This window comes from Canis aureus, chromosome 38, assembly GCF_053574225.1.
Source record: "Canis aureus isolate CA01 chromosome 38, VMU_Caureus_v.1.0, whole genome shotgun sequence".
NCBI lineage: Eukaryota > Metazoa > Chordata > Mammalia > Carnivora > Canidae > Canis > Canis aureus.
The window spans coordinates 4,222,126-4,294,214 of record NC_135648.1 but is presented as its reverse complement, the minus strand read 5'-3'; the positions used below and the strand labels follow the sequence as shown (position 1 = coordinate 4,294,214).

General features: G+C 40.8%; 1 protein-coding gene across 1 annotated transcript; it reads left to right on the top strand.

The window, feature by feature from the left end:
- Positions 1-17,855: 17,855 nt before the first annotated feature.
- On the top strand, positions 17,856-65,915 carry RGS5 (regulator of G protein signaling 5). The gene is made up of 5 exons (XM_077886933.1): positions 17,856-18,095; positions 43,702-43,812; positions 50,533-50,594; positions 58,097-58,263; positions 60,762-65,915. Exons 1-5 carry the CDS (start codon positions 18,052-18,054, stop codon positions 60,921-60,923), a joined length of 546 nt encoding a protein of 181 aa, XP_077743059.1. The 5' UTR covers positions 17,856-18,051; the 3' UTR covers positions 60,924-65,915.
- Positions 65,916-72,089: the final 6,174 nt, after the last annotated feature.

The window sequence follows — 72,089 nt, the reverse complement described above, 5'->3', positions numbered from 1 at the left end:
ATTTCATTCTTTTACATGTAGCTATTCAGTTTGCCCAGCACCATTTATTGAGAAAGCTATCTTTTCCCTTATTGTATATTCTTGCCTCCTTTGTCATAGATTAATTGTCCATATAAATGTGAATTTATTTCTGGAGTCTCTATCCTGTTTTATTGATCTGTGTCCATCTTTGCGACAGTGCCTTTATGTTTTGATTATTATGGCTTTGTAGTACGTCTTAAAGTCTGGGATCCCTGGGTGACTCAGTGGTTTAGCGCCTGCCTTTGGCCCAGGGCGTGATCTTGGAGTCCCGGGATCGAGTCCCACATTGGGCTCCCTGCATGGAGCTTGCTTCTCCCTCTGCCTGTGTCTCTGCCTCTCTATCTCTCTCTCTGTCTATTTCTCTGTGTGTCTCTCATGAATAAATAAATAAAGTCTTTTTTTAAATATCTGGAATTTTGATACCTCCAACTTTGTTTTTCTTTCTTAGAATTGCTTTGACTATTTGGGGTCTTCTGTGGTTCCACACAAATTTTAGTATTATTTTTTCTGGTCTTGCAAAAAATGCTGTTGGTATTTTGGTAGAGATTACATTGAATCTGTAAATTGCTTCGGCTAATATGAACATTTTGATGATATTAATTCTTCCAATCCAAGAGCATGAAATATCTTCCCATTTGTTTGTATCATCTTCAGTTTCTTTCATCAGTGTTTTATAGTTTTAAGAGTACAGATATTTTACCTCCTGGTTAAGTTTATTCCTGGATATTTTATTCTTTTGGTGCAATTTTAAATGGTACTCTTGTTTTAATTTCTTTTTCTGTGACTTCATATTAGTGTATAGAAATGCTTCTGGGATCCCTGGGTGGCGCAGCGGTTTGGCGCCTGCCTTTGGCCCAGGGCGTGATCCTGGAGACCTGGGATCGAATCCCACATCAGGCTCCCGGTGCATGGAGCCTGCTTCTCCCTCTGCCTGTGTCTCTGCCTCTCTCTCTCTCTCTGTGACTATCATAAATAAATATAAAAAAAAAAAAAATTAAGCGCTGCATCTGGTTACAGCAGTGTTGCCTGACGCACAATTAAAAAAAAAAAAAAAAAGAAAAAAAAAGAAATGCTTCTGATTTCTGGGTATTAATTTTGTATCCTGCCACTTTACTGAATTTATTTATCACTTCTTGTAAATTTTTGGTGGAATCCTTACAATTTTCTATGTATAGTATCATGTAGTCTGCAAATAGAGACAGTTTAACTTCTTTACCAATATGAATATCAATGATTTCTTTTTCTTGTCTGATTGCTGTGGTTATGACTGCCAGTACTATGTTGGATAAAAATGGCAAGAGTGAACATACTTTTCTCATTCCTTATCTTAGAAAACTCTTGGTTTTTCACCATTGAAGATGATGTTAGCTGTGGGTTTTCATATATGGCCTTTATTATGTTGAGGTATGTGCCCTTTAACACCATTTTGCGGAGTTTTTTTCTTATCATGAATAGATGTTGAATCTTATGAAATGCTTTTTCTGTTTCTATTGGTATGATCATGATTTTTACCCTTCATTTTGTGGTTGTGGTGTATCATGTTGATTAATTTGCAAATAATGGACTATCTTTGTATCCCGGGAATAAATCCCACCTGACCGTGGTGAATGATCTTTTTAATGTATTGTTGTATGTAATCTGCTAATATTTTGTTAAGGATTTTGCATCTATGCTCATCAGGGATATTGACCTGTAGATTTCTTTTTTTTGTGGTGTCTTTCTCTGGTTTCAGTATCAGGGTAATGCTGGATTCATAGAATGAATTTGGAAGTTTTCCTTCCTCTTCTATTTTTTAGAATAGTTTGAGGAAAATAGGTAGTAACTTTTCTTCAAATGTTTGACAGAAATGACTTGCAAATCCGTCTGGTCCTGGACTTTTATTTTGTGGTAGTTTTTTATTAGCAATTCAATTTCATTACTTTTAATTGGTCTATTCAGATTTTCTATTTCTTCCTGGCTCAGTTAAGATTGTATGTTTCTAAGAATGTATCCACTTCTTCTAGGTTGTTCAGTTTGTTGACATATAACTTTTCACAATATGTTCTTACAATCCTTTGTATTATATTATATTTAATATGCATTACTGCATTTAAGCCACATAAGAACCCTGTGAAGTGGGAACTATTATTATCCTAATTTTATAGTTTTGGAGCCGGCAGGAGAGTCTGCATTCCTTAACCACTATGATATCTAGCCTGCTGTGACAAACACAGTAATATCAAAAACTGCACTAGATCAGATCCAAGATCTGATGCCTTCCTGAGAATGAAGCTTTCTTTATGCTTGAATTGTCTCTCCTTTGGATAGAGATTCACCTGGCATAAATTCAGGGACATCCTTGTAAGAATACAATGTTCCGAATGACTTAAGAGAACTAAACTAGGTAAACCATGTTTATGATTTATCTCACTCACATATAGTTTGGACTTTGAAATGCTACTATGTTATAGTAAAACTAAGTTGTTTCCTCTAAACAGTTGTATATTCTGAAGCCAATGGATTGAGTGGGAGACAGAATTGTTGCTGAAGAGCTGCATGTGAGATCAGGTTAAAATGCACTGATTTTCATTTAGGGAAATAGTTTCCCTCCTGTTTTACCCCAGGTAGGAACAATGAAGAACTTGCCTGACATCTCATCAATGACAAAATGCAGGGCAGCCTGTTTGGCTCTGTGGTTTAGCACCGCCTTAGGCCCAGGGCCTGATCCTGGAGACTCCAGATCAAATCCCACATTGGGCTCCCTGCATGGAGCCTGTGTCTCTGCCTCTTTCTCTCTCTCTCTATCTTTGTGTCTCTCATGAATAAATAAAAAAAATCTTTAAATAAATGACAAAATGTATGGCCTTTTCTCATTTTCTTATAATACCTCATAATATCATCATTAGAATTTTATTACATGTTCCTAAGGCATGATTTTTTCAGCAGGAAAATAAATTTTTCACAAAATAACTAGAGTGGGTTTAATATGTAAATATTGTGAAAGAAGAAACTTGTACCCATATGAGGGTATAAATGATTGGTATTTATTCATGTTGAAAATTGTGTGGGATTAAAATGGGAATTTAGAACTATTATGGTCAGAAGATGCAGTATTGCGCCAAAAAATACTCTGACAAATGTTCCTACTCTGGCCAAGTTTTTAAGCATCACTAGTAGAAAGAGAACCAAGAGGAGGAGGGAGAGTAGTAGTAGTATTAGTAGTAGTAGTAGTAGTTGTTGTTGTTGTTGATGTTAATAACTTTGAAAGCTCTTGGTTCCTCAATGAAAACTTTGTTAAAGACCTGGTGAAGAACTTTTTAAACATTGAGGTCTTACCATTCTTCTTCTGGCCACATAGATAGAGAAAGTAAGTTAAGAATAAAGAATTGGATTTCTGAGAAGTTTATCCACACAGAAATATAACAGAGAAGAAAGAACAGAAGTGAAGGAGGGAGTTCTGAGGAGTTCATGTATCATGAGGTCAAAGGGAGAAGGAGAGAGGAAGAGGAGGGAAAATTGTAGGGGAGAAAAAATTTTCTTGTACCTTCTTAGGCTCCTGGCTGGGTCTGAGAATTTAATTGACAAAAACAGTAATAGAAGAAAAGCATGCATGTTTATTTCATACATGTTTTATGTGACATGGGAATCTTTCCAATGAAATGAAGGCCTGAAGAAACAGTGAGGCCTGAGTGTTTTGATGCCGTGTTTGCTTAAGTGTGGAACACCATGGGCAGATGTGATAGAACAGTAAGCGAAGTGTAGTAAATGGAAAGACCTTGCAAGATCTGTTTCTTCCAATTCTTTTTGGGTTCCTCCCTCTTGGAGAAAAGGATGTTTCTTTCCTCCAGGTTTAGGGAAGTCATCTCTCACATGAGGGAGGGTTTCATAACCTGCTTCAGGGTGGCCAGCAGAGGGAAGGTCAGAGAGACCCTCTTGCCTCTGCCAGTTTCTCTAATCCTTCTGCATTGGGTCTTCAATATGCTCACCTGCTATATTTTGGGGTAGTGTGTCCTGAATCCCACTAGGAGGGGGGATATGAGAGGGAGCAAGAGAAGAGGAGACAGGAAGAAGAAGGGAAGGGAAGGGAAGGGAAGGGAAGGGAAGGGAAGGGAAGGGAAGGGAAAGGAAGGGAAGAAGAGAAGTGGAGCGAAGCAAAGAAGAGAAGGGAAGGGGAGGGAAGGGAAGGGAAGGGAAAGGAAGGGAAGAAGAGAGGAGAGGAGAGGAAAGGAAGAGAAGAGAAGAGAAGAGAAGAGAAGAGAAGAGAAGAGAAGAGAAGAGAAGGAAGAGAAGAGAAGAGAAGAGAAGAGAAGAGAAGAGAAGAGAAGAGAAGAGAAGAGGAGAAGAGAAGAGAAGAGAGAGAAGAGGAGAGGAGAGAAGAGGAAAGAGAAAGAAGAGAAGAGAGAAGGGAAGAGAAGAAGGAAGAGGGAGGAAAGGAAGTGAGAGGAGCCTCAGTCCTACAAGGGGCCCTGATTCCATACACCTTGCAAGTAGGCCTAAGGCCAAGGAGATAAGAGAAATAAAGATCTGCACACTTGAAAAGATCATGTCTTGCTTGAGTCAGTTTACCACAGGAAGGCAGACCACACACGAGGTCCCCCGACCACGGGCTCTCATACTCAGAGCCTAGCAGTCAGATGAAAATTTTCTCCTCCACTGAGGGAAAAGCTGAAGGAGAGAAGACGAAAAAGTTGGGCTTAGGTACAGAGAGAAGGGACCTTACTTTATGCCTTTTCTTTTGGTCAGATGATGTAAACGGTAAAATCAATTGTTTCTTGTTTAAAATTCATCTGGGAAGACTTTACAGTTCAAATGAATATAGGAAGTGAGATGACATTTCTGAGTGTGTGCTTTGAAAGACAGCTAACTCTGGACAACTGGGGTTTGAACTGCATGGCTTCACTTACACACAGATTTGTTACAACAAATATAGTACAATGTTATAAGTGTATTTTTCCTTGCTTATGATTTTCTTTTTTTTCTTTTTTTCTTTTTAGAGAAAGAGAGAGCATGTGGGGGTGGAGAGGCTTAAAGAGAGGAAGAAAGAGAATCTTAAGCAGGCTCCACGCCCAGCTCAATCCCAACATGGAGTTCAATCTCACAACCCTGAGATCATGACCTGAGCTGAAATGAAGAGTCAGTCTCTTAACTGACTGAGCCACTCAGGCATGTCCTCCCACACTTATGATTTTCTTAAATAACATATTGTTTTCTCTAGTTCACTTTGTTGTAAGAATACGGTGTATAATACGTATAACACACCAAATATGTATTAATCAGCTATTTATGTTATTGGTAAGGCCTCCAGCCTAAGTAAACTATTAGTATTTAGGTTTGGCAGGAATCAAAAGTTATATATGAGTTTTCAACTCATGGGGTGTCAGTGTCCCAACCCCACATGGTACAAGGGTCAATTGTATTTGCAATGACTTCTTCGGTTCCTAATGACACACCTATTTTTGCCTATGAGTGGTTACCGCTTCCTTTTTCCCCTGCTGCATTGGGTTACTGTCCTATTCCTTATGGCTTACCTATACTTTGCCTACACTTTTGTAATTAGTCCTATTATGGGTAAACCCTTTTCCAATTATCCTAATTTGAATGTGCCATCTGCTTTCCTACTGACACACTAGTATTGTGTCCTGACTATAGCCCAGGAAGCTTATAGGTGCTTCACATAGGTAAATTTGTTTAATCCTCACTTAGTCCAAAAACTAGCTACATTTATTAATTGCATCTCATAGATGAAATAACTGACATCAGAAAGTCTAAATAGCTTGCCTGAAGTCACACAGCTAGTAACTGACAGGTGTTTGGATTAAACCCAAGCCCCTAGCTCCAGAGCCTCTGCTCTTAGTCACCGTACAATGCTACCTCTCAAGTAAATGATTTTGAATACACGTGTTGGGATACAATATAGCATTTATGATGAATTTCATAGATAAATATGAAAGATCTTAAAAGTCTAAAGTTGAGGAAAAAAGAAAGTTTCAGAATTATTCCATCTTATGTGTGTTTTAAAATAAATATACAGAACTAGATTTAGATTGTTTATGGGTATATATGTATAGATATAGATATGTACTTATATATGGTAAAGTATATGAAGTAAAAATGAAAAGATACATATTTATATACAGCAAAATACAAAAAATGATTTGGATACAAATGAAATCTATCATAATGATTTTCTCTGTAATGGAAGGGAATGTGTCTAAGGAATAAAACAAAGGGGATTTCAACTTTATCTGTGATGATTTATTCATTTAAAACAACAAAACATTAAAGAATTTGAAAAAATTAGACAAAATGTTAGCAATTTTTTATCTAGATCATGATTGGATGACTGTCTATGTTATCCATCACACTCAAACAAACATTTATAAAAGCCCAGTTTCAAAAAGCAAACAGCAGCAATAAAAATATTTATAGAAATACAATGTGAATAGAAAAATAGGAGGCAAAGTTATGGAGATTGAATGTGGAAAAAATAAAGAATTTTGATCATGAGGGGAAAAGAGTCAGAGGTGGCTCTGGGCAAGGAGTTGAGATCAAAGGTAGATTCTTGAAGATAAGCAATGCTAGAGCAGGTGAAATGATAATGGAGAGTGAATCATAGAAAGAAAGAGATGGACGATGGAGAAGATGGGAGTTGGGGGGTATTTATACAAGGGAGCAAGACCTCTAGAAACTTCAAGGGAGGAGGTAAGTATTTGGTGAGGGAAAAATGAAGGAGTTAATTTCTGAATATTTCAAGTTCTATTTTTTTTTCTCCAATATAATATGATGCAAGAATTTAAGGAGAAGATGTCAGACAGGTCTACAGTTATTTCAGCAAGTGGGAAATGAACTTACTAGAACAATCTAGGAGAATTGCTAGGGAGAGCTGAGTACCACTGGAAGTTGCAGATCACAAAATGGATGTGAAACCTGTTTATCATGTGATATCTTATATAATTCTCAAAAATGCTTGATTGCTTCTTGAACCCGGAGTTGGGTTTTTCCATACAAATAAGTTGGAGGGAGAAGATGTCAAAGGTGTGGACAGTGTTTGCCAAAGAGTGGTCATACTTTAGTTTCATGAGGTCTTACCTGGGAGAGGAGAGAAGTAGGGGAGGGAGTGATGAAGTGAAATAGAGAGCCTACTAGATGGGTGATCAGATGAGGTCAAAAGATTGTCTTAATGGGGTTACTCCATTAATTAATCTTGTAGAACAAGAGGTGGTGTCAGAAAACGGAAGGTTGGGATTTGAGATTTGGGAGGTGCAGTTTCTGGTTAGGACGAAATCCCAAGTGAGTCCTTGGTGGAGTGAGACAAAGCTAATTAGAAATGAGTTGGAAAAAAATCTTTATGTGTAAATGTCGATTGGCCCCTACCCGGATACTGACATCACAGTGAGGGATGGCAAGAATCAAAGTGTAAGAAAAGGTTGTGATCCCCAACAGCCAATCCCATCTAAAGATGAATGGATAAAGTTGTGGTCTATGTATACAATGGAATATTCCTCAGCCATTAGAAATGACAAATACCTACCATTTGCTTCCATGTGGAGGGAACTGGAGGGTATTATGCTGAGTGAAATAAGTCAATCAGAGAAGGGCAAACATTATATGGTCTCATTCATTCGGGGAATATAAAACATAGTGAAAGGGATTAAAGGGGAAAGGAGAGAAAATGAGTAGGAAATATCAGTGAGGGAGACAGAACATGAGAGACTCCTTACTCTGGGAAACGAACAAGGGGTAGTGGAAGGAGAAGTGGGTGGGGGGGGTGGGGGGTGACTGGGTGACGAGCACTGAGAGGGGCACTTGATGGGATGAGCACTGGGTGACGTGCTATATGTTGGCAAATTGAACTCCAATAAAAGAAAAAGAATCAGAAAAAAAAAGGTTGTGATCTCACAGTCACGGTTCTTGAAGAATAAAAAAGAGAAATCAGAGAAGCTAATTGTCATATTTAGCTTCGAACATGGGTTAAATAAATAAGTTCTATTTTTCTTGCATAACAAGAAGTCAGGATACAGGCTTTCTGGGCTAATACCAAGAGGCTTCTTTCCTCTAAATCATCTTTAGCTTGTAGCTTTTGCCCTCGGGCTTGTTGCCTCATGATTGCTAAAATGTCATAACAAGTTGTGCTACCCAAGGCAGCAAATTGTCATTACAGTCAGGAAGAAGGAGAAGGAGACAAAAGTAGAGAGCCAGCTAGCCGAGTGGGCCTCCTTTTCAACTGAGTTCCTGCAAATTCTATCCAGTGATTTCTGTTTCCACCACATTAGATAAAACCATGGGACTTGGCTAATCTTAATTACAAGGGAATTTTAATTTTAATTTTTAATAGGTTGGGCATATTGCTGCTCCAAGCGAAATCCATTTTGTGTTTCGGAGAGAAAAAGAGAGTGAGTAGCTCATGGCTCTGCTATGTATTCTACCCCGGGAGTGCCAATCTTAGAGAATAAGTAGATCTTGTGAGAGCAAGGAGGTCTGTGAAGTGATGATGTATAGGGAGAAAATGAAATTATCTCCTAATCCTGAAATCCACAGGATGTGAAGGAACAAAACAAAACAAAAATAGCAAAAAAAAAAAAAAAAAAAAAAAAACAACCCTCTAATCTGAGAAGCAGTTCAATTTCGGTTAAGTCCAGGAAGTGGTGGGAATGATAAGAGAGGAAGCTAAAGATAAAGAAAGTAAGCCAATTTAATAAGTGACAGAAAGACCAGCAATATGAACGTGAGAAAGGGTCAGAGTAGTAGGAGATTAGTAGTTGGCAACAGGGAGGCTTTACATCTGGAGATCCCTGAGGTAAAAAAGGATGTGAAACATCTCACTGTTGATCCCTAATAGGATCTGAGATGAGGATGTGTGGGTTTTGTGACTGTGTTCTGGGTGCTTAGGTTGGTGGCATACTGGTTTCCTCAGGACAGCTGTCCCCTCAGGTTACATGCAGACCTGTGAGGAAGCTATGAGGACCCGCTGCTCAGGCTTCACAGGAGGTCAGGTGATGTATGACAGCAAAAGGGTTGCCCAGTACACCTGTTGGGGTTGCATTCTGAACAAGAGCCCATGACCAAGAAAGGAGGCTGGGGGTGAAACTCAGCCAGAGCCACACTAAAGAAGCCATGTAGGTAGGTGTTTCTGCCACCTGGACTGGCCTCTCTTTCCTAATCCTCATGAAGGTGCCAGCCCCAGGCAATGCTACAATATTTGAAGGTATTGCCATTTATTTAATTAACTCATTTTTTATTTTCAATCATAGATATTTACTGACACAAGCAGTCCATCCTACGTGCTTTGGGGAAGCCAAAGACAAGACATGTTCATTATTTAGCCCCAAGGCGCTGACCTACTGCTGTGGAACTAAGGCACAAATGGCTGTAGACTCCAGATTCAGAGCCCCAGAATGCTAGGAATGGAAGAGAGCTTAGAGGTCATCCACTGAAATCCCTTATTCAGATGCGGGAGCAGAAACTAAAACAAAACAACACTTGCAAGGAAGATGGAGATGAAAGACTGGAAGACTTATCCTTCATCCAAAAGATCCTTCTTGTTTCATGGAAAGGGAATTAAGTCCAAGATATTTTGGCTCAGAACGTTCAAGAAAGCCCTTTGTTTTTTAAAATGTCCTCCAGTGCTAAGTTGGATAATATTTGTAGTGAGAACATGGACTTACAGAATGTTCTTCCAACAGAAATTATTTGTCAGGGGAGGATGCTGTTCTCCAGGGAAAGGACAGCCGTTTTAACAGCCACTACTGACCTTGAGGATAAATACTGCATTAGGGTAATTATACCAGAAAAGCAGCTCCCACAGAATTATGTTGGCTGTCTGTGCCCTTTAAAGACAGAGCAGGACTCCTTGTTTTTAGTATCTTCTAGAGACAAAAAAGCATGGAGTCTGGATCCAACAAAGATTCATCCTTCTTCTGATTTAACATATGTAATGAGACACTTCTGGAATTTCCATGGGAATCATCTTGTTCGGCAGTTGAGTGGTGTTCAGATACAGTGAGGCCATTCCTAACGGAGAATTCCATCCATCAAAATATGTAATAATTTGGCAAAACATGGGGTTTCCAGTTGCAATTCTTCCATGAACCAAATGGAAACAGTGAATGAGTCTTTTCAAAATGTCTATGCCTTCACCTCCTTAACTGAGGAGATTAGGGCGACCAAAGACACCTGCTCATCTTCTGTTTTTTATCACCAGACATTTTCCTAGAATTATCATTCTCTCATTTTCCTTCCATTCTGTCTCAGACCTACCTCCTTTCCAAACCTCAGCCTATCTACCTTATTCCCCCTGTAGACAGGCTCATATTTCATTCATCCTTTTAAAGATAATTCTTACCCTTAGCACTGCTCAAGTTATATATCATTTCTCTTCTTCCAATCACCTCCAAACCTCTCAAAAGAATAGGCTTCACTCCTTGCTTTAACTTCTTTAACTCCCATTCATGAGCAAATTTCTTAAAATGGAGCGCTGCATGCACAACTTCTCCAGAAATTGTGATCTTCAAGGTAGTCTCTCAGGAATTAACTCAGTTAAAGCCTGAAACAAAGTATACCCTACTTACTCCTACTTCCTTCCAGCCCAGGCCAAGAATCCTAGTGTGAGTTTTCCAATATGCATGACCTAGTTTTAAACTCTTCATTCCCCATCCCATCATCCATGTTCCACCAACACAAGACAAGATCTGGTTCCAAACCAATGCATCAAGCATAGCCTCATAGACAGTAAAAACCTGTCCAACCTATAGCCTTTGAAACCATGACACTCCGTTAAAAATTCCCGCAGGAAGTAATTCCACAAAAGAATTAAATTCTACAACCAGCTCCCTTTTTTTTTTTTTTAAATAAACACAAAAATTTGTGAAGTATGCTCCCACTCTTGCTGAAAAAAACTACTAAACCAAGAAGGAAAATGAACTGACAAAGAGTGGGAGACAATAAGCCAAAAAGCAACACAGGTTAAGAAAATCAGTTTAACATGAGGATAAACTTCTAGTAATTGTAAGGAACTAGAGAAAAATAAAACCAATAACTTACTATTTCATGTTTTTTTTTCTTTATCTAGAAAATAATATAATTACAGGAGAGAAGGAGTTATACTCAAGCTAAATGGGTTTTTTTTTTTTAAGATTTTTTATTTATTCATTTGAGAGAGCAAGGTAGCACAAGCAGGGGGAATGGCAGGCAGCAGAGGAAGAGGGAGAAGCAGGCTTCCCACTGAGCAGGGAGTCCAATATGGGGCTTGACCCTGGGACCCTAGGATCATGACCTGAGCAGAAGGCAGACGCTTAACCCACTGAGCTACCCAGGCATTCTACAAGGTAGGGTTTTCATTTGGTGAGAGGAGAGAGATACTTCATAATGTTTAGACTGTTAAAATTAATTTACTATATATATATTAAAAATCTATGGATGGCCATTAAAATAATAGAACATGTAACTACCAAATGAGCAAAGCATAATAGAAAGGAATAAATAAACTCTGTCTGAAACATAAGGTTGGAAAAAAGGAAAGTGTTAACACAAAATAGGGTTATAAAAACACATCCAAATATATTATTGATTACAGCAAATGGAAAAAAAAACTATATTCACAAATTATTAAGGGGCATAGGTTATCAGGTTTGAAACATATAGAGCTATGCTATTTAATGTTTTAAAAAGTAATAAAGACTCAGAAATGGTGAACATAGGCAAGTACTAACCAAAAAACGGTGAGGTGGAAATGTTAATATCAAACAATATAGATTTTAGAGCAAAATTAAATGAAAGAGACGATGACAGATATTATAAACAGATTTTTTTTTAAATAAAAAGGTATAGTGATCAGACCTTGTCGACATTTAACAATACAGTTTCATAATATACAAAGCAAATACTGTCTTGGTTACTAAAGAAATGGAAAAATCCACATTAAATTTAGAAGTATTAAAAGATCTCCATCAGGAAGTGATAAACAAACATAATGAGTAAGCATAGAGAAGTTTTGAATAAAATGAATAATTACAATAGATGAAGATGTGTAGAACCTTGTATATACCCAACAAAAAGAACACAACATACAGTTTTCCAAGTGTGTGAAGAATATTTACCAAAAATTGGCTAACAGACAACAAATTTCAACAGAAACCCCAGGCCAAAATACTTCTTCAAGTTTTATTTACTACATTTCTACAGAACAGATGTGGACTTCTGCTTATATTTATTTTTTGCCCCTTTTCTTGTTCTAAGAGTCGCTGACGATTTGGGTATTTCTAACAAATGGAAGAATGGCTGCTGTGTTATTTAGCATAAAATATTTCAGAATATTAGTATTTCCATTGTGAATTATGGCTTTTAAGCCTTAAAAAATATTTTCCTTTTTCATATTTAACACTTTTGGGCTTGAATTTCTTGTGTTAGATCAGAATTACTTCTTGGACTTTCTTGTTTTTGTATGTCCCTTATGCCCTGGTCCGTTTCTTTGTGTTTAATTTTTCTAAATAACTTTATTTTAGAAAGTCTTTATCTACAGAACATAGTTGGGTGTTACCTTGTACGTCTGATAACTTTCCTTTTTTTTTTTTTTAAATTTTTATTTATTTATGATAGTCACAGAGAGAGAGAGAGAGAGAGAGGCAGAGGGAGAAGCAGGCTCAATGCACCAGGAGCCCGACGTGGGATTCGATCCCGGGTCTCCAGGATCGCGCCCTGGGCCAAAGGCAGGCGCTAAACCGCTGCGCCACCCAGGGATCCCGATAACTTTCCTTTTAATAGGAGATTTCCACCCACTCCCATTCACAGATACAACTTACATCATTGGTCTTAACTCTGTCATAATATTGTACAGTGACGTGTGTTTTGTAACATTTTCTAGTTTTTGTTCTCTGTGAAATGTGTATTCTCTGCTCTTTCATCTATCATTTTTAAAAAATTTTGGTACTTAGGTATTTTTGTACTAATGGTTACCTTTGTACATATACTGTTGGTGGTGCTTTCATTTCCCTGTTTCTTTATTTAACCTGTTCCTCTTTGGTTTCCCAGATTTCTTTTTTAATTTTTTAAAATTTCTTTTTATTGGAGTTCAGTTTGCCAACATATAGCATAACACCCAGTGCTCATTCCATCTAATCCTTTATCAATAGAGGGCAATCTTCATTCAGGGTGACTTCTTCTTCTTTTTATATACATATATATATATATATATAAATTTATTTGTTATTGGTGTTCAATTTGCCAACATACAGAATAACACCCAGTGCTCATCCCGTCAAGTGCCCCCCTCAGTGCCCGTCACCCATTCACCCCCACCCCCCGCCCTCCTCCCCTTTCACCACCCCTAGTTCGTTTCCCAGAGTTAGGAGTCTTCCATATTCTGTCTCCCTTTCTGATATTTCCTACCCATTTCTTCTCCCTTCCCCTCTATTCCCTTTCACTATTATTTATATTCCCCAAATGAACGAGACCATATAATGTTTGTCCTTCTCTGATTGACTTATTTCCCAGATTTTATGAGGATCCTTGAACACCAACCCAATGCCTATCCAACAACCAATGACCTAATTCTACTCTTCTCTTTCTTTTCTCTTCTCCCATTTTCAGTTCCATTATTTATACAAAGAATTCTTGCCTATCAATATTGAAAAGCCAATCAGCAAAGGAGTAAGTTGTTTTAAAAATGAGAATAGACAACTACAGGAGAAAAACAACTGCTATGTGGCCCAACACAAAAACTACAGAAGCTCAAATCCACTTGTCATCAGAAAGGTATATGTTAAAATGGCATGATTCTTTTGCCTGGCAGTGGCAAAACATTAAAGCCTTGCATATGTTGTATATTGAAGGAAATGAGAGGGAAATGATGCTTCTATACATTTCTGTTGGGAGTCTATATTGGTCTGACCACTTTTTAATCTTGTAGTCTTATATTCACCAATTCTACTTTGTAGGATACATTTGTGGAGCAACTCCTCCAGGAGACACACATAGGGATATTATTTGAAGTCCTTTTGCCAGAAGCAAAAAATTGGAAATGATCTAAGTCTTCAATAGTAAGTCTACAGAGAAATGCAATTATATATGCTCATGATAAATTCTCACCATCAATTAAAAGGTATAAACTGGAGGTAGAGTGTAAGCTGTACACTTGCTGTGTTAGTATTAATGCTTTTTAAGCCTCAACAACTTCATCTTCACTTAAAAAGATCACAGTGTTCCTTTCTTTAAAAAATGACATTAGGGGCACCTGGGTAGTTCAGTTGGTTAAGGGTCTAACTCTTGTTTCAACTCAGGTCATGATCTCAGGGTTGTGAGATGGAGCTCCGAGTCAGCCTCCTGGCAGAGTCTGAGATTCTCTCTCCCTCTCCCTCTGCCCCCCCCCCCCCATGCTCTCTGAATAAATGAATGAAAGAATGAATAAATAAATAAAATCTTTTTAAAAATGACATTAATTAGAGCACTTATCTCATGGTTTCATTGTGAGAAATAAATATGGAAATGTGTGGAAAGTGATTTTAAAATCCCTGGCACATGGAAAATGTTCTGCACTGGTGTAATCTAGAAACAAAAAATTTGTAATTCTGAATAAAAAAGCAAGGTAGGGATTATATTACTATATATATAAATGAAACATATATAGATTATAGTATTTATGAATCCAGTGTAAGTGAACAGATTTTTAAAAGAAAAATTTAAAAGAAGAAAACTACATACCATAATCTGAATAGGGATTGTGTATACTGAGGATGGGAGGAGAATGGAAATAGGAATGTGCATGTAAAAGGATTTTAAGTTCTATCTAAAGCCTCTTAATTTAAAGGAAAAAAGTGTGGAAGCGGATATAACAACTTGCTGGCAGTGTATACTCCGGGAGGCAGAATATAAATTGAACTAATACATAATTTTTTAAAAAAATCAGAAAGAAAGAAATCCAGCACCATGTAAGGTGAATACTTTACCTTATTTATCCTGTGAACTCTTGGCTGGCCTTAGGGTGGAACTTGGCAGCATTAAGAGAGATTAAGCAGTGAGTGGATGGATGCCTATTCACCACTGACCACATGGTCCTAGGTGTCCCCAGATCAGAGGTTCACCCCACAATGTGCCATCATTGTTTATGAAAGGCATCTCAACAAATGTGTTGTTAATGATAGTTAAATAGACACATGATTTAGTTAAGAAAATGAATTAGAGGGCTGCCTGGGTGGCTCAGTTTAAGACATTAAGCCACTGCCTCTGGCTCAGGTCATGATCCCGGAGTCCTGGAATAGATCTCCACTCTGGGCTCTCTGCTCAGTGGGGAGTCTGCTTCTCCCTTGCCCTCTGCTGCTCCCTCCTCCTGCTCATGCTCTTTCCCCCTCCTCCTCCCTCTTCCTCTTTTTCTCTCTCTGTCTCTTGCTCTCACTCTGCACTGTCTCTCAAATAAACATATAACATATCTTAAAAAATAAGAAAATGAATTAGTAATAAATCACAGCAATTCTGTGGGGTAGGCAGGAGACCTTTCCATCAGACAAAAAGCTCAATTATCCCCACTATTGTCGGCTCCATTGCTAATTCCTGCCTCTGTAGTATCTAGCACTTGGAGCCTGCAGCCCTGTGGCATCCTGCAAAAGGGATGGATACCTCTTTGGCTTGTTTTCTGAATTCTATTCACTGCTTTTTTAGTGACCGCTCCTAACCACCCCTTTCTATCTTTTGTAGAGATTGAAACCACTCAGAATTGATGGCCTACTTCCCTTCCTCTATGTTATAGCTTTCTACATTTTTCATACATTTTCTATCATTTTGAGGGATGTTTGGGAAGGCAAGGAAAAAAGATTAGTTCAATTTATTTTAAAAAAACTTCAAATTTATTTTATGTGAGTGTATTGGTTAATTTTATGTGTCAACTTGACAGACCACAGGGTGCCCAGGTATTTGGCGAAACATGATTCTGGGTGTGTCTGTGAGGGTGGTTTTGGATGAGATTAACATTTGAACCAGTAGACAGAGTCAACCCCTTGGCCTCCCCAAAGTGGGTGGGTCTCATCCAATCCTCTTAAGGCCCGAATAGGACAAAAAGCTACTGAAGGGAGAATTCATTCTCTTTTTGCTTATCTTCACTGGGCCATGGGTCTTCTCCTGCCTTCAGACTTGGACTCAGCTTGGAACTTACACTGTAGGTTCTGCTACTCCAACCTTATGAAGGTTTTGAAAACAAATAGATGCCAGATTCATTTTTATTTCTATTGCATCTTACATCCTTTGCCTGTTGGGCTCTAGTCTGCCTTTTAGTATGATTGAGATAGTTTTCATTCTTGAGTAGTCCACCCATTTGTCATACAAACTCTTCTGAATCAGTCAGAAACCCGCCTTGATGCTTTGACCTTCAGCCCTGGACAAGACATCACCCTGCTTTGCTCTACATTATTATTATTATTATTTTTTTTTTACTTTATTCTATACTTGATCCTTAAATATCAAACTGTAATTTAGGCTCTTGCCCCATGGAGTCTCCTCTGCTAGTTTTATATCTCCAGTCTAAGACTCAGTGGTCAACAATAGTGTTCATATCTCTATGAACATTAAGTGTTGCATCACTCAGATTAGTTGATCAGCTGGCGTTTATGCAGTCGGCAATCAGCAGAACTTGGACAGTTGCATTTAGCTCAAGCATTATTTGTAAATGTCAATGTGCTAATGTTGTGTTAAGTGCTGGGGTTGCAGAGGTGATTATGACGGGTTTCCTTGTTAATAAAATATATGGTAGAGAGCTGTGGTCTTCGAACTTTTTTGATTATAAATTATAGTAAGAAATATAGTTAATATAGTTAATTTAATGATGTTGTTCACAGACCCATATGGATAATTAAAGCAAAAATCTCAGAAAAGTATTTAGATTTCTACATGCAATTTGCTTACGAGTCTATTATAACCTATTCATTTAATTTAAAACATTAGATCATAATAAAGTACACAGACTTTACAAGCCAGTAACGAGCCCTAACCAACAGTGTAAAACAAATAATTTTAGACAATGGGGAACATTATGAGAACCATCTTTAATTCTATATTTAGAGCTTTTCTTACAGATGATGTAATTGCTGTTTATTTTTAGCTTAGACTCATGCCTACCCTTCAGGCATCTGTATTTACATATTAATTTATCAAGCTCTTGGGTCCTGATAGGATGAAACACAAATAAGGTAGCTTTTGGATGGGAATAATCCTGGAGTGATTGGAGACAGGCAAAGGTCAGGCAAAGGCCAGGCAAGACTGACCAAGGGAGGTGGGGGCAGGGTCCAAGGAATTACCTGATGTTGTTATCAAAGTAAAGAATAATCAGAAGGACAATTATAGAATTAGGGGAACTTGGGGGCAATATCTAGTAGATAGAATGGTGTAGCATATTTTGTCTCTTATATCACTAAGTTCAGGGCTTATTTCCTCCCCCCAGATCTTCCCTGGTGGCCCTTGAAAGCTCACACATCTTGGGCCTGCCTCCATTGCTCACTTACATTGTATTGATAGGATGTTCTGGGGTCTTGAGAGCAGGCAGTGCCTTTCTTTGAATTCCTAGCACCCAGCTAACTGCCTGGCAGCCTGGCACAAGTAGATACTCAGTCCACATCTCAGCTTTTCCAAATCTCCCCTCCTCCACTGTGGCACAGTTAGGCTAACTGATCCCTGGGGCTCTTGCAGTCCTAACAGGCTAGGATTGTGACGGATCTGGGGTAGCCCAGGGCTGCTCTGTGGCTGGCTCACACTTATCCATTAAAACATGAATGGCCTGTGCTGGGTTTGAGGGCTCTGCCCTGCCCCAGCAGAATAGTGTCCTCACTGGAGCAGTGGGAAGCCTAGAGCAGCAGAGACAGGATCCCAGCCTCCAGCTCCTACAGTTGCTGCTGCTCCCCAGCCAGCGATTTCCTCTAAGGCCTGGATTGGTCCAGGAGCGACAGAGGGCTGGCAGAGAGCCTCTATATATTCCTCAGAGGGAGAGGCAGACTCAGACAGTTGTGAAGTTTTCAAAGTCTCGCTCTGCCGTTCAGAATTTGTGCTCAAAACTGAGGAGCTAAGCCACTTGCCAAAATGTGCAAAGGACTTGCAGCTTTGCCCCATTCATGCCTGGAAAGGTGAGAACCAAATTATTTGGGTTTAAGAGATGGAGATACGCAAAATCTCTGCTCAGGGGGGAGGATATCCAGGGGCAACAGAAAGCCATTGTTGTTTGTGCTGCAACAGGTGTAGGATTGTAGACTGGGGCTTGCCTCCTCTCTGCCAACGGTACAGAGGCTTGTGTGGCCTGAGCTGTAGGACACAGATCCACCATGGGGTAGTTTATGCACCATTTCATATCCAGAGCTTCATTTCCTCCAAGGAGATGCCTATTGCGTAGGTGCTTGCTCAGAGTCAAAAGTGCATGGTTAGGAGAATGGATTCCAACATCACACTGCCTGCCTTTGAACCGTGACTCCTACTGACTCTTTTGTGGGCTTGGGCAATTTACTCTTTCTGTATTTTGATTTCCTTCTCTGTGAAACGGAGATGCCAAGAGCATCTACCTCACGGACTGGTTATTAGGACTGAATGAGCTACTGTATTTTAAACACTCAGCACACTGTCTGGCACATATTAAAACTGTCTAAATGTTAACCTTTGTTAATTGATGTGTGTGGACTGAGAGAGGGGAGCAGGTTTGTGAGGAGGAGGGGATTTCTCATTGTTCTTTGTATCTTGATCCCATTAGATGAAAGTATCTGGATTGCTTGAGGAAAGAAAGACATTGGGACACAGAAGTTATTTATTAGCTAGGATTCTTTTTTTAGGTAAATAGGAAAACACCATTGAGATTCTCTGGTAATCCTTAAACTGGCCTGAATTCTGGAGGGAATCCTAAGCATCTAGGCTGACAACCCAACAACCCTACTTGACACGGGAAGCAGTAAAGATGTTTATCCTCCTCTTATTTCTTAAGAATAGATTTGATTACATTTGGGTCGAGTTTTCAGTATTTAAAAGTAATGAAGATGAATTTCTTGCAACCCAACTCTATCCATAAAGGCACCAGCAGTGTTTGCCTAAGACGATTTTGTTCAATGGGTTATTTATGATTTATCTCATCTCTTACAAGCTCAGGTCTGACTCCTATTACTACTTTATATCTGACATGTGAACATGAATATTAATATTGAATCACTTTTTGTGTCGTTGAGTGCACAGTAAAATCTTATGCTCCATGATATAACTAATGTTCATGTGGGATATTTTAGGGTGGCCAAGGAGCAAGCATTTTTTCCTAGATTGCCTAAACCTTTTAATTTACTGGCATGTGGTAGAATCTTGCAATTTCTGTTTCCTATTCATTTTTTTCACATTCTATTTCCATTGCAAATAGAATCCTATTTCCAATGACAATCCTGCCTGACAGGGGTGTTTTGGAGAAATGGAATCGTGGAACTGTCGAACTGTTAGCACACATGCATGGAAAAATCTGAGAGTATCCTGAAGCATAGGATGAATTTGGATGAATGAATGCATCCAAAACCACCATCCCTGCTCTTCTGTTTGTTTCATTTCCCTCGTCCTCAGAAGCTCCCCCTTTCCACTTCTCTCCATGCTGCAAGAGGAACGTGGATGGGCCTCAATGCTTAGATAAGATGTTTGAAGACTCCTATAAAATAAATCAGGACAACATAGATGCTTACAAAATGAATCTGGTTATAATGGAAAGCCCTACTGAAGAGTTACATTGCACCTCTGGTTGCATAGGAATAAAATTCAGTTTACAGAAACCAGATTAACATGTGATTGATCACAAGGGAAAGAGGACTTGCAAAAGAGTGAAAAGCTCACAAAACTCAGTTTTGTCATTATCTAAATTTGCACCCATGAGCAAGTTCTTTCACTCCCCCAGGATTCTATATTCTCATTTAACCAGTGAGAGTTGGAGTTACTGTCCTCTAACATCTTTTTCCATGCTGACATAGTTTAAATATTTTTAAACCACAATTTATGTCTGTGGCCAACCAGAGATGCAATTAAAGGGAAATTTATCCTAATTAATTTCTCTCTAAAAGTTTGGGAGCAGAAAAGAGTCAATTAATGAAAAATCATCCAGAACCTAACGCTGTGCTGAAATCATGGCAGCGGCAGAAGCACCTACTCAGAGATTCTAATTCTGATTTACAAGAAAGTAAGATTTACTCCATGTTCCAGGAGATTTAATCCTAGAAAATATTCCTTGTTTAATGTGTAGGGAAGCGTTATGCCAGAGTCATCTATGATATATTCGTAGAAACTATTTTTCTTTCTTTAGATCTTTAAGACTATTGCTTATTAAAACCCAAAGTTGACCTCACATATTTTTATATATTTAGAGAGACCAGTAATCCAAATATATGGGCAACAAATGGCCACCACCCCAAACTTCTGCCTTGTGGCATATTGAAACCAGTGCCGTGTGGGTAGCAATATGACAGTTGGTGGAAAAATGAAAAAGTTGAGTCAATTTAAAAAAAAAAAAAAAAGTTGAGTCAGTTCAAGTTCTTATTTTTTCACCCATGATTTTCAACTTGGGTTTTAGGCTTCTTTTGAAAATCCATTTTATTTCTAGAGTCTCTTGAATTTCTCTGAAAGAGTTTAAGTTTTATTTTTTTTTTTTAATTTTTTTTTTAATTTTTATTTATTTGTGATAGTCAGAGAGAGAGAGAATGAGGCAGAGACACAGGCAGAGCGAGAAGCAGGCTCCATGCACCGGGAGCCCGATGTGGGATTCGATCCCGGGTCTCCAGGATCGCGCCCTGGGCCAAAGGCAGGCGCCAAACCGCTGCGCCACCCAGGGATCCCGAGTTTAAGTTTTAAAGTAAACACTGCTCTTTGGAAAATGACAAAAATACTGTAAAATTAAAGTGTTTTTGTGATGATTTCCAAAAAAGTTGTTAGCAAATATAAGGAAGCCAGCGTGATTATTAAGATTGTTCTCTTTCAGTACTGACCAGTCCTGTCGCCAATTTCAGTCTCTACTAACCTGAAAAGGAGAGTAGGGAAGTAATGAAAACTTAGCTTCTGACAGAGAGTTTTCCCTGGGATATTTATAAAGTGTCACAAACCTTATACCTCTTTCAGCATCTGCCGTAGCTCTGACTTTTCTGTTTATGATTATAAAGGCTGCTGGTGGTGAAATGTTTTCAATCCACAGTTCACACGGGAGCTTCTGGTCATCTCAAGTTTGTGACAATGTTGGGAATTTCAGGACCTGTAGAAAGTTAATGAGGAAAGTGACTTTCTGGTTCTTTAAGTTTATTTTTATTTTTACTGAATAGATTCCATTTTTTTCTCCTCTCCTGATTTATAGATGGGTCTAAGTGTGGGAAATTTAGAGTAGAAAGTCGCCTAATAAGCAAGGCCACTAGTCAACTAATTCTTTAAGGGCAGTAAGCCACATGGAAGCACCTTGCTGAGTAGGCTAAGTCTCCTGGGTCTGAGGATTAAATAAATACTGCTTTTTCAAGGATATGAACATATCCTTGGGCAAACTATGGAGGGTAATTTGCCAATGAACTTGAACAAGTCATAGCTCAGTCAGAGTAGATAAAACACCATCAAAGAAGCCTACAGAGATAGTGACAGTGCCTCTAGTTGACTTTAGGATCATGCTTTCTGGGAATAAGTATGAATCTGAAGCTTGCTGTAGCTCGTAGAAAGTCTTGAGATATAATCACCAGTATTTCAGTGAAACGTTATAATGTTAAGAAAGTAAAGGAACTGTTTAATAAAGATGAGATGTGGTGAGTCACTTTTGTTTTGGTTTTTATTGCTGACACAATATTGATTATTTCTCTGGATTGCTTTTCAAACTCCATACTTGCCTTAGGCATGAGGATGAACGACACAGACCCTGCTCTCAAGGAAACTGCAGTCCAGTCAGGGAGACAAATAATAAGAAATGAGTCTATGGTGTTGAGATCCTCTATGAAGGAATAAATGATGGAGTGCAAAGAAGTACAAGACTGGGAGGAGGTGGTGGGGAGCTCAGAGAGCTTTTGGGTCAGGGAAACTTGGCAAGAAGTTATAAGAAATGATACTTAACCCAGGCTCATGAATGAAGCCTTGGGAAGGAAGAGTTGTTCAGGTCTAGCTGAGAAGAGTCGAGAGAAAGAAGGCATCCCAAGGCCAAATCTCTGGTCTGCCTGGGCAGAGTCGAGGAAGGGAGAGGGCCCAAGGAGCTTGGCTGCTGTTAGGACATCTTTGGACTTTGTACTATCCCTGTATTATCTCTCTGAAGCAAGCAAGAAGGGAATTTGAATTTCTAATCAGTTAACCTCCCATGCAGCACATCCTGTGTACTGTTGCCTTGGAATTTGTCGAATTCCCTTCCACTCCTGTCTGTGAAGATCGAAGAGATTTGTTCAGGGGAAAGATATTCACCCCTTCCCCTTCGCCTAAGGAGTTTATTTACTAAATAATCAGACAAGCAGGCACATGGTAGGCACTCAATAAATATTTTGTCAAGAAAATGCACAAATACATTTATAAGTGGAGACAGGGCTGCTCCCAGTTTGGCCTGGTGCTTCATCTGCTTGCAAAGAAAGGGATGAGAAGAACAGTAGAGTAGCAGTGGTGTTAGAGACCATGATACGGAGAGTGCTCCAAAATAAAGAGGAGCTGGGGGGCAGGGGAGGGTTAGGAGAGGGAGGCAGGTGGAGAGGAGCCTGCAGCATTCCTGCAACTTCCTTAGGAAAAGAGGCAGGTCTTTCTGTCTCTGGTGAGGGTAGGCCTGGGGCTGCCTGGGGAAGCTTCTGAGCCTATCACCCTGGCTCTGTCTCCTGCAGCTGCTGTCCGAGCTTTCCCGTTGGATCACATCCCCGATTCTAAAGGGGCGCCTCTTCCTAGTCTTTCATTCAGTCTGGGCTAGGTTGAAACACCAAATCTCAATTCAAAACACGTTTGGGTCCCAGAACCTGAAGTTTGGGATGATCCTTGAAAGGTTATCTAATTTTTCCTTCTTGAGCAAAGACTCTCCACTGTTATGGGACAGCTGCTATCTAGGGACGGGGTTAATGCTTCATGGTCATGGCTTTTGTCTGTCCTCCTGGCCAGAAAGCAAAGGAACTGAACTTTAATTAGTTCAGTCAGGATCAATCCTTAGTAACAGGAACCAGGCTCTGGCTGGAGACCAGAAGATAGCAGGTTCCTATCTCTTTCTTCCTCTAAAGTCCCAATCAGTTCTCAGATAACACTGAGCCTGCACTGTATTTCCAAAGCTGAGTCATCCAGAGGATAAGGCAGTGAAAGCTTGTTTTTGATGGCCTGAGGAGGTAACTCCTAAGATTACACATTTTAGGAATATTGGAGAAAGCCCAGAGTAAAGAAGGAGGCAAGTTCACAGTCTACCCTCTGCCTTAACATCAGCAAGGAGGTGGAGTGGAAAGAACATGGTGCTCGTAACTCTACCTCTATTACTTCTTAGCTGTGCCAACTGGAGAAAGTCACTAAACCTCTCTGAGCTTCATTTCCTCATCTGTAAATGAGGATATTTTTCTTATTGGGGAGAAATGCTATAACCCCTATCAAAGAATTAATTTCCTTCCATCCTTCTTTCCCTCTTTGCGGGTAGTCAGGAAATCATTTAAACCTCAATTATGTGCCAAGGCCTTTGATAGAGCTTATTTATTTCCAACCTTCCTCATCATAACTTCATCTTTTTAAATAATAAAGATGAGTGTGTCGGATAGTACAGAATTTTTACCATTTCATCCATAATTCTTTCAGCGGATATCTCCTTTAAAAATATACCAACTTTTTACAAAACATTAAAAGCCATGATCATACTTAAAATTGAACAATTCTTTAATATTAGAAAATATTCTGTAAGCATCCAAATATCCTCAATGACTTTCTTGCAGCTGGATTGTTTGAACCAGGATCAAACAAAGGTCACACTTTTTTTTATTGTTATTACTGATTTTTATTATTATTAGATAGATAAGCACCAGCCATTGATCTAGCATTGATTGTGTAGAAGTACTTCTTACAAATGCACTTAAGGACGCCTTGAGACTGAGAGGCCAGTGCTTTTATCTAGTGGGGAGACATTAGCAATCTTATTAGAAGCAATTCGACAGAGCAGGTGTGGTGAGGCAGGGAGCACTGTTCATAAACAACACTGACCTGAGAGGTTTGTCTCCAGTGCCCTTTCTCCCCCTCTTCCTGTCCTTCACTGAGTGCAAAAAGCCTCTCACAGAGCCCGCCTGGCTTCTCTACATCAAATCACATTATCTTAGTCTCCAACTGCTTACAACACACCTTGCCAGGAGCTGGAAGTCTCTTGGGGTGCAGATCCTTTTTCTGTTCTTACTTCTCTTGGTGTGGGAACTAGTCCCCTTCCCTAACTTAACTGCTGAACTAGCTCACATGCAGCCAGTCACCCTTCCAGCCAGGACTGAAGGATATCCCCAAATCTCCCCCAACGAGCAGATAACACATAAACGGGCACTGAGGGGGGCACTTGATGGGATGAGCACTGGGTGTTATTCTGTATGTTGGTAAATTGAACACCAATGAAAAATAAATTTATTATTAATAAATAAATAAATAAATAAACCCCAGGATTGCTTGAGGGACCTTTAAATCTCTCTATAGTCAATAGGCTTCCTGTCTTTTATTTCTTTTTCTTGCAATTATTTGTAGAACACAGAATTTTTATTCATTTATTTATTTACCCCCCCGCCCACAGCATGCGTGCATGCATGAGGGGGGTGGGGAGGATAGGAGCAGGGAAGGGCAGAGGGAGAGAGAGAATCTTAGGAAGTCGACACAGGGCTTGATCTTACCACCCTGCGATCATGACTTGAGCTGAAATCAAGAGTCAGATGCTTAACCTACTGAGCCACCCTGGTGCCCCCGTAGATCACAGAATATTTAGATGCAAGTGTAAAAGGTTATATAACACATGGAAAAGGTAGTGGGTGGGGAATACAGGTGTCCTGAGCTGTAACCTTGGCCTCTGCTAAGCAGCAGCAGGATGAGCCCTGAGTCAGTGCCTCTCCCAGTCTCATCACCATACTTGTAATGGTGATGAGTCAACTCTGTGATCCTCTACCCTCCTTCCAGCTTCACTGCTTTATTGTCCTTAATTTGGACATTATATATTTTGAAGAAAGATTGTACTTTTATTCTAATTTTACATCTCATCCCAATCCCACAGGAAGGCCAGGGAGCTAACTTCTGGATGTAGCTTGAAAGCAGCAATCACTTAAAAATGTGCAATTTTCTTCCAGCCACTTTGGATCTCAAAGGACTAAATTAAGAACCCCATATTTCTTGAAAATACTTGTGACACATTCAGAATAAACTTTGAGTTTGTGAAAAATATATATTTATGTGCAGTGGAATGTGACTCTTTTATTTTGGTGAATTCCAGGAAGGGAAAAGATGGTTTCAGTTTCTTGTAAAATTCGAGGATAATTTAGGTTCAGAGATCATGGATTCTAACAGTCTATGATTTGTGTACTTTGTTGACAGTTAATCTCAAGAGTGTAAGCTCCTGGAGGGCAGGGAAGGAAATGCGATATAAGGACACAGACATGCCTGGCCTTGGGGGTGTGGTTCCATTGACTGCTCTCATACCAGGTCATGTTTTTCTCCAGTCAATGGAAAGAGTGGGAGTGGCCCACCCATGCCCTTCCTAGTGCTGCCCAGAATGAGACTCACACTTTGCATTAACAGCAAAAGAGTTTCCATCTCTGAGGCTGGAATGAGAAAGTTGAATCAGGATTTCTAGGCCTTTTTTATATTTAAACAGTCTTCATCTACCAGCTGCACAGATCCTGGAGTCCCAGCAATTCTTGAAATGATGTGGGGACTGCTTTGGACTACATGAATCCATGCCAGGCGTGTAGTGCACAGTGACTGCAATTTCCACCCATAGAGCTTGCCTTTACCCCCGGCATTAGAAATTGGATCTTGGGGCACCCCCCCCCCTTCCACCCCAGTGGCCCAGAGGTTTAGCGCCGCCTTCAGCCCAGGGCATGATCCTGGAGACCCGGGATGGAGTCCCACGTTGGGCTCCTTGCATGGAGCCTGCTTCTCCCTCTGTCTGTGTCTCTGCCTCTCTCTCTGTGTCTCTCATGAACAAATAAATAAAATATTAAAAAAAAAAAAAAGAAATTGGATCTTTCCTGGAAAATCTGAAGATGTAGCCAATCTAATCATAGGATGCATGTGTCATTAACACAGGTAATACACACATGACTGGTTTTATTCTCTCTGACCAGCACGTTCCTGGAAAGTTCATACAGGGCATTTCTTTGCAGAGCATTCCATTTAGTTGCCATGTCAAGATAAAATAACTTGGCTTGACATTGTTTCTCCTTTAAAAAGGAAATTTGGTAGGGTTGAAAGGACTCAACCAGACAGTCTTTGAATGCTTTGGGCAGTAGGTAGCTGATGATCACAAGGGCTCCATGAGTAGTAAACAAGGCTAAGGTCACTCGTCTCTGTTCTACATGTTCTTCTTTCTGCTATCTGACTGCTTCCCCAGACACTTGTCCAGCAATACCTAGCTCTTCTGGACAGACTCTCACTCAGATCCTCACAACTCTACATTCCAGAAAGATGTTAAAACTATCCTAATAACGTCAGAGAAGGGCATACAGTGTGAGGTAAGACACTTGAAGAACGTGAAGTGGTCTACTCTGTAAGGTAGTGAAGCATGTGGAGCTGTTTTGGGTCAAGCTACTACTTTTTGACTTTTTCTTGTAGAACATCTCTTTCTGGATGAGGCACTTGTCTGTGGGGATTCAGGAAGCTTTGAAGGGGTCAAGACGTTCCGTTGACAGAGTCATTTGTTGTGTTTGGCAGCATATTTTAAGTGATAGCTTACAAGAGATACCTGAGTTCAAGACCGTGGACCAAATGACGTGTGCTCTTTGGGACAAGGTCAACAGAGCAGGTCACACTAAAGACTCTCTCAGAGAAGCCCACTGTCTGAGGTCTGGTGCTGGTGCCTTCTGAATGACAAGCTTCCAGAATCTTAGACTCTGTTTCTGAATCCCCCAAATCTAAAAACACCTATGTCACTTGAACATGGACACCCCTGATATTTTTATAACTTGGTGGGACAAAAGATCAATTGCTGAAATCAGATACCCGTGAAGGCAAACTGAAAGCAAAGCTGTTCACAGAGATGAATGTAGATCGACGGGGATTTTTTTTCCTTCTTGGACAAATATGTCTCCTGTGCTCATGGGGTAGCATTTACACTTTCTCTGTGAGTTGGTAACATTAGGGGAAACCCCCTCTGTAAGTTGGGATTTTTTTTTTTTTTCAAAATTCTCAGCTGAGGTATCAAAAGCCTTTAGTTTAGTTTTTATTTATTTATTTATTTTTAACTGCCCTCTAACTTTTATCTTCCAGATTTAGTAAGAATAGCTTAAACTTTGTCTCCCTTCCTGATCCACACAGAGCCCCAAGGTCGGTAATTAAGCCAAGATGAGTGGCAGAGTCTGGACTGCAGCGAGGGGAGGAATATGGGACTTTCATTGGCCACTCATGGAACATTTTATTAAATGGACCCTGGCTTCCAAACAAGAAAAAGGCAAGAATAGCTAAGACAACTGTTGATCATGATAGTCTAGAAATGAGTTCCTTGCACAACCTTGGTCGCCCAGATGCAAGCAGTAAAGTCAAATGCCTGGAATTGATGGATTCTGCTTCTTGAGAGGGGGTATGATTTTTTCTTCTCTCCTCTCTCATACCACCAACTCAGAATCATAGTCTGTGAATAGTATTAGGGTCACAGACAAATGCCTTCTTTCATAGATAAGAAAATAGGCCCAGACCTAGTTTGGTGACTTGTCCAAGATCTCCTACCTGGTGAAAGTTGAAGCTAAATCAAGGTCGTCTGCAGACTGAGCTTTCACCTTTATTTTATTTTGTCTGATGGACTTTAATTTATGAATATTGTGTCTTCACTTGTAAAATACTTATTCTTCCATAGACACTATCTTTCAGAAGGTTTGGGCTACCAAATAAACTGTAGTCTCTAAGAAAAAAAATTTTCCTCCATTTCTGTTTACCAGATGCATAGAGCTTCCAGTTAGAATAACTGAACAGCATGAGACAGGCTTATTACAGTAAGTAAGAGCCCAGGGACTGAAATGAGATTGAGTTTGACTCCTACCACTGTCATTTATCAGAAGATTTGGGGCAGGGGGATCCCTGGGTGGCTCAGTGGTTTAGCGCCTGCCTTTGGTCCAGGGTGTGATCCTGGAGTCCTGGGATTGAGTTCCGCATCGGGCTCCCTGCATGGAGCCTGCTTCTCCCTCTGCCTGTGTGTTTGCCTCTCTCTCTCTCTCTCTGTCTCTCATGAATAAATAAATAAAATCTAAAAAAAAAAAACTTAAAAAAAAGATGATTTGGGGCAAATCCACACACTTCTTGGTAACTCAGTTTTCTCACCTGCAAGATGGGGGTAATATTTATACTTCCCTCATAGGATCGTTACATGCACTAAATAAGGTTATGCACTAGGTGTGTTGAGTAAACCATTTCATTACCTGGACATGTGCGATTTTTCTTAGTGTTTGATTTTTCTTAGTCATTTTCAATTGGGGAAACTCTGCAGCCATGTCTCAGAATGGGGCCAGAACAGGGAACTTCATAGCATCCAAAATTAAATGAGACAAGAACCCCTCCCAACTCCCCTTCTTCATGTGCCTGTTTCAATGCCTTGTAGATTGTTCCTCTGCCATCTTGAGTGAACATTTCGCCAGAGCAGGCCATATCTCAAGGATTTAACTAGATCCTTTATACCATTTAGAAGACTTTGTTCTTCCCGTCTGCGTTCTGTGGCATATCCCTAGCACCTCTCAGGGCCTGCTTCCTTGGGCCCTTTCTCCTTTGTGCTTTATATCTGATGGTCTCCTATCAGCTATGACTTGCATTTGCAAGACATGAAATTACACATGCATTTGTCTAAGATCCTTTGTGCCTTCAGTCTAGGGGAGGGCCCTCAGCTCAGAGACTCCTGCTTTGCATCTTTCTGGTGGCAACTGGGTGACCATCTGCATGGTTCCTGGACATTGTTTCTATCCCGAGCCCAGTTCTCTAACTTAGCAACTCCCATCCTATCCCAGTAACCACACAGGGTAGGGCATCCCCATTCTTCAGGTCCCGATGTGGGAGTGCCACGATGCAGACTGCGTTGCCCCTGGGGATGAATGTGAGGGAATGCTTATGAGACAAGTGTCCAGGTTTATGACCCAGCAACACACTCCCGAACTTTGAAAACTTCTTTGGAATTTTTAGAAAATGTCTTAGGTAGGTGGGGATTTCAACATCAAACTTTGGGAAGGATCCAGGGGAAGACAGAAGAAACACACAGAAAGCAAGCACCTGTGTGGGGATGCACACCGATTCCCCGTCCTCCCCGGTCAGGACGGGGTCCAAGCCAGATCATACATTCCCAAACTTCAACCCTTCAGGGAGACTTTCTCTGTTTCTCCCTTGGGGAGAAGCTAGCCCTCTATCTTCTTCACCCTCAGAGAACTTTTTCATCTTTCTTCTAGCTCATACCTCTTCTTCCCCTACTTCCCTCAGATTCAGCTTTGGTTGGATATTTGAAAGCAACTGGTTTAATTCTTACTCTAACCCTGCAAGGTAGATATCATCAGCATCATTGTTTTACCAATGAAAAAGCACAGATAATTATTTAAAGATTTCATTTATTTATTTTAGAGAGAGCTAGGGAGAGAGAGAGCACAAGCGAGGGGCGGGGCAGACGGAGAGAGAAAGAGGGAATCCTAAACAGACTCCGTGCTGAGTGTGGAGCCCGACACCAAGGCTCTATCCCAGGACCCTGAGATCATGACTTGAGCTGAAATCAAGAGTGGGATGCTTCTCTGACTGAGCCATCCAGGTGCCCCCACAGCACAGATAATTTAAATGTCAGGCCCAAGGTCAGACAGTACACTTGATGTGCATGAGTTCCAAGGAGCTGGTTTCAAATCTAAGGCTTAGTCCACCATATCACAGCTGCATTTCAATAAAATTATGTAGATGTATCTTCTTTGTAAAATGAAAGCTACTTGAGGTAAGGAACAATCTCTTCTTATTTTGTAAAACTCTCCCCTATGCTCTAGCACGGTGCCTGAAAGATGGGGGTCTTTAAGTCTATTGCATTTGTGTTGAATAAGTGAATGGAAATGAGTGTGTGAACCAATAACTAGATAGTTCTTGAAAATAGAAATCTTGAGAATAATAAGGGGTTGTTACCATATTTTGGTGGAGGGAGAGATGAAGTGGTATGAAATCAAATTCCATGCTTCAGACAAGAAATAGTTCTCTTCTTCCGCACACTTATGTCATTATTTTGCCCGACAAACCCTTTTAATAATTTGGCAAAGATAAATGTTAACCAACTGTTTGTGATTATTTGAGGTAATGAATTTGGATCTGTTACATGAATTCACAGTGAGAAGACACATTAAATTCTGGGAACCATGGTTTTATTAAGTGATGTAGCACATGTTACTGTTGAGTAAGGTCCCAGTGAATTTTATTTTGATGCTCTTCCCTCTCTGCCTTCTTCAACACTCTTTATTACCCACTTTATGTCCTTCTTTTGTAATGTATGAAACAAGTTAAGTAAGGTAGGGGCCTGTAGAACTAGAAACCTCCAGTCTGCGAAGTCCCTCTTCATAATTTAAAGCAGAATAACATGGAGATGTTCAAAGGCTATGGGTCACACCAGTGTTCAGAGAAGCTCTCGTGGGAATGACTCTGACCCCTCCACTTTGGGAACTCAAAATAAACCATAAATTTCTGTCTTCCTCAACTTGAGGACGATGTTCCCACTATTTATTATCTGCCTTCCAAGCTGAACTACCAAAAGTCCAGAAATCTTGCCAACAATATTTTGAATAAAACAGGGAATTGAAGGTCAGAGGGAAATAATCTGTTTCTATCCTGTCTTGTCCCCCCATGGCCTCTTTCATTACCCCCACTAACCTACTCTGAGTGATGAATGTGTCAGAGACAGGCCATGAAAGCATGGGAAATATCTCCATTTCCACAGGAATCCTTGGGTAGGGAGTAGCCAACGCCTGGGAAAAACAATACTCTTTTTTTCCTCCCCATTTTTTTAATAGTGGCACAAAGGGGGTAATATTACAGTGTAGCTCTGAGCCACTCCAGGTAGCAATAGACATCTCCAGATTGGCTTTTTGTGACACCCCATAGGGGTGTTCTCCAGCAATGTATTTTTTTCTATGCCCTCAGAATTAGTTGCATTATTCCAAGGTGGAGGCCTTCTGAAAGGGGCCTATCTTGCATGTTAGTCAACCAGATCCTTGTTGAACGTACTCCATTCCATTCCATTCCATTCTGTTTCATTCCATTCCATTCCATTCCGTTCCGTTCTGTTCCATTCCGTTCTGTTCTGTTCTGTTCCATTCCGTTCCATTCCGCCCCATTCCATTCCATTCCATTCCATTCCATTCCATTCCATTCCATTCCATTCATCCAATAAACATTTAGTAGTAAACACCCATGTCCAAGACATTGTGCTAGAGATAGTGGGGCAAATATAATTAAACAATAATAAGAATATATAACCTTTTTTTTTTTTAAATCAACTCTATCAGCTGACTTTTTTTTTTTTTAATTTTTATTTGTTTATCATAGTCACAGAGAGAGAGAGGCAGAGACATAGGCAGAGGGAGAAGCAGGCTCCATGCACTGGGAGCCCGACATGGGACTCGATCCCGGGTCCCCAGGATCACGCCCTGGGCCAAAGGCAGGCGCCAAACCGCTGCACCACCCAGGGATCCAGATATATAACCTTTAAAGACTATTTACTATGCTCTAAGTGCCATGCTAAACATTTCAATGCATTGACTTATTTAGCCTCATAACATATATATGGCACAGAAACTAGAGGCTCAGAATCTAAGTTACTTACCCAAAGTCACCCAGCTGGTAAGTAAGAGTTGGAATATAAGCCCAAGCAGTGTGGACCTGTGATCTTAGGATTTATGGCAGCTGTAATGTACTTAATTTCAAGATGCTATGGGAGACCAAGGAAGTAAGATATGCTATTAGCCCCCAAGAATGTTGCTATCTCTTTTGGAAATGCATACATCTGGAGCTCCTAGATGTACACTCATGAAGGACTAGCATTATTTCTTGAAAATATGCTGTCCACAACTTTGCAGAAAAAAATGTGTTCTACCCCTTGCACTGTAACTTTTTAGAAATCTTAGAATAAGATCTTGTGAGATTCTGTAAAAACTTTTAAATTTCCATAAACCTCAGTTTTTCCACTTTTAAAGTAAGGAGATGGCAAATTAAAAACCATCTAAGGTCCCTTGAAATCTGGATGGTTTGGCTCCAACATCCATGCCCTTACTCACCATACTATTCCATCTCTTGCCCTTTAATTTTGGTATTTGATTTTATGGGTAAGAGCCCAATACTCCACTTTATTGTCCCTCTAGGAACAGCCTCTTTGCTTTACAAACTCTTCCAGTTATATAACCTGGGACAGGATTTTGCCACAGTTGGGAGGTGGACATTTTCTTTGCCAAGTGCAGGGAAGAGATTGAACACGATTGAACATGTTATATGTCGCTGTAATAATGGAGTTGAGATCTGGAAAGTGTCACATGAGATCATCTGAATAGATCCAGGTGGTTGGTTATACATAACTTACATTATCCAAAACAGCTGGTTGCTTGTCTTTTCTTGATGACTTTTTTTTTAGCAATGGAAACTTTGCCATGTATAGTTCACTATTCCCATGGTTTCATCACCATATGGTTACTGAGTTCTCCTGAACACTTGCTGTTTTAATTTAAGCAATCTTGTATTTGTGTGGGGCATGCTTTTCCACACTTACAAGTGTCTGGTTTTGAATAATTTAAAATGGATGCATCATTATTTATGTTTCTCATTTGAAGCTTCACAATGCCTTGAGGCCACTCCTCAGACCTTTGCTTGGGTCTGGATATCATTTTGGGTGAAGCCAGGAGCTCTGGTGCTAGCAGTCAGGTCTCATGGGCACCTTCTATCTTTCCCCCTCTGTGCTCCTACCACCTCCCTGGAGTCCTGCAAAGGAGTATGTGGAGTGGATGAGGGTGCTGGTTTGAAGAGTTGTGGAACACTGAACCATAGTCCTCTGACCTCTGACCTTGTCTCAGGAATGCTCTCTTGTCCCTCTCTACTTTTCTGCTTCTTCTTTTACCATTCATTAAAAGCAGTCTTCCTCTTTGGGAACAGGTCAGCCTATCTTCCCAATGAGTTTAGGGTCTTGGAAAACCAAGGCCAGAAATGGAATATTACCTTCTGTTAACATCTGCTTTTGGCTTCTCCACACAACTCCCTCAGAGGTTAGAAAGCACAATGGCCTAGTTATCTCAAGCATTGTCTCAGAACAGCAATTCGGGGAATATAGATTCTTGAAAGTCAGAGGCAAAACTCTATCGAGAGGATTACATGAATTAATGCCTCGATAAACTAATACTGTATGTAAACTGTTGTTTACATAAACCTATTATTATCTTTAAGAATTGCTGCCAATCATAGGCTTTCTACCTATTTGTTGTGAGGAGGAGTGACTGATGTAGGAAAGGCATTAGGGTTCAAAGCCAATGGCCAAGAAATTCTTGAGACGTCTTTAGTGCAGAAAGGTGGTTTTATTGGAGCACAGAGACAGGATCTGTGGGCAGAAAGGGCTGCCCTCGGGTCATGAGGAGTGGCCCTTATATACTTTCAAGTTGGGAGGGGGTTAGGGAGCACAGTAAGTCTCTCAGGAATTTTGGAGCTAGGTTTCCAGGATGTTGGGGTTCTAGCTATTGTTAGGAAAAGGTCATGTATTACTGTTTAGTAAAAACTCAGTTATGGTGCTCTTCAGATATATACCCGTGGGTCATATGTTTGGGGTATGATTGCCAACATGTATTTTGGTGGGTTTAGAGAAGGAAGTTTCCAAAGGAATTTTTATATGTTGAAGTAGGCTTACAGGGTCTTGGGGGTTGGACTTAAGGTTGCCTTTTGCCCTTAACAAAGTATTAATATCAAGGCAGCTGAGTTCTTAGAGAAGTGTCCCCTTGCCTGTTTCAAGGACTTGCCAAGGGGCTGCAGGTAGTAAGGAAATTTAATAATTTTTCTCCTGCCTTCGTTTCCCACATCATGACCTCTTGACCAGATGGAGAGCTTGCACCTAGATGCAGGAACTGTGTGATTGAAATGAAAGTCCAGTGACCTCACGTGGTCCTCTACACTTAGATATACCAGGGATCTGGAGAGACAGAGGGTTTCTTCTCCAGATGACTGAGGAAGAAAATGCATCATCAAATAGGACTGGGCTTTACTCACCTACCCACATCGAGTCTGTTTTTGATCAATTGGGAGTAAAGAGGGTGCCACAAAGATAGACCTTTCCACACCACTTATAGGTGAACCAGGCCCTCACTTTTGTTTTTGGTCACTGCTGAGACCATCCTGGCTTTTCCTACCTAGCTTTCCTCCTGTCTTCCCCAGGGTAGGGTCACGAGGAATTACTTCTGACATTTCCTCATTCTCTCACTTTGGTATCGTTGTCATTTCACCAAGAAAGTAATGTTGAAGGCAATGTCAACCAAGCAAAGGGGCAAAGCTAAAATAAAACAAAAGCATTTTGAGGGTCTCAGAATTGCAATGCAGAGAATACAGATCCAGGTAGCACCTCAAATGCATTGTTTCCACCCCACCTCCTCCCCTCTGTGAACGAAAGTCAGGGGTTTTTAAAGACAAAAGGGAATACTTATATATGTTGTTTACAAAGAATTTCTATTGGTGTTGGTGGCGGGAAGCAAATCTTAGCTGAACATAATTGGTTGCTAAGGCTATCACTAAGCAAAAGCTCTTACTAGAGCAAGTTGCAGGTGTTCAGGCTGAGCCCTCGCAATATTTGCAGTTTGGTCCAGTTGAAGGTTCATGATTTCATACTATGAGAACATGCATAAGGCCCAATTCTTTAATGGCCTCCCGGCTTCATTTTAAAATCCCTGGACATAAGTAACTCCGTTTCATTTCACCTTTCACAGCATTGAGTTCATTTATTCTACCCAGAGAAAATGAGCTTAATGCAATCAAATGCCAATATCCCCAAAGTTAAAGGAAACTGCTATAAACTGTAATACTAGGTGGTATAAGATGAAGTTTTGTAAGTATGTAATGAAGACTGTGGTGATGATGGTGATGATGATGATAATGATGATGGTGATGATGGAGATGGTGGTGGTCATGAGGATGGTGTTGGTGGTGGTGATCATGATGGTGATGGTGATTATGGAGATGATGTGGAGATGGTGGTGATGATGGTGGTGATGGTGGTGGTGGTGGTGGTGGTGATGATGATGACCATCACCGTATATTGCATGCCATTTATGTTCAGGTACTGTGCTAATTTTTACATACTTTATCTCACAAATTCCTCACGGAAAGTTTTTACTGAAGGCACTAATGCTATCCCTTTTTAACAGATTATGGAACCAAGACCAAGAGATATTATATCACTTGTATAAAGTCACACAGATAGGAAGTGGCTGTTGAAAACAAACCTAAGTTAATTCATTCATATCCAACTATCAGATTCTTTTTGGTAGATAAATGTAGCTATTAATCTTTAGTCATAGATGATGGTTACTTCTTTCTTTTTTTTAATGATTTTATTTATTTATTCATAGAGACAGAGAGAGAGAGAGGCAGAGGCACAGGCAGAGGGAGAAGCAGGCTCCATGCAGGGAGCCTGATGTGGGACTCGATCCAGGGTCCCCAGGATCAAACCCCGGGCTGCAGGCGGCGCTAAACCGCTGCACCACCGGGACTGCCCTGGTTATTTCTTTCTCCACAACTTTGCTACTGGTTTAAGAAAGCAAGACCACCGTACATATAGTGAAATTCAATTGGGCCAACTTATTTAGGCAAATTTGTATCAATAAGCTGGTCAAAATGTTTATACAACTCATCCTCTAATCAGTAAAATCCTCATTCTTTGTGTTCTGACCACAACTTGTAGGAAAAATTCAGTCAGACAATAATATTCTGAGATAGGATTCTGATACCCTTGTAGGTGGTATCAGGCAATGGGGCATCTCAGAATCAAGGCGTAAATGTAGGACTATTTTAGGGATCAAGCTACAGGTGCCGTCTATATGGGTGAAGGGGTAATTACCTTTGTATAACCTTTCTATGAAACAGGTTGGGGTTTCCACAACAAGTCACCGGTCCACATGACTTAGGCCATTATCATGACAGGAGAGAGATCATTATCTAATGAACAAACCTACTTGTAAAAATTCATTTCTAACATATTCTGCTAACTGCCAAAGCATCTGATGTTGGTCCCAATCAATAAGGACAGCTGAGACCCCTACAACAATCCCCTCTGGAGCATGATCTTTCTAAAATGCTTATTGATAGGGGATCCTTGGGTGGCTCAGCGGTTTTAATGCCTGCCTTCGGCCCAGGGTGTGATCCTACAGTCCCGGGATTGAGTCCCACATCGGGCTCTCTATGTGGAGCCCGCTTCTCCCTCTGCCTGTGTCTCTGCCTCTCTCTCTCTCTCTGTCTGTCTTTCATGAATAAATAAATAAAATCTTTTAAAAAAATAAAATAAGATGCTCGTTGATCACCAGTGCAACGTGAATTCCTTATTAGGGCATGTAGCTGAAGCTAACTCCTACATACATAAGGTCATACTGTAGTCATACTGTCATACAACCAGCTAACATTTTTCATTGCATTGTTTTGATTCCTTGTTTTGTGTTTGTCTTATTCAACTAAAATATAAACTCCATGAGAGGACCTTTTCTCTTCGTTCCACTGGGGATTTCAAAACCTATAATAGCGTATGGCACATGACAAGCATTTAATAATTTGTTGAATAAACAAGTGAGCAAAAGGAGAACTCTACTGAGGCCAGTCTTTTCTATCTCTACTATAATCCTATGAAATAAATCAGTTTATTTAAATAAGTGCCCTGGTCGAGGGACCTAAGGATAACAAGTTAATCTGGGGTGGTCAAGGTTGAAGACTGAACATAAACAAGGAGCGGATTATCTATAGTTCATATGGAAGTAGGTTAATTCAGGAAAATGGCAGATGCCAAACTTGATGCATTCTCTCTCTACCATAATGACCTGGCACTACTTTCTCCCTACACATGAGAGTTGATCTTGATTTTAAGAGACCACATTCCAACAACCCTGGAGGGTTGAGAATTTCAGTTTCTGAACAGACCTGATCATTCACTTCTATTTCTTTATGTTCTGCTAAGGGTTTTCAAGGCCTTTTACTAACCCCTGCCTCTCATGAGCCATTGATGAGTAACAAACTCCATTCATCTTGAGCTTTAAAAGAACCGCCAACAAGAAGGCTTTTTCAGTCTTCAACCAAATGAATCTTTCCAGATGGGTCCTGCCTCGTGAACACACACCCTCTGGGCTCCCTTTTTTCTGTCAGCCTCAGCTTGGGTTCTGTCTAAGGGATTCACACCTCGACTGCAGGAACTCAGAGGAGCTAATTTTTTCCTTTGCGTCTCAGAGCAGCTGACTCTGGTGGGTGCAGTACTCTCCAGAGACCAGTGGAGACTGGTTGCTAACAAGTGTTTTAGAGACTGTTGTTTATCTTTTCTGGGTATTTATTGCACTTTCAGGAGCCAAGAAAGGGCATGTCCTTTTTACTCCTGGGGTGTCTTTTCAGAAGGTGGCCGCCTGGAACACAGAGGTCTGCTCTTTAGGTAATTCCTCACTGACATACACACTTCCCCACGACCAGCAGGGGGCATCTGCCACACAGATTTAAGCTGAATTCACTTTATTTATTTATTTATTTATTTTTAAATTTTTTATTTATTTATGATAGTCACAGAGAGAGAGAGAGAGAGGCAGAGACATAGGCAGAGGGAGAAGCAGGCTCCATGCACTGGGAGCCCGATGTGGGATTCGATCCTGGGTCTCCAGAATCACGCCCTGGGCCAAAGGCAGGCGCCAAACCGCTGCGCCACCCAGGGATCCCCTGAATTCACTTTAAACTGGATTGTCCTTGATACCTGACCTGTTGGGACACTTCTTTTGGAAATGTAAAATCCCTGTTCTATATTTCCCAAATGTCCTCCATCTTGTCTTTCCTCTTGACTGTTCCTAATAGATGTCTGGAGTCTAGAATGAAACCTGCCCGTGATGACCCCAAGTCTTCCAACCACAGGACGGGTCTGTGCCTCTGGGCTACTTCTAATTCTTTTAAGTCCTGATAAATTTTGGTCTCACAATAGATTCTGATCAGGCTGCTAGAGGTTGTAATTGCCTTCCCTGCCCCTTCTCCTCAGAGTAGACCTGGTCTGGGGTGAGGAACTAAATGAGCACGCTCAGTTTGAGCCTTACTTAACTTTCAACCTCTTTAATAGATGGCAATTGAATCCAGTTACCTTAGAGTCCTTGTGGTCATTTGGTGACGTTTTACATCCCCTCACCCAGTTAACCAAATTAAAAACAGCCTAGTTCTGGAGGCCTTATTCTGTGCCACACTCCAGTATTACACTCACCCCCGTTTTTCATTCAACCCAAAATGTAGTTTTGCTCTCAGCTAGAAATTGAATTCATTCATTCGCTTTTTGATTCATCGGTTTATAGAGAAAATCTTTTCTGAGCACCTATTAAGTGCCAGGCCCTGAGCTGTATGCTGAGATTGGAACCGTGAACCAAACAGATATTGTTGGAGACCTGCCATGCTAATGGTAGGGAGAGAGACAGGACCCAAATAAAAATACAGAGATATATGTGCAAATTGATAAGGACCATAAATGAAAAATACAGAAGGCTCTGTAGGGGCAGCTGTTGAAGCCATGTCTCTCTTTGCACTGCTTTTGTGTCATCTCGTTAGCACACACTGGAACTCCTTGACGTTGGGGTCTATATCCTTTAATTGGCATATCCCACCCACGGTGGTCAATGACTAGAAAAAAATCTAGCATTTAGTTTGCATGTATGTGTCCTACATTCAGCTGTTCCAATTGTCTCTGAGGCAAGGAACTGTCTCTGTTACCCTTGAAGCCCCTAGCACAGGACTTTACATATAGTTGGCTATTCTATATTCTACTTGTGTTTTTAAAAATTCAGCTAGATTTGTTTTGATTGATTGCTTGTACTGTTTTTCATACTTGTATGCAGTAAGGTAATATCTTTGACTCAATTCACCCATTAGAAGGAAGGGCCCAGGTGGCCTAGGGTCCTTTTGAAATTTGATTTCCTGGCCAGCGTACCCACAGAAGGCACAGATTTAAAACCGCAAACCCTGCAATTACTCAAACCCTTTCCAGTTTGAAATCACTAATGTGAGTCATCTACAGAAAGAATTATCTTCCTCTGAGCCTTTAATTAAAATTTCACCCAGGCATTTCCATCGATTTTATTTCAAAACAAGGTTTTCTTTGTAAAACAAAAGGATACCAAGACGGGGATGAGATGGGAGGAAGTAAAAATTGTTTCTTGTTCACCAGCATTAATGTTATGTACCCAGGAAAAATGCCTAGTGTCGGGTCGAATGGAGCCCAAGACTCCAGTTGAAATCACCAAAGTGTCAGAAAGTTTTCTTCTTTGGGCGAGGTTGTTGTTGACATTAAATTAATGTCAGATTCATTCAAGTTGATTTTTTTAAGGGGGGAAAATAAAATGATAGGTTTGAGCTTTTGTTTTGTTTGATTTTCCACTTGGTTTATTTTGTTCCCATATGTGTGTATAGGGAGGGGTGGGGAGGGGAATGCAAGGGGGGGGGATGCCTCCCCCTTGTTCCAGGAATTTCTGAGGAGAAAAACAAATGTAGTAACATTATTTATCCTTGCAAAAGAATAAAAGATTTCAAGTGGTTTCAACTCCAGCATCTGTCAACTCCTTACCCTGTCAACTTTTAGTGTTTTAGAAGAGGAGATGCAATCATATTATTCATTCTCCGTATTCCTACAAACTCCTAATTAAATCAAATGGACTTCCCATTGTATATATTCTCTTTAATGTCAGATATTTGAACACGTACTAAGTCAGGAGTTGGAAGCCATCAAGAGAAGTTTTAACAGAGCCCTGCATCTCCTTTCCCTGTTTCATCCCCAAGGCAAGTATGAGGAAGAGAATAATGTGATGTACTGGTAGGTTTGCTACCCTGAAGAATGGAATATAATTTTCTATAGGCAATGTTCTAAATGGCCATTGATTTCTAGATCATCCCACAGAAAATTTATTTAAGCAGTGATACAGATGAAATCATACTAGGGTTCTGATTCATTCTGGATTCACTTTATTTTTTTTTTAAAGGATTTTATTTATTTATTCATGAGAGAGGCAGAGACACAGGCAGAGGGAGAAGCAGGCTCCCCATAGGAAGCCCAATGTGGAACTCGATCCCGGGATCCTGGGATCACGACCTGAGCCAAAGGCAGACAGACGTTCAGCCCCTGAGCCACCCAGGCGTCCTTTATTCTGGTTTTAGAAGGCTTCCGTGGGATGCCTTAAACATTTAACCACCATTTATAGACAGTGTTTTTATGGGAACATACATCCTGAAAGAGTTAACAGAAGAAAAACTTGAAACAGATTGAGTTGGCAAGACCGGCTGCCACCTGTTTTGGGAGAGACAGTCTTTGAGGGCACCTTCCAGGCATTTTACCCTTTTTTGGGTTTTCTTCCAAAACTGCCCTAGGCTGAGTGCTGTACAGAGGCTCCTGTGTCATCCTTCCGTCCCCCAGGTAGGGTAGGCAGAGCAAGCCGGCTTCACCCGACATGGTTTCTGCTCTCCCTGTCACACACTTTATGCTCCAGCAACAAGGAAGCATCCCTTCAAGCAATAGGCACATTCCCCTCTTCTTGCCTGGAAGGACCGTCCTTGTCTTGTCTGCCTGGCAAACTGCTGCTCCCACTTTGCCTCCCCTGAGAAGCCCCCCTGGTTTGCCCTTGTGGGGCAGAGCTCTGCTGCCCTCTGGACGTCCTCTCCTTGAACCCCTCCTTGTGATCACTTGAAAGCCTGAGGCCCCAATGGGCCGTGAGCACCTTGACCGCCAGGACCTTACCCCATGGGTGTTCGTACATTTCCTGCGTACTGCTGACAAGTGTGATCAAGGAGTAAAAACACGGATTGGGTGTTTCTGGCTGTCCCAGGGCACACTCGCCAGCATGCGTGCATCCCCACCTCGTTTCTCTACATTCGTAATATTTTCTTTCTATTCCAGATAAATATTAGATTGGTGATTCTTGACTCCAGACCAGAGCTAGAATATGGCAGGCGGTGGGTGTAGTAATTCTTAGTAACTTGTGGGAATCTTTTTGGATGCTTTAATTTGGTACTTGAAGCTAGGAAACACGGGTTGAGCTTAGTTGGAAAAATGATTATGCAGTTAGAGCTAACTTTGAAGAAGCAGTATTATATGCCAACTGCTCTGCCAAGTGATTCACATGCATTAGCATATTTAATCATCACGTAAAAGAGGATGTACTATTTTATCAGTCCCGTTTTCTAGGCAAAAAAAAAAAAAAAAATCCAAAACATTAGTTAATTTAAGCAACCTGCAGAGCTTGGAGTCAAAATGACACTTATTCTCAAGTGTTATACAAGCTCCCCCACGGAACTTGCCCAGTTTTAACCAAAGTGCCATGCTTGGGTGAGCTTGATCTGCTGGGTTTGGGATCCAACTTGGCTTCAGCTAGAGAGAGAGTCCTAGGGAAAGAATGGAAGCAGAAAGAAATGGAAAGGAAAAGACATTGTAGAAGGGACTAGATCATAGTTTCAAAATTATATTTATGACACTAAAGGAAACTATGATATGATTCAATATTTATAGATTTTTTTGTAAGGTATACAATACATGTCCTTAACTTTTCCTCTCTGATATTCATGATTGTTTATCTCACATGTTTTGTTTACTTAAATTGTCTCATCACTGTCTCCAGTGAATGGATGGGGAAAATCTACTTAGAGCAGCAAAACCCTATCTGGCCACAAGATGAATCCCATCATAACTCTTGAAGATTTGGGTTAGGATCAGCTGTGGCTGAGAGATAAATGTTAGCAGATTCGTGAGGAACACATTCTAGATATTTCTAGTTGACTCTGGTGAATGTTTTGTTTTGTTTTTAAGATTTTTATTTTGTTTATTCATGAGAGACACAGAGAGCGAGGCAGAGACACAGGCAGAGGGAGAAGCAGGCTCCATGCAGGGAGCCTAATGTGGGACTCGATCCCGGGTCTCCAGGATCATGCCCTGGGCTGAAGGCAGGCGCTAAACCACTGAGCCACCCAGGTTGCCCTCTGGTGAATGTTTTTGAGTATTGACTACGTCACCATGCATTGTGCCATCACTGGAGTTAAAGGTATTCAGAACTCGATGCCCGTCTTCACAGGGCTTGAAAAACAGACATGAATCAACCACCATGATGCAATACAATAAATCCTATCTTAAGAGCATGTGTAAAGTGCTGAGGCAATAGTGAAAGAGCTTTGTGGATCTCTCAATCTATAACAGCTTGGCTCATGGATTAATGCTTATGATTTGCTTGGTGTTCTTTTGGGTGCAGACTCGCCATGAAATAATGGATAAGGTTAGTCTTGAAACAAAGCATGAAAATAGTTGCATCCTTTGGTAGAGGAATGCACAGAATTCTGACTACATCTGCTCACTAAAATGTTGAGGGTGGAAAGCAGTGATGTAATGTGGCTCTAGTTGGTCTATTGGCAATTCATACTCATCTCCTGAAGGCTTACTGCGTGTGAGATACCAATAGCCATTATGGAGCAATGGGCAAGCGGTTGGGGAAAAAAATCAGATCCCTCGAAATAAAAAATGCTTTAAAGGGAATACATCTTCAGGAAGAATAACTTAATTTTATAGCTGGAGAGAGCTGAAGAAAACATCTAGATTAACTCTGTCACTTTATGGATGAGGGAACTGAGGTCTAGTGATAAAAAATGATTATTTTTTTTCAAATATTCCATGTCTAATTAATGGCAGATCTGGGACCAGAGCCCTCAGAAGACAGGTAGGCAATGCAGTGGGTAGCTCACCTGTGAATCCTAGAGTCAGACGGTGTGGGCTCTGGTCCCATCTCCACCACAGACTGGCTGGGTTATCTTAAGTAATTTATTTAAACACTCTGACTTTCAGTGTCTGCATCTGCAAAATGAGAATAATACTATAGTCTCTGTCATACATAAAATGAAAAAAATCCATGCAAAACATTAATTAAGAATGAGATGAGGCAGGGGTGCCTGAGTGACTCAGTCAGTTAAGCATCTGCCTTCAGTTCAGGTCATGATCCCAGGGTTCTGGGATTGAGCCCCACATTGCGCTCCTGCTCAGTGGGCAGCCTGCTTCTCCCTCTCCCTCTGCCAGCTGCTCTCACCCTGCTGGTGCTCTCTCTCTCTGTCAAATAAATAAACAAAATCTTAAAGAATGAGATAATGTATATTAACCAGGGACATAATAATAGCTTGATAAATGTTAATTATTAGAACTCATGTGTCCCGATTTCTATTTTTTTTTTTTTTTTGGTGTGTGTGTGTGTGTGTCCCGATTTCTACATTAGTAGTCTTTCTGCCACAACAGTGAAAATGGGATTTTGTTTGTTTTTTGTTTCTATGACACAGGAAGAAATCTGTGTCTCAGATCCATATGCTCATGTGGTGTCGGTGTTCCCCTTACATCTTCTCTTTCAGGGCCAAGGAGATCAAGATCAAGTTGGGAATTCTCCTTCAGAAGCCAGATTCAGCTGTTGACCTTGTCATTCCATACAATGAGAAGCCAGAGAAACCAGCCAAGACCCAGAAGTGAGTCATGAGCATGGATTCCACTCCTTTTCCCTCCAGAGAATGGCTATTTCTCAAGTGGATAACACCATCCCTCATCTGTAGAGCCCTCTACACTATTACTCATTGAAGATCATAAGATCCCTCAGAGAGTTGGTTTATAAATAAGCATTTTTTACTCTCCTATGTCTGGAGCTTAATATTGGCTACAATCAGGTTACTTAAAAAATAACAATAAGGCCCTGCTGGGGACCTCGTTGTAGAGACAGATGGTCCCTTACAAAATGGCACCAGCCTCCTCATCAATTTTTTACCACCCAGAAGTAGGACAAAAAAAATACCTATTCACCTTTGGAGTCAGGTATCTGCTCCTGACCCAATTACTTAAGATCACTGGATGCTCCCCTGCTAAGGAATGAGCCAAAGCTGCTTCCTCAGCAGGAAGTTAGAAATGGAAACATTTCCCTCAGGAAGATGCTAAGACCAAGGCAGATAATTTAAGCCTAATAGCTTCTTCACCAAAATAGGATTCCTTCAGCGTCTGATAGAGGAACAGAAGATGGTTCCTTGACCGAGGAATGATTTCTTGCCCAGTCTATTCTATTTAAAATGTATATTAATCATTTTAACCCCAATCCATAAATTAGTATTCCTGGCTGGACTTCCTCAGTTCTCTCTCCCTTTCCACCCACCTCCCCCTACACACTTCCACTGATGCAGGCATAGAGCGAAACCATAATTCTATAGATTGAAGCTAGTGTGGCAGGGAGTGTGGCTCACCATTTGCACGGACTCTGCTGTGACTTGGTAACACTATTCCAAGCATGCACACTGCTTCCCATTGTTCCACCAGCCATGAAGCCAATCCTTGCCTAGACACACACCCTCCATCTGTCCCTTCAACCATTCTCATGGGCATGAAAATCAAGAAAGGAAAGTGAGCAGGAGAAAAGCCAAATGTATTTGAATTCCTTCACTCTGCTATCCTAAAGCATCCAGGAGATCGCAGAAACACAGGAACCCTTTTAACCTCCATTTCTTTTCAAATTTGACATATGTATAAACTGGCCCATCTTTTCTTCATCCGAATGACCTTCAACTTAATAGAGCTGGAGTGGCTGAGAGATAAAAAGACGAGTTCTTCTTTTTAAATCTTTTTTCATCAGCCTAAGTGGATGTTTCCATTTTCCTCTTATTACTTCAAAGGGATCTCAAACCGGAAGTGAGGCATAATTGAGTTTTTGCATTTAGAAAGGGGAAGCTAATTCAGTGTGGAGTGGCAGGTGCTAGGCACCAGTGGAGAATAAGAACCACATTTCACAGCAGCAAGAGATCAAAAAATCTATTTTGAAGAAAACAGTGTGGTGGTTATGGATCTGTAGGAATTCACTTTAAAAAATATATAAAAATGCATTTTCTGATTCTCTGCTTTAATGTTCCGCAAAGACACTGGAGCTATGTAGCTTCACAGGGACTCGGAGAATAGTTTTGGAAGGAAACCTGGGGTTGGTATTTATTGGATGATTTTCTTCTCCTGTCTTCTATCTCCTTTCTTCTTCCAGAAGTTTGAATTGTTTTGGGGAAAAAAAAAAATCCTTCCTATCCCTAGAGACTATTTGTGTGTCTCTGCTGCATTTCTCACAGTGACCATGACAAGCCTTTCCCACCATCTTCTGAGCCCTTAAACCAGTTCTACCTCCTCAGGTTTGGCAAATTTTCCATGCCTTTTAACTAACAGGAAAAGACTATGTTCTGCATGAGCTCCATCAATTTCTCTTCTCCCCACATAAGATTTCTTTGTATTTTTGTACCCATGTTCTTCTCTCAGAGAAGAAAATAAACCTTCTCCAGACTGAAGGTATTTTTAACCCCCTCAGCTTTTAAAAAAAGCTATCCCTTTTTTTAAAAGAAAGTATTTTCTGGGGCGCCTGGGTGGCTCAGTTGGTTAAGTGTCCAACTCTTATTTTTGGCTCAGGTCGTGAGATCGAGCCCTGTGTCAGGCTCCATGTCAGGCTCTGTGCTGGGTGTGGAGCCTGCTTAAGAGTCTCTCCCTCCTGCTCCCTCTGCCCTTCCAGCCTTCCCTCTCCCTCCCAAAAAAAGCATTTTCTATTTTTAAATGTTTTTATTTTTCTTATTAGAAAAAAAGAAGTAAAAAAAAAAAATAGAAAAGAATAGCCTAGATCCCTACCAGCCACAGGCAGCATCTGTTACCATTTTAGTATTCTTAATTGCTCTTCTCCCTATGGGCCCATGTTCCACTCTGAAAAAAATCCCTCTCAGCCCCTCATTCCTACTCTTCTCCCTTTCTCTTACTTTCATCAGGTAATTCTAGAAATGGAACATGTCAATCAAGAAGAGACTATGAAACAATCAAAGCATTTACTTGGGGTCGTGGAGATGGCAGTCTAGGAGACTCAGGGTCAACGGAAATAAAAAATGTGCTCCCAATTGCCAGCATGAAGTACAGGCTTATAAAGGCCAGATCAAGGTTATGTAACTCATTTTGAAAGAATTGTGATCAACCCTGGCCGATTTTTAACTACCTACTGCACAACTGGCTGTTCAGCCAACAGGTGTTACACTGTCTCTATCTCAGTCCAAAGTGGAAGGGTGTGTTCTAGAAGGAGGTCCAGAAGCAAATGACAAGAGTCAGCTCAGAGATGTGCTCCCCTTGCTCAACGTCCTCTCGACTCTATTCTGAGTGACTCTTCGCAATGCTTGCTTGGTTTCAAAACTTCGTTCACAAAAGCCGCTGCTTCTGGTATCTTCTCTTCACTCTTCCTTATCCAGATTAAACCTTACTACTCACAGGAACCCTCTCTAAAGCCTCACCTTTGACCCTTTGCCAGCGTTTGCCTCTGCTCAACTCTTGGCCTCCTGAAAACTCCCTTCACTTCTAACCCAGCCTTCTGGGATCCCTGGGTGGCACAGCGGTTTGGCTCCTGCCTTTGGCCCAGGGCGCAATCCTGGAGACCCGGGATCGAATCCCACGTCGGGCTCCTGATGCATGGAGCCTGCTTCTCCCTCTGCCTCTCTCTCTCTCCCTCTCTCTGTGTGTGTGTGTGTGTGACTATCATTAAAAAAAAAAAAAAAAAAAACAATCATCCTAACCCAGCCTTCTCCTCTCTAAGGACTCTCACTTTCGCCCACCCTCTGCATATGTGACCATTCCCCCCAGGCGGTGCGCTGGGTCCTCATAAAGAATCATAAGCATATTAGTACACCACATAAATTTAGTTTACAATAACTGTCATCATGGCTTGTCATATAATCGATTGTGAAACGCTCCGGAGCTGATCTAGATATTCCTATAAGTTTATTTTATATTCCATATGTTCCTTTTCCCCCTGCCTATGCGACTAATCTTTAGCTACATTTTGTGGTGTTTTGCCACTTTTATAAGCCTAAAATGACCTCCACATAGAAGCAGAACCTAGCTGTGTACCGATGAGAACAGTTACCAAGGGTTCCCCTCCCCAAACTCTCCCCGGGTAAAATGCTGAGCGAGCCTCACTGCCAGGATTACAGCTCTATGTACCATGTTTGGCCCACAGACAGACCACAAAAAGTGGCAGATGTTTTCATCTGCATCCCCTCCTGGGCGCCCAGGTCACTTTTGGCCATGGAGCAAGGGCTTAACAAATGTCCATGAATGGACTGGAGACGAATCATGACCATATTGCCCTGCGGGGAGAGAAGGGGGGTCAGAGCCGGCACACAAGAGCCAATAAATAACTGGGATTTCATTTTCCTTGTCAAGAAGAAAAGCATGTGAGAACATTACCAGAAGGGTTTAAATAAACATGTGCCAGGGAACATGTAGATTAAAAACACAACAAAACAAAAAACAAGGAAAGGAAACCACTGGTGTTTAGAGAGGTTAAAATACTTCCCCATGGTTACAGCTAAGAAGTGACAGTGTTGCCACCAGTTGTCATAATGGTTTGTGGGGCTAACACTTTCGAATTCTAAGTTTCAGGTTATTTATGGCTTTCATCAAGCAGACTAACTATGGGCACATTGAACCATCATTAATGTTTGCATTGGGCGCATGCTTGTGGCAAATTAATGCTGCAGGGGGTGCACCATCAGACAGGCACAATGGGAAAAATTCTCCACGACTGACAAACTCTACCTTTAGGCAGTGGGTGCATTGTTGCCACGGAAGACATTCAACAAGTAAATAGGTAAGAGTAGAGTAAAGAGAGAGAACACTTCCAGTCGAGATGATCACTTCCTGGACCAGTTGGCATTTACCCTGGGCATTATAAAACACACAGTTAATCATCTTTACTAATGTTTATTTTGCCTTTCATATGAACTGACTTCCTCCCCCTCCCCCTACACCCACCCACACATGGAGACTCAGTGCCCACTCTCTGTGGTCAGTGATGACCTTGCAAACCAGGGCACTTACTGGCCATTTAGATCTGCATCTATCTTGTTTCCAAAGAAGTCAGACTTAATGAAGGCTGGCAAATTCTGAGAATCAGGACAGGATGAACCTCTGTTACCTCCTAGGCTGGTAATCAGAACACTGGGCTCTATGCTGTGGGCCATGCGTCCCGCTCATCTGTGTCCTTGAATCAATTTGGACTAATTTAACCCCCAGGCGGGCTCTGCATACGTCCTTTTCAGGAATTTAATCTTGGCTGTGATGTACTGCTGCTATTAATCATTAGTCTGGTTCTAACAAGACCATTTGGGACAAATTGGATCTGGTAGCGTGCTTAAGCTTGGTGCACCTGCTTATGCCATTTCTTCTTCCTGTGGTCCTCTCCAGCAACCAGAGGAAAAGAGGGGGAAGGAAGGTGATTTCATTTTATGAGAGTCTTTAGAAAATCAGAAAGAGATTCAGTGAGTGAGCCAGGCCTTCCCCTTTCTATTTCTTTTGTCCAATTATTTAATGTCCTGCTATTTCTGTCAACAATCAATAGAGCCTTGGTGGGTGTCTATTATATGCAGAACATTGAAACCGGTGTAGTGAAGAAATTAAGATGTTTAAGCCTTACTACTAAGAATGTAGGTATGAAATAATGTATACATAGGAAGAATTGTCCGTATGAGGTAATAAAGGAGAGCCAAAAAGGACTTAATGACCTCTAAAAAACAGGTCCCTTTCTGGTTAGACATAAAATGAGGCAAAAAATATAGGGATGTACTTGTGATCCCTTCTTCATGTCATCTCTCTAACCAGAAGAACACAGGGGGAGGGAAAGTAGTTAGTTCACTTATTAAAAATAAATTTCCAAATAAATAAATAAATAAATAAATAAATAAATAAATAAATAAATAAAAAATAAATTTCCGAGGAATTAGTGTGGAGCTCTTGATCAACAGCACCCGTGTTTCTAGCTAGGGAAATAGAAACCACGTGAGATTATTTCACCGGGTTTGTTACCCTCACTTTTGGCATGTTTAGTCTTCAAATAGTAAAAACATAAAGCCTTATGGAAAATCAAATAATTAAGGCTCAAAATCTGTACATATTCTGCACTGAAGAACATAGAAGTGAAGGCAACATTCACAGCACTTTAGCCAAAAAATCTACTGCCACCTTGGACTCTTTACATAAATAAAGTGAAGCTGTATCCAAGCCTGGACAGCACAATGAAAAGTGGAATTAGTAATTGTCTTATCAACCTCAGCTGCTAATCTGAAAGCTTAAAACTCCAAGATATATATATTTTTAAAAAAGATAGAAGCAGGAATGTTCCTGGACTGTCTGAACAGTAGAATAAAAAAAAAAAAAGTGAAGTGCTAAGGAAATTCCAATTTAAGGAAAACACCTTCATTGGCCTTAATATTCTAATACACACCTTGTTAGCTTCTTTTCACTTGACAGGAGGAACTCACATCACAATGCCAAGAGTGAGAGCAGGTGAGCCCCAGGAGAGCACAGTCAGCCATTTTTCCCAGACAACGGCCGCCTGCCTTGACACAATCCTTCTGTGAGAGAAGAACTGGCTGTTATAACTGCAGGGTTTCTGCATATATAAATGTTAAAATAAAAACAGCCTAAGGGGGGCTTTTGTGTTGGCTATTACCTTCCTCCTCTGAGTCAGCATCTAGAGAATTTATGTGCAACCTTCTTATTCACGAAGTATAACCACTTTTCTTCTCATAAAGAGAATGTTTTAAAAATCATTATCCTATCCGAACTGGGGGAGGAAAAATGCAACCAGATTTTTTAAAATGTAGACATAGCATGATCACATTCCTACCGTGAGGCAGCATCCCACCTTCCATCGTCCACCAGCCTTAATGATGGCAATGGGATGTGGATGCAGAATCGAATGTCTTTTGCTGATTGAATTGGGTGGCTAACGTGGAGCCCCAGTGAGGCAGAGAATTTGAGTTCAATCCCTACAATGGGGCAACTGGATTTAATTCAGTCACATTCAGGGGGAAATAGACCACAGTTGTCAATACTGTCACAGGATATACAAAAATGTCAAGACACAGCTTCATGACAAATAGATTATATTTTTAGAGAGCGATAGACCTAAAAAGTTTGTTCAAAAGGAGAGGAAAATGCATAGTATTGATGTGTGAAAGCAAACGCAGCCCACCGAATCTGATTGCAGGAAAGAAAGTAACTCAAACCCCCTCATCCTGAGGATGGGTCATTGGTTGTAGCGTTTCTAAGAAAAGCAGGTCTGAGACATTGTCAGTGCATGTGGCTAATTCCCTTCTCATGGCTGTTGCCTTTTTTTTTTTTTTTTTTAATTCTTGATGTAGACCCTCGCTGGATGAGGCCCTGCAGTGGCGTGACTCCCTGGACAAGCTCCTGCAGAACAACTGTAAGTTGGAATTATCTTCTGGAAAAGGTCAGGGAAGGGACAGAGGCCAAAACTCGCCCTTGTATTGCCTTTGTCCTTCTCCAGTTTTGACATGGCTTCAATTTTTCAAAGTGGCCTTAACAAGGGGAGGATGCAGGATGCCTGGGTGGCTCAGCAGTTGAGTGCCTGCCTTCCCCTCAGGTTGTGATCCCGGGGTCCTGGGATCGAGTCCCATATCAGGTTCCCTGCAGGGAGCCTGCTTCTCCCTCTGCCTGTGTCTCTGCCTCTCTCTCTGGGTCTCTCATGAATAAATAAATATAACCTAAAAAACAAACAAACAAAAAAACAAAAAAACAATGGAAAGATGACAAGGGAGTGTGGTTATCCAGCTCACAAGAGGAAGGTCTACTGCACAGTAAGAGACTGTGGAAATAAAACGTCCTGAGGACTGGAGACTGCAGGTTAATTTCCCATCTGCCCTGCTTCCTCATGTGAGCAGAGCAAGCAGCCTGACCTGTGTGCTTCTTCAGGTTTTCATCAGTGAGAGAGAGAGATACTCCCTTTTCCAGCTTAGCCTCACGGTGGTGTGGCAAGGATTGGCTAGAGCGGCGTGTGGGTCACTGGGTGAAGAATCACAGGTTGGGCACTATGTCCCTGTTCAAGCTGCTCGTAACTGCTTTTGTGGCCCAATGTGGGGTGTTCTCTCCATCAGCCTTGTTTCCTCCTTTGGTGTTTGCCTTTTATGTCTTCACTCAAGACACCACCAAAATGCCAGCAAGAATCGTTTCCAAGCTAACTCCTGCCCACCTGGGGACTCCTTGCTTTTCCCCTAATGCAAATTCTTGCTGATTCCCAAGGTCTATGATATCAAGTTCAAGTTTCCAAGGTTTACCAGTCTCCACAATAAGCAGACGGGTGGTCTGTAGTCCAACTGAAGTGCTCTCCCCTCCCGATGCAACTTCTACATGCAATCCCTTTGGTTGGAATACTTTGTATTCATGTCTCTACCTATTGAAATTTTTCCTCTCTTCTAAAAGTGAATCCAAATACTAAATGCTTAGTCTTCCTTAGCCATCCAGAATGATCTCCCTCTGAGCTTTCACAGCAACTTGTCTGAAATTCTTTTCTCCTGCTTAATACTTATTCCATGTACTTTTTCATTGGCGGCTCCCTCCTGTGATAGATTATAAACTCAGTGACAGTCAGGATCTGAATAATTTCCCAATAAGAAGTATACAATTATGGGGAGGATAAATGGTTGAATAGTTCATCTTAAAAATATGATTCCATTTCAGACACCCTACCCATATTTCTCCACCTTTACTGCAAGAATGGCATATGAAATGTTAGATGCTTTGCAAAATTGAAGATTTAAAACATATTTCTCACAGGAGCATCATGATCAATAGGCACAGAGTAAATAACAAAGAATATACATTTAATTGTATATGAATTTTTTTTTATGTCTTGTTTTTGGTAGGGAAACTTCTGTTTACCTGAGATAAAATCATTATCTTGTATTTGGACAGTCAAACATCGACTCTGTAACTTTCTTTTTTTTTTTTTTTTTTTAATTTTTTTTTTTATTTATTTATGATAGTCAGAGAGAGAGAGAGAGAGGCAGAGACATAGGCAGAGGGAGAAGCAGGCTCCATGCACCGGGAGCCCGATGTGGGATTCGATCCTGGGTCTCCAGGATCGCGCCCTGGGCCAAAGGCAGGCACCAAACCGCTGCGCCACCCAGGGATCCCCGACTCTGTAACTTTCTTAATCATATCCAATTTTGATTCTCTTTTTATTTCTTGTGCTAAACAGAATACCCTGCCCTGACACATATAAAGTGTTGACTTAATGGGTAAATGAATTAACTCAATTTGCCTCCTGGACCCAGAAATCGCATGAAGTCGACCAAGAGAAAATTTTTTATGTTTCTATGTTTATCAATTGACTTTATTTCTTACCTTACACAATAGTTTTGGGGCCAGTTGCAACCTGACAGATGATATATTGATACATTGTGAGGGCTAAGTATCCTGGGTGCAGGTATTTATTGCTGTGGTCAAGAACCCTGAGAATTAGCAGAACTATTTTCATGTTTGCAAAACCATTAAGGAGAAGGATATATATTTATGTGCCCATATGCAACCCTTTTCAGTCATGCTAATCCGTTGGGCCACACATTTATAAGTTTCAGGCGTTTAGGGGACAGGGAGCTATTGGTATAAGAAAGATAAGGGTAGAAGTTAAGCCAGAGGCAGTTATTACCACTTTAGGATTTGTTGAGGAACTGGAGTCTTCCAGGTTGCAAACAGATGATGCCCATGTTGTGAGCTTGATGCCTGAGATTCTCACAGTAATGTTTTCTACTTCTCAGTGCAGAAAATATATATTCATGTGTGTGTGTGTGTGTATATATATATCTATATATAGCATTCACATTTCTCTGAATTATATATATTTAAAATTACATATGCATATATATGTGTTACATAGTGTGTATCTGTGTACACATGTGTGTGTCCATATACTCATTTTTAAAGATTCATTTATTTATTTTAGAGAGAGAGAGAGAGTGTGTGTCCATATAATCTTCAATTCTACATAATTATCCTCCTAGGTAACTAACATTTTTAAGACTTGGGCGATTGATATCTCCAAATGATATGTGGGAAAGCATTTGATAATCACTCAGGTCAAAATTCTTCCTTTGAAAGGGTATCTCTCTATACTCAAACTAGCTTAAGTGAAAAAGAGGGGTTCTGGTATGAAAAGACAGACCTCCTGAAACAAAGGAGAGCCACGTCCTAGGGCAGGGCCTGCCATTAGTAAATAAGACAGACTCTCTCTAAGTCTAGTCCTCAACTCTTAGTATCCTTCTGTCTCTCTCTTCCTCTTTATTTCCCATCTCCCCTTCTGCCCCTGCTTCACTCTTGACTCCCCTTCGTGCTCTGTGCCTCTCTCTTGCCATGTTGTCTTCGCTCTCTGCTTCCCTCTCTGGCTAGCTATCCCCGGAGAAGGACTAATGGAATGACTGGCACACTCAATAATTCTACCCTGGCACCACTGACCTGAAGAAACAATATTTGACCCATTCTTCCAGATGCCAACTATTATGCCTCATGAATAAATTTAAGCCAAACTTGAGCAACTCAGTTCTCATGAGATGTTTTTATTTGAATCTGTTAAAACTAATGATCCAAGACCAGAAATATCTCGCATTACCTGTGATTGATGCAAAATAGGTAACGAAGAAAGGTACATTTGAGAAATCTATGCATTTGAAACTCCACAATCTCCTCTTGCATGATTGATTGGATAAACTAAACCATTTAACCTTGAGGAGTATAGCACCTTTGTTGACTTACAAAGAGTATTTGTCATTCTGTTCCACTAATGTAAGGTATTGACTCACAATTGATATAGTTCCCAAGCATTCCTGAATTTAACCACGTTTTTCTTGAGTGGAAATTAAATCAATTGGTACTTAACCTCTTAAAAATAAGACAATTAAGGCGCTATTCAATCTTTTCCAGCTAACAAGGTTTCTCTTACCTTTCCTCATTTAAAAAATAAGTTTTAATCCTCCAATGTATTTGACTGTGTTTTGAAAGTATGCCAATTTCTTACACATTTTGTGTTCAACTCTGTAGGTGACACCATCTGTATTTATCAGGTCCATGGGACAAATAACCAGTGTATTGTTCATTAAACACAAAAATAGATTGCATATGGGAGCTTAAATATGAAATTTCTCCCCGTGACTGTCTTTAAGAGCAGAGGAGGAATGAAACACTATCTAATAGCAGCAAAGTTTTTATGTGAATTATTTTTTTCCCCAGGAGCTTCAGAAAGTCAGAACATTTCCTGAGACACCCTTGAGATTTGGACTCTTCCATGAGGAATAGAGTAGCCTGGATCTAGCTCTCTCTCCTCTCTCTCTCTCTCTCTCTCTCTCTCTCTCCTGTCTTTGTATTCACCTTCTGTTTCTCACTCTTTGGTTTCCAATATTATCCCCTTTTTTTCTAGCTGTTCTATGTCTTCATCTTACTCACTGGCAGCCACAAATTTCTTTAAAGCAATAATGATAATGATATCAAGAATAATAAACAAGAGCTTCCATGTATTATTCACCACATACTAGGCACTGTCCAAAGAACTTTGTATATATTGGTTTATTTAATGTGTGTAATACATTGAGGACTTGGGTACCATAACATTCTCTATTTTTCAGAAAAGCAAATTGAGGTTAGGTAACTTGATTATGAAATAAAACATTAGAGTAGTAGCAGAAAATTTATTTTTCTTCTAAGTTTGTGTTCTTCAGTTCTGTGACTTGGGAGCAAATGCTTCCCTTAATGGGTCTTATATAGTTCAGCACAAATCTATGAAATGTTAAGTACAGGGGCATCTGCGTGGCTCAGATGGTTAAGTGGACGACTCTTGCTTTCAGCTCAGGTCACGATCTCAGGGTCATATGATTGAGTCCTGTGTTGGGCTCTGTGCTCAGTGCAGAGCCTGGTTGAGATTCTCTCTCTCCCCTGCCCTTTACCCCATCCTCCCACTCTCACTCGCTCTCTCTTTCTAAAAAAAAAAAAAAGTATTGGGCACAGATTTAGATAGGAAGTGGATGTGAAAGAGAGGCAAAAACCAATGAAACTCAAACCTTGAACTCAACGAATTGACAGTCTCCTGGAGAAGACAATTATGTAAGCGACAGTCACAACAAAAGAACAAAGAGAGCTCTTCCCTCATCATAATAAAAATTTTCAAGAGCAAGTGGATGGTGGTATACCTCCCATATGAGGCAACACTTGAGTTGGGTTTTAGATAGTGATAAAGATCAATTTTAAATTGGGCATGAATAATAATGATAAAAGCCAATACTTACTGAGTGAGCTATCCTGTTCAACACCTGGTAGGAGCTTTCCATGGATTACTGAATCCTTACAACAACCTTATCGAGTGGGTTTTATGATTATATCCATTCAGCAGATGAGGCAGCAGAGGCTCACAGAGGGTGGGTAACTTGCCCTAGCCACCGTAGTAATGTGGTGTGCTAGCATCCACCCACGCAGCCTGGACTCCAGAGCCCATGCTCTGAACCAGTAAGCTATGCAGTGGCACCTATCAGGTATCTGTTCATTAAATTTCACTATTTTTCCTCTAGGACAAGAAATTTATTCTAATCTTGTTTTCAAAATTTTTATTACACCAAACAGACTTGGCTTTATCTGACATTCTTTTTATTTTCCAGGGAAAATATAAGTGGCTTCATTTTCTTCTTTGGGAGGGCTGCTTCGCTATTTTGCTCGGATGTCAAAAGTGACACCATTCATTAGGGCCAGCTCTGGGACTATAATGTGGCTCACAAGCCAGACTGCTGCCACAAGACCAGAGATCAAGCGGGCTTCCTCTGCTTCGTAGGTAGTGGACACCTGAAGAGGTATATTGAGAAGTACTCTGAGGCTCTGTGCAGGCTCAGCTGGGAAGAATGTGGCGATTTACAGGGATGCACACTGGAAGCTCCACTGGGGTGTAGAGTGGGATGGCAGTGGTGTGGGCCATAGAAGACATGTGTATTCTTTGCAGAATAGAGACATTCCTCCTGGAGTCTATTTGGCTCTAACCCAAGAGGACTTCCTCAGGGATTATGGGAATTGAACAGAGAGTGTTGAGGAATAGACACTCAGAGGCTAAAGAGAGAAGGTATCTGGAGACTGTCTTGAGGATCCTACTAAGGGACCATCCAGAGAATTCTCAAAAGCCAGTTGAGAGAAAGAGATGCTTGAAGCATCTCCTAGACTAATAGAGTATAAAGCCATTTTATGAGTCTCCGTTCAAAGTGTATGCATTTTTAAAAAGCCTTGAAATCATACTGTAGAATTCAATGAGAATGATAAAGCCAGTACCCAGGAAATGGACTTACTTCACTGGAAAGTTATTTTCCAATCTCACCCTCAAGATGCCTGGTAAATGTTAACACTGTTCTGGAGTCCAAGTGTGTGTCCTCAGGTCATAAAAAACAATGCTTGGGAGGACTGGGGTTTTATCTCTACCTTTAGATGTGGAATGGGTGATTCAGAGTGCCTGATAGGTTGTGGGGAGATGGGCCAGATGAGAGTAAATTTGCCACAAGCTTATTCTGTGAAGTTATAGCTTCCTCTACAGTCTTGCGTGGGTGCTCATAAGACTTCATTTTTGCTATCATTTCCCAGCAGCTAGAAAATGCCTGGGAATCTTTCCATTTCAACAGAGACTATCTGACACCTCTTGTTTAAGAAACAATGAAAACTTGACCCATGACAGAGAGATCTAGGCCTTCTTTCATCATATATGCTGACTCCTGTGTCACTAAATTATAACAAATGGTGCTAGAAATATAGAAAAAAGAAAAAATATATATATGAGCAGGGATAGAGGGAAAACAAGCTGGGGGAGAGGCAGAGGAAGAGGCAGAAGCAGATTCCTCGCTGAGCAGGGAGCCCAACGTGGGGCTTGACCCCAGGACCCCAGGATCATGACCTGAGCTGAAGGCAGATGCTTAACCAATTGAGCCACCCAGGCACCCCATGTAAACATATTTTAAAATAATCTAAAGTCTATTCTACATGAGCAACAGCACACTGAAAACACAATCACAATCATTGTAATTATATTAAATTGAATATGTTTTAAAAACCAATTTATGATTGATAGGCATAGGGATGACTCAGCATGTGGTAACTTCATTGGATCCCTTCTCACCCATCCTCAGGTCTCAAACTGAATGTCCCTTTCTCATGGAGCCTCCTCTACACTTCAAACGAAGTTAAGACCCTTCTGTTACCCTGTGGCCATCTTTCATATGGTTTTTCCTTTGTCTTGTCAATGGTATTTGTGTCTCTTCATTTTCTTTCTACTTCACCCAGAATCTACAAACTCCATTAGGGCAGGAACCATGATGACTTTACTTACCATAGGGACTTATCATAATGCCTGGAACAGAACACCTGCTCACAAATCATCTGTAGGAAAATAAAAAAAAAAAAGGATCATAAGTAGTTTGCACATGATGATCAACATTGGTATTACATGACCAAACCAAGTTGCAAATATTTTTTTTTCCTTTTTGGTAATTGATAAGTATCTAAAATGGTATTAGTGTTTGTAGTATTCCCTGATGCTGTATACAGATAACCCTTATCACCAAATATAGGCTGTCTGGATTTGAATCTCGGCTCTGTCACTCAGCAGCTGGTTCATTAAGAGCAAGTTACTGACTTCTAACTCTTCGTAAAAGAGGACATTAATAGCACCCACCTCAGGTCCATAATGTGAGTAAATGAGTTAACGCTTGTAAGGTTCTTACGTGACAGAAATACCCAGTAAATGAACCTAGGCTATAAAGTAGGATATAGTGTTAGTAAACTAGCAAGCACGTTTATGATAAATATGTAATATATTTTTGATGAATTTATAATGCATGTATGTATACAGGTAGTGCATATGTATTTATCCATCCAACCGACCTTCTCCCTCACTAGATGGACTTGCCAGCTTCAAAAGTTTCCTGAAGTCTGAGTTCAGTGAGGAAAACCTTGAGTTTTGGCTTGCCTGTGAGGACTACAAGAAGATCAAGTCCCCTACCAAGATGGTTGAGAAGGCAAAGAAAATTTATGAAGAATTCATCCAAACAGAGGCTCCCAAAGAGGTAGGTCTTGATGGGAAGGTGGGTTAAGTTTGGCCACTGTTTTCTGAGCTGGGCATCGGAGAGAATGGGAACCTTGCTCCTGGCGCATAGTAAGCAGTCAGCAAATGTCTGTGAGGTGAATGGATGTGGACATCCTAATCCTGGGCCTTCCTCCATGTGTGACCTCAGATGGGTCCCTGATTAAAGTTCTCCCATCCTCAGTCCCCTTCGCCGTAAACATCTCACGTGCATATATGTGTGTGTACCTAGAGCATGTTTAAAACTGCAGCTGTTATGACTCTAAAAATTCTCCAGGTCTTGTATGTTGACCTAAAATTTACCAGTTTACATTGATGCGCAGCGGATTGAGCCATATAACACACTTGTGCAGGCAAGTAGCAATCTAAAGTTTCTTTCTCCGAATAGTCACCTCAGCCTTTTCTCAGCAGGAACTGGTGGAGAAAATACAGTAGTAAGAATTGGAGCTAAAATTTTGAAAAGAGAAATGGCCACGCATTGTTCAAAAGTGCAGATAATTCGTACGCTGCAAATTGTCATTTAACCATATCTAAAATTCATCAATAATGCTTTCCTGGCTAAGTCAACAGATGAATATTTATCAGAATGATTCATTAGAGGAGGCCTATGCATATAAAAGTAATAGACAAATAGCAGTTATTAGTTGCTGGATACAATGTGTTAGAGAGTGGTAAAGACATTCCTTCTTTTATTTTTTTTAAAGACTTGTTTGAGAGAGAGAGAAAGAGAGAGCAAGGGGAGGGGCAGAGGGAGAGGGAGAGAGAACTGCAACCAGGCTCCCCACTGAGTGTGGGGCCCGACGCAGGACTCTTTCTCATGACCCTGAGATCACGACCTGAGCCGAAACCAAGAGTCGGACGCTCAACCAACTGAGCCACCCTGGTGCCCCCAAGACATCCCTTATTTTAAACATGAAGGTTAGGAAAGAGCCTCATACTTCTTTGATACTCAACCGTTCTGAGTAGAATTGCCTTCCTAGCTCAGCATATACTCAGTGTTAGAGAAGGACAAAGCATTGATTTAGTGTAGCAAGAAGAGTAGCAGATTGGGAACAGAGAAATACACAGTATGGCCTGTCCCTCCGGAGCGTTAGTGGGCATGTAAGTTGACCTCACTGGGCTCAGAGTCTCCACATGCAGAGGCCAGTCCTGGACATTGGCTCTGAGGCTGCTCTGTATCCTCTTCCACCACACCTGCGGAAAGCACTCCAGCCCTTCTCACCACGATCTCAACTCCTCCATCCTGGACCTTGGAGCACAGCTCACGCCCCCTGTCCAGACCATTCTGGCCTGGCACTCCCCAGTCAAGCTTTAGTCCTTGATTCTGCCTCCAGCCACACCAACGTCCTCTGAGCTCAGATAGCTTTTCTCCATACCAAGGATGTCTAGCAGCTCAGGAGAGACCGGAGACATTTTCCAGTGTTCCAATTCAGAACCACAGGCTGATTTGGATTCTGTTCCCTTCTCTTTTATGGACAGAGAACTTAAGAGTCCTTAAAGCATATATGAGATGATAAAACGGGGATCTCTCTCAAATCAAACTCAGGCACGCCTGTGCAGGCTGTAGAGTGCACAACTCCAGGGGGGACCATTCACATGGACTCTAATATGAATGACGTTTCCGAGACGCGTGCCATGTGTCAGCACTGCACTCAGGGCATAAAAGTCACAGTGCCTTCCAACACTGCGGCCTGCTGGTTAAAAGCTACATTGCCAGGTTTCTGAAACTTCTCTCTACCACTTATGACCTTGAGCAAATCACTTAACATTCTGCTCCTTGGTTGCAAGATGTAGAGGTCAGTATCTGCCTCAGAGCTGTGAGGTTAGATGCGTTCACCAGCACAGAGCCTGTAAAAGTAACGTCCCCAGCAAGGAGCCTGCACAGATGAAGCACTCAATAAACATGAGCTGCTATTCTTATTGGTCTTCTGTCAAAAGCACTGTTTCATGGTTTGTTTCAGGAAAGACCAAGTTTCCTACCTCTTCTAGAACCATGCACGAGGTCTTGAGTCCCAGGCAGGACTCCTTTCCCCCTCTTCACTCTCTCCCTCAGGCAGGAAACCAAACGCTGGGGAAGGAAGGATGAGGGACTAGGCATTGGGACACCAGGATCCAAATTCTGAGCCTTTGATGCAAATACACATCTTAGGTCTGTGGCCTTGAGAAAGCCACTGAAGCTTGATATATATATATTCATAGGGCCGTCGTGAGGATTAGGTGACATATGCACGTATTAGCTGCCAGGGGAGGGTCTGACACCTGGCAGGTGTCTAACACTGATTGGATCCTAATGTGACTCGTGCATGTATTGGAACTTCACTTGCCTTACCCCATTGCCCATGAAACAGAAGTGATGTTTCTTACTTTTTATGACCCTCTGCCCCTCAAGTGTTTTATTGGTGACAAATTCCACTCCCCTCCCCACCCCTCATCAAATCCTGCAACCTGAGCTGACTCAAGACCCTATTTCCTGGCCCACAGGTGAATATCGATCACTTCACAAAGGACATCACCATGAAGAGCCTGGTGGAACCTTCCCTGAGCAGCTTTGATGTGGCCCAGAAGAGAATCTATGCCCTGATGGAAAAGGATTCACTGCCTCGCTTTGTGCGCTCTGAGTTTTATCAGGAATTAATCAAGTAGTAATTCAGTCGAGCTATGAGAATCACCCTGTGAGTTTTTCCTCCTTAATAACCCTGCATTTTCTAGCAACCTGCGTATCTTCCCATAACAGCTTCTTTCAAAGATCCCCAAACAAGGAAAATCCCAGGGAGTGTTGCTTACTCTTTTTGTGCACTTTGTTTTGGATGTTTATTGTCTGAATGTCTTCCTTTCCCAGTTTCTTCTTCCTGTCTGATCCTTAATTAAGTTCTCCTCAGTGTGTTCTTTTCAAAGCTAATCAGAATCACAGAAAAACTGTGCTGAAGGCAAGGAAGTATAAGACAAGAATATGGTATCATTGAAAGTGGGTCCATATGGTTTAGGTAATGAATCTCCACCTAAACTGATCTGAAAAGAATGTAGATGTAGAAAGACCAATTTCACGTGAGATTAACTGATCTCATTTGCTGTTGTAATTCTGACCCAGAGGCAATGACCCCTCCATTTCTGACCTTGGTTAGTAAAAGGTGAAATGAATTTTATGAGGCAGCCACTATTTGATTTGTTTAAAGCACATACATTATTTAAAACATCAGTCTTCCATTTAGAGCATCTTTGTGTTGGCTGGAGATCACTAACAAGAGGTATAACCATGAATATGTTGTGTTTATACAAGATCAATCTGAACACAATCCGTATTGATTCTTTCCTTTTACCTCTCTCATACCCCCCCACCCAGTTTACCAAATTCTGTATTAAATCAATGACCCGACAGTGGAGTATTTCATAAATGTATATATGCCTCTAGCATGTAGTCCCAATGTTTCCATTTCCAAATTATTTTAAGTCCATGTGAGTATAAAATTCCAGAATTTTCAACTCCAATCATGTAAAATAAAACAGATGCTGTCCAGCACAGTGTCTCTTACCTCAATATCAGGAGAGCTATACACTAAAATGGAAAAATTTTGTCAAGCCTAAAATGGTTAATTACCCTATGATGCCATCTGTTTGTTTAGGAAATGATGATTACCTTTAAAATACCAAATTATCTTTAGAAAAGTTAATTTGACTACATGTAGAGGTTTTCTAAGTGAGACAGAGTTTCAAAGGACCCTGCATTTTGCAAAATGATATGATTTTTTTTTTTAGCAACCCCATCTTGCCTCCCTATTTTGCTCCCTGTATTAGTGGATTATACTTACCCTCAAGGTGCACATTTATATCCTAACGTGACTCGCACGCAGCTGACTGATAAGCCGTGGTATTTTTTTTTTAGTAGTTTTGAACTTTTAATTCTATCTTTCATTATCATAAGTCTTGCTAGATTTTTTTTTCTTATCTTTAGGAGACTTGATTATGTAGTGATTTACACAATTTAGTTGTAAGGCGATCAAGCTAAACGCATACGAGGCTAAACAAGATGAGGCTATTGAGTTAATTTGGAAAGAATTTATGAAAGGATTAATAAAATTCTGAAACATTTAAGGAGAAGATTGCATTGTTTAGTCTTGTATTTCCTCCTTGTATATTCCTTTTTCCTCCACACACTCCTCGTTTTCCATGTTCGTGGCTCATGTATTCAGTGGTTTCCTAACAATATTGAAAGCGAAGCAACCATGTTACTGTATTCTTCAGGCAAAGACTGGTTGTGTTGGTTGGCTCATCTCCAGGTTTGCTATTTTGAAAGATAGGCTGCCCTTCTGAATACTCGCTATTTCACATTTGGAGAGTGGGTTGGAGTGAGTGAGTCCACTGCCAACAGTTGCCAGTGTGGTAAGAGTCCATTCATAGTTGTAAATATTGCTCACTTCAGAGAAATTTGTCATTAAGCAGTTGACAGCTAGGCCAGGTCAACACTGAGAGCACTGAGAAGTCCTCACCACGTGCATTTGTGTAGGAGTGACACGCAACTCAGAGCAAAACTTCCTGACACCACCTTGCCCAGCATCTGTTTCCATGGCCTAAATCAGTATAAAATCTCCAGCCCTTTACTTTCTCATGAAGCTAGAAACGCTAAGAACCCAAGCATCTAGGTGAGTTATTGTTCTTGAACGTGAAAACATTTTCAAGCAAAATGTTAATTTAATTGAAAATTCAAAATCTTTCATTCACATTGTCTGAAAGAGTCAAATGTTTGAAAATGCTCAGAGAATTTGCTAGATGTTACAGAGCTCACCCAGATGGTTGACGTCACACAGACCCAGATCAACTGTATTCATGAACTGATTGCACACCCTATGGCAGTGGGTAGGACTTGTCAGTGGAGGCTAAGGAGGGCCTTCCCCTTTTCATAGGCTGAACTCAGGAGGCAAAAGGCAGAAAAGCACCACCACAAGGGCAGTGCAGTGAAGGAAAAAAAAAAAAAAAAGAATGAATGCTTTCCAGCCAAACGATGGCGTATAATATATATTTATGTATCTGTATATGTGATTTTAAATTTAAAGTAATATGCACACACATCAGAAACTATTCAAACACATGAATTGATAAAATTAAAAGGAATACAAGTATCACAACCCAAAATGAGAAAGCAAACATATGAAAACTGCCCTTAAAAAGTTTTTTCAAATCTTTTTAAAGTGTTCTTAAACTTAGGAAAAGGAAAACACACACACACACACACACACACCAGTGTTACTAGAAGTTTCCATGGTAACAAAAAGAAAGTAACATTCTTTTAATTCTGGGAAATTAGAAAAACTGGGATCATCTTTCCAGGAAATAAAGAAATGTGTAACATCTCTTTACCACTCCCTCTCCCTTCCCACCTCCCTCCCCACTTTCTCTAGAGTAAATCGCTGGGAAAGCAAGAAACTTAATGCAAGAGTCCTGTGGTGCTTTCATTTTCCTCCCTTGTGGAGGACGACGACGAACTACAGTTGCAAGTGATCTGGGATGTAGAGAGGTAGCAGAGCCAGACTATGGTCAATGGAAAGAGAAGTAAAGGCTTCTCACTCTTGAAAGAAACCTAGATTAGGCCAGGGAATGGCCCACGACCTAAAATTTTCTGCCTGGGTTTGATACAGTTTGGGATTGGCGTCAGATTAGGATCCAAATTGGACCAGAGTAAAGAGGTAGATTGTTGATTCTAGAGGAAATTAAGGAGCTCTGTTTATCTACTAAAGCAGTGCTTGCTCACATGAACAACACTCTCTCTCTCTCTCTCTCTCTCTCTCTCTCTCTCTCCTTCTCCCAGACAGACCTTCTGAGATGGAAAACTGAGGCATTTCAGTCCCTTTGATTTCACATCAGTAGCATCCAATGTATAGAAACATTTTGCTCCCTGTGCCCCGTGAACTCCAATTCTCTATTGTATAAATTATACTATCAGTAGATTTCAGTTTTTAGTGCATAATGAGAAAAACTTGGTGAAAGAAATTGCTTTTATTTCTACCCTCTACAAATCCATGGATTTGCTTGATTGGTGGGTTCTCTCTCCAGACTTCATTCTAGTGGGATGGGGTTATTAACTGCCTCCCAAAGAATAAGAGCTGTTCAGAAGTTTCAGTAAAAACTGACTATCAGCAAATCAGTGGATACACTCGTAAGCATCCCCTGCCAAGGCTTTGTCAAATTATCTATCTCGATCACAGATTTGATCGTGAACATTATTTAAAAGGCTATCTGTGTCATAGCAGCCCATTCTCCCTATTTCCTGGGACTTTAGCAAGTTTGGGAGATAAAGGCTCAGGAGGTAAAAGGGAAGAGAGGAGGGAAGGGTAGTGGTGAAGAAGGGAGTGCCCAGACCTCTGAAGTTAATCCATTTATTAGGAAACATTTAAGAACAGCTCCCTTTAGCTGAAAATCAAACCGCTTCTCGCTGTCATCACTACGGTTTGCAAACAAGACACGCCTTGATCACAACGCAGCTAGATGAGAAACTTCATTTCAAATCCTAGAGAGTCTTGATTAGAAGAAAGAATAGATGTAGAGATCTGCTTTCCCCCACTTGGCTCACTTGTGCGGGCAAGAAGAGAATGGAGAACTGAGTTTCTAACACCCAAACGTCTAAACCCAAGAGCCAGGGAACTCTATGTAGGTTCTGGACGTGAGGTCTTCACGCATCTCGGTCTATCCTGACTGACTTGTCATTAGACCTCTGAGGTTTTCTGGTCTCCATTCTACTGGATGAGTATGTAGGTAACACTTGTTTGGGAGGAGGCTCTTCAGTTAACAATTTAGCAACTGCCACCTGTGTTAAACATACTTTCACCCAAATAGGGCATGTGGCGACCAGAGCAATGGATAGTCAAGGAAAGGCTTTCCCCAGTATCAGTGAACCCTCATGGAACTGAAAAGATCAACTCTTCCAACTGAGGAGACATTTGCAGCTTTGAATGGAAACTCAGAGGAGAGAGTGAAGGGGGAGAAAGTCTTGGGAATGTTATTCTCACCTCACAGTTTAATAATAATCTTCTTATCTTATTTTTCTAGTAGAGAAGCTACACATCAAACTTATTCAAATCCAGTTTAAGAAGCCTCTTGCAAGTTACTTGTTTTCTCACCTGAGGTACTTTCCCTCCCAACCTCACACCTCTACCCCCTTCCTTTCTTCCCCCCTGCAAGAGGAAACATTTAAGATAACTGAGTCTAATCACAATTATGTAACAATGGATACATTAAGAGCATTTAACTTCCTAAGAAAATGTGTAAGCTAAGTTGTAGGCAAAACAGGGGGAAATGCTGAGAAGTTTTCCAATGGAGGGAAATAATCCGGATCATTTCTTCTAAAAGTTCCTTATAAGTCGTACAGTAGCAGGATTTGGGAAGACCAAAAATTTTTTTTAAATGCCAGAACTCGCATCTTTGGGAGACACGTCCCAGAGACAGGAGAAGAAATGAAAGGCTGAAAATCCATCTGTCAGCATTTATCCCATAAGTTTTTCATTTAGAAACAATTGTTTATCTTCTGATTTTGTAGTCAGTATGTTGTGTACTATGTGACTTATACTTCTTGATAAATAATGCACCAAACATGTATCATGTAACCACGATCACCTATATTGTATTAAATATATATCTGTATAACAACCTCTGTGAATCCTTCTTGACTCTCGAACATGCTTGATATGAAACTATTCCTTAAGACAGGCTTTTGGGGGGAGGGGCACCTGGGTGGTTCAGTGGTTGAGCATCTGCCTTCTGCCCAGGGTGTGGCCCCAGGGTCCTGGGATGGAGTCCTGCATTGGGCTCCCGCAGGGAGCCTGCTTCTCCCTCTGCCTGTGACTCTTCCTCTCTCTGTGTGTCTCTCATGAATAAATAAATAAACTCTTAAAAAAAAAGATAGGCTTTTTTGTTCACTAGGTGAGCTCTTGATCAATTAGGATGATCCTTATCCTAATAAACATCAATATAGCCTGACAGCAAAACTCATAAAGGGAGCAACAAGGTACCCTAGACTCCTACGCTCTGTTGACTACTTTCCTTTGATTGGAACAGCAACTTATTGATGTGGCTGTTCACTGTTAGAACCAAACACATTATATCATTTGGATCCTGCAATAATCAGTGAGTATAGCCATTCCTTTACCCCTTGCAGTGGTGAAAGAGCTGAAATCCTGATGCCATCGTAAGCAGCTCAATTCTATGACCTTAGATTTGGTGCTCAGATAGTTTAGGTAACGGGCTGAAATTATCCAACTAGTGGGGTTGGGACTAGGAGATAGGGGAAAGTTTGGGTATAGAAAGAAACATAAATGGAAGCAGATTTGCAGGGAGAAATAATAATGAAAAATGTCGGGGAGGGGGAGAGAGAAGGATCAGGAGAGAAATTTGAAGAGAATATCTGTCCAGGTCTGCGACAGTTTCTTAGATCTCATTCCAAGTTCCTGTGGAGCCTAACTATATTTAACGTAGATGCAATGGCCCCAAATCATTTCAATGCCACTTACTCTCCTCTTTAATTATCTTGGATGAGGAGTGCCTGAGTGGCTTAGTTGGTTGAGCATCCGACCCCTGATCTCAGCTAAGGTCTTGATCTCAGAGTTGAGAGTTCAAACCCCACATTGGGCTATATGCTGAGCCTGAAGACTGCTCAAAAAAAATCTATATATCTATGTATATAGATATGTATGTGTGTGTATATATATATATATATATATATATATATATATATATATATATATATCTGGGATGAGTTTCTGAGGGTTTCCATTCAAGAAGTATTACAATCTTATTTTCTGAAATCTGGTCATCCCTCTATGGTCAACATGGCCCTATTCCTGATGCATCAGGTAACAAGTAAAGATTTACAGACACAGAACAGTCTTTCACCCTACATAAGATTCTTGCAACTACTGTGCATTGTTTTACTCTTTAGTGGGATTTCAAGAACCAGCAAAGCAGTCGTGATCAATTTTTCAACTACCGTTTTCAGTTTATTCCATGTTGTTAAGCATTGCCCATCATTTAAGTGTTCTCCCTTTTAATTTTAAGTCCCTCCCATTTAAATGCAAATTCTCCTGAGGGGAATCACACAGAAAAGCTTTAATGACAAGGAAGAACAGAGCTTCTCTGATCATGTCACTCCTCCTATGATTTATCTCATCACGCTATTCCTCTGTTTAAAACCTTTCAATGGCTTTTCATGCTCTTGAGCATCCTAGAGGCTCCAGACCCAGGAGTAGAGTTTGTAAAGATTATGAGTATCCTTCACTATCCATTGGTTAACACCTTGCATTTCCAGGTATTATTCAAATGTTCGAGTTTTAAAAAGCAAAATGCAAACTATCCTTAAGAAAATTCCTGAATTTCTATTGTCATTTCAAATATTTTAAATTAGAAGATTAGGATACCGCTACTCTTATATGGATGTCCTAAAAATTACTCTTAGTCTTAGAAGTTTGTTTTAACTCTAAGATTCTGATTGCCATGATCCTAAAGAATAGCATCTTAGATCCTCAGCCCAATACAGAAAGGTCTTAAGCCAGTCAGCCTTCCATGACATGTTGCAGAACTCCAAATGCACCCTGCTGTCTCACGCTCTAGGCCTCAGTGAGGTAGTTCCTTTTACTATCTTCTCTTTCTCACCGAGCTAACACCAATGCATTTTTAAAGAATTAGAGCACAGATACCATCTTCCCCAGGGAGACTTTCTTCATTCCCATCAGATCCCACATTCCTCTAGTCTGGCATGCTTCACTAAAGACATGTCCCTACCAATTGGATAGGGTAATTGTGTGGCATCGCTAGGGAATTCTTTTCTTTAAACAGTGTCAGAAAAGCAAAAAAGATCTGGTATTTTCATTTCTGAAAAAGTCTTGACATGAAAACTTCCAGACACCCCTCTCCTCCCAAGCTCCTAGAATTGTCCCAGGTTTAAGGAGGTTTAAATTCTTGTGGCTTATAACTGCGTCCTCAGGAAATAATATTCATTGAACTTCTTGGCTCTGTGGCTTTGCTCCTTTTCTGTACAGGTAGGTCAGAACTCTCATGTTCTTTAATCCCTGCACACCCCCAGCTTGCTAAACATTAAAAATAGTGAAGAGATGTGAGCTATTCTTATTTTATGACAGGTAGCTCTTGTGACTTTTCATCATACTATCATTTAATTTTAATATCATTTCTGCTTCGCTCTAGGAGGTAGGCAGGTATTGGGGTCTAATCTTATCCCTTTGAAGCTGCACTTTATTCCTGTAAAAAGGTTTAATGACATTTGGGGATTGTATGTCTCTCATCTTGACAAATTCTTCCCAACCAACTCCTTCCAAAATTACTAAGAACAGATAAAAGAAGAAAAAGAGGATATATTTTTAGCTTGTGTGAGGGACCTTCTATTTTATTTATCAGCTGTCTATAAAGTGTCTGCATCATGAAGATAAAGGCATTTGAAATCCAAATGAAAGCATTTATTCAGATCTTAGCTCCTCAATAGGCAACAGGGTTATAAGAGATTTCAAAGATACAGATGGCATATTTTGGTAAAAACTAAATCAATGCCTCTTTGAACTGTAAGTGCAGACTTCAGAAAATCATGTGTAGATAATATTAGGCTTTAGAGCTGGAAAAAAAATGGCTTTTCTAGTTATAATCATCATTTCTCTCTAGTTGGCTCAGCATATGTGGCTTAGAGTCATAAAATTTGAGCTGTCGGCTAGATTCTTCCTCTATTCCATCTTGAGCATATAAGTAATTCCCTGAGCCTCTGTTTGCTCATCTGCAAAAATGGGGCTGCCTAGATTTTCCATCACGGAAATGTGATGAGGAGCGAATGAAATCATATGCATGAAATAAGCTGGTAACCTGTAAAATAAAGTCTCAGATCCCCATTTGGGTCAATTTGCTTCCTGTTATACCTTGCAGATGTGAGTCATAAGAAGCTTGATCAGAGAAAGTAGGCACTTCTTGAGGTATGACCAAGAGAGACAGCAATATGCCCTTTATTCTACCCCATTGCCCCTTCCCCCAGCCAATTCCTAACTGTGATATGGAAAAAAACTGGGGCCATTTTTTTGTTCCTTGATGTCCTTATGTCCTGAGAGTCTAGAATGTAATTTAACCAACTGTCAGAATGAGGATTGGCTAGCTGGTCTACCAGTTATCTACTTGAGCTATTTTGGTTCCTTCAGTACCACCATCTTCTCGATGACCTAATAATAACTAATGTTTGCTTAGCTTTTTCTTACCTTATTTCACTTGATTGTCATCATAACTCCATGAGGTGGTTAGAGCAGGTAGGGTTAAAATGTTCACTTCACATATGATTTAGTCTGAGCCTCGTGGAATCTAAAGGACATGGCAAGGTCACACAGTTAACACCAGCAGAGCTGAACCTAGACCATAGGTCTTCTGGCTCTGGTTCTGGTTCTGGAACTCCTTTTTTTTTTTTTTTTTTAATACCAGACTGAGTATGCTGCTAGCTCAGCACTGAAGCATCTTTTTAGGGTTGGGTAAAAGAGTGAGTGACCTTGCATAATGTCTGTGTGCTCTTTATTGAAGATTCATGGATGAATGTGTAGGTATATGCAGCAAAATGTGATCTTTCCTTTTAAATCCTTTTCTTTATGAATACTAATAAAGTCACAGTTTACCTAAGTGGGTAAGAAAAAGAGAAGGATGCAGGAGTGCATACATGAAGATTTTCCTTTAGTCTTCTGGCTTATTTACAAAGTCTCTGCCTGGTTCCTTTGTTTAAAACGGTGTTTGATCTCCGATTACAGCCAGCTGGGCCATCTGGTACCTTTCCCCAAACCTAGAATTCTTGACTGACATCCGAGGTGATACTTTCATGTCCCCTGTGAAAGCCTGATAGTGGCTCATTCTGCTCACAGTTCTGTTGCTTTCGTGTTTAGTGACTTCTCACATCTGCAAGTTTCCTTTAAACTTTCAAATCATTTGCACATATGTGATTGCATTAGCTTTTCACTTCTAGTTTCTTTTCCCTCAGAGTCTTTGTAGCTACTCTGTCTCTGGTGTTGCACTATGCTATTTTGGGATTCAATTTTATCATTCATTCTTGGATTTATTCCTTCCTGTCTTATTTTTTTCTGAAATTCTTCCTTTTCTCTCTCCTTTGATTCTTCTACTACTTCTTTCTAATTTTTATAATACAGCTTCCTTCTTACCCTAGATTTAATTTGCTTCCGTTCTTGGTGGATAAACACATGATTTTATGATACAACAATTTTTAATCCATTTTGTTGTTATGAAGAACTAACATTCAAAGAGAATCAGTGATGAGCTGAAGGTCATGCAGCTAGAAAGGATATGGGTAGCTATGGATACTGAACCATGTGTTTTCCTTTTCCTTTCCTCCCTTAATTTTCTTTCTTCTGCTTTTAACTTCAGTCTGGGCTGTTTTATCCTAAATAAGACCTGTTTTTTTTGTTTTTGTTTTTGTTTTTTTTTACTTCTTCGAAGGCATGTATTGCATGTGCAGAGTGTATCTTCCATGTCCCTTCCCCCAGCGCATTCAGTCTATGCCAATATTCCAGACCTCTGTGGAATCCCACTGAATCCTACCCAAACCCAAACTCTTACCAGCCACAGTCCATCACCTTGGGGTCCCTGAAGAATTCATATTTGTCTAAGCACAAGGAAGTAAGGGGCTATACTAATAGCAACCAGAGGTTACAGAGATTTTCTAAGACAGCTGCCACTCCAAATACCCTATTTCATCTTTCCCCAAAACTACACTTGTCAGGTCATGTGTTCTGGTTTGGGGTTTAGAAAATATATGTACTCCAGCTAAGCTGTAATTCAGCCCAGACAGACCAGGTATGTATAGCCCTAATAATGTTAATACATCAGGAGCTGTAGAAACATTCATTCCTAAGGGTCAAAGGACAAACAGCTGACTTTTCTAGATCCTGAAGGATCACTGGAACAAGTCACATAGCGCCTAAGACGCTTTCTCTTAGAAAGTGGTGGTCTATGGGTTGCCTGGGTGGCTCAGTGGTTAAGCATCTGCCTTCAGCCCAGGGTGATCCCGGAGACCCATGATCGAGTCCCGCATCAGGCTTCCCACATGGAGCCTGCTTCTCCCTCTGCTTGTGTCTCTGCCCCTCTTTCTCTCTGTGTGTCTCTCACGAATTAATAAATAAAATCTTAAAAAAAAAAGTGCTGGTCTAAAGGGATTAACACAAAGATCCTAACTTGATCTGGACAAACATTACTACTTATGAAGTCTTTGCATTTCCAGCAAAGTCAGGGGGTCCCTGCTCCCCTGCCCATAACACTTTGTTCTGAACTTGATTCTAGCACTTGTCACAGCCGTTCAAGATACATATATTCACTGTGTTCTGTGTGTGACTATGCTGGTTAGGGATGAGAATGTGAATTAAACCGAGTCCCTGTTCTCCAAAGGACTTGCGATCTAGTTGGGGGGATATGTTACATAAACAGGTTTCCAAAAGAAGATGGTAAGTGGCATGCTAGCGACTGTGAATGTGGAATCTGTGAAGGAGCCCCGCTCTGTGTGGCTCAGCTCAGTGGGAACATCTGATCATGTACTCATACCACTCTACCCTTTATCTTCTACCTGAATGAGTACACCAAGCCGAAGCTGCACTGCAGACCCCCACACCCATCCTCCTCACTGCCAAGTGCTCCCACTTCTTATCTGCAGAATCTTGTCTCATTCTTACCCAAGTGAGCCTTTCTTTAAGGCTTAGCTAGAGGCTTAAGCATTTGTCTTCAGCTCAGGTCATGATCCTGGAGTCCTGGGACCAGCACCTCATCTGGCTCTCTGCTCAGCGGGGAGTCTGC

Bases quoted from the DNA above. Each gene is read 5' to 3' on its own strand.
- RGS5 (XM_077886933.1), top strand. From the start codon at position 18,052: ATGTGCAAAGGACTTGCAGCTTTGCCCCATTCATGCCTGGAAAG. The intron at 43,813-50,532 runs GTGAGTCATGAG...TTCTTGATGTAG, and splicing joins AAACCAGCCAAGACCCAGAA to ACCCTCGCTGGATGAGGCCC. The intron at 58,264-60,761 runs GTAGGTCTTGAT...CCTGGCCCACAG, and splicing joins AAACAGAGGCTCCCAAAGAG to GTGAATATCGATCACTTCAC.